We start from the raw sequence: 72,089 nt of genomic DNA, 5'->3' as shown, positions 1-72,089 counted from the left end.
CCTTGTAGGATGTCTTTCATATACATTGTTCTATTTATTTCTATATGTGAGGCAATGAATTGACTATTAGTAGGGGAAATTGTGTGTCAGAGAGGTGAAGTAATTTGTCCTCAAGGTCAAATGACTCATGAGCTATGCAGCGAGGGTTTCAACCCTGGTAGATTGGCCCCAGCTGTTTCCAGAAAATCATGAGACCACACAAATGCCAACATCTCCAGTCTAGACCCTATCAAGTGAAGGCAATTTTATTGCCTCCACAGCTGCCAGTGCTATCTTTATTGAAATGACTGCCAAATCTCCCATCCGGTTCTTGGTTCAGTTTTGTATTTCTATTTTATTGAGAAAGTATTTGCATTCAACACCGTGTGGTCAAGATGAGGCTTTTGAACTCATCCCTGAAGGCTTTTATGTTGAACTGGTTCCCAGTCCCCTTGGCCAATCTGTAAGTAATCACTGTCTCCCCTATCTTATCATCATAAAAACTACATGCAGAAAAACCTAAAACAGTATTTCAGTGCACATCTGTCTAGCCTCCACCACACTTAACAATTGTTAACAGTCTCCCAGGTTTAGTTTAGGAACCAATCAATCTTCTTATCTATTTTTCTTTTTGAACCATTCGAATGTTCTTTTCAGGACTCATGTCACTGCAGATTTAAATGCTTCAGTATGTGTCTCCTAAAAATAGAAGACGTTCCCTATGTGACCACATGACTGTTACATCAGGCCTGAGAAAATTAACATCAGTCTATCATCTACTAGCCAGTATAATCCCAGTACTTTCTTAACTATTCTCCAATTGTCTTTCATAGCTAATTAGTTTTTTTAAACTAACTGTGCATAGTGGATTGATAGTAACATCTCTAGGTGTTTTAAAACTAGAAGCTCCTAGAAGAGTCTAGTTTTTGGATAGCTCAGTTGTTTTCTACTCCTAAAGAGTTCCTGGGATCAACTCTGGGCTGGCCCTATGCAGGATTGATGCCAAAATTTCTATAGGGAGGAACTTGGGAGGAGCGATCTATTACCAAGAGTAGGAGTAGGAGGTGATTTGCATAACAAAAGCTTAACAAGCTGAGGTTGTTAATTTATTTGCCCTGGATGCTGCCCTGGGGCTACATTTTCTATAGAAGAGGTGATAAATTGTACAGGTGAGTTCTAGGTTCAAAACTTAGCTTTGCTTCTTCCAAGCTGTGTGACCTTGAAAAAGTTAATCTTTCTGTTACTTAATTTTATCATTTGTACAATGGTGATGTATTGATAATGAAATACAATTCACAGAGGTATACTGTAATGAATTGATATACACAAAGCTGTGAGAAGCCTATCAGGAAAAGAATAAGGTCCACCTATGGCAGCCAGTATCAGTATGTATATTTTTCTCCCACTGTCTATCAACTTCTTCCCCAGTCACTTTCTGGAACTGAAGCCTCTAACGTTTCTGGCTGCCTGATAGCTTTCCATCTTGTTCTTTACTTCATGTTCAATTTATTCTAGTCGGACAGGGAACTTCTGGTTTACCTTCATAGTCATTCCCTTTCCACTCTCTAATCTATTTTTTTTCACAGCCCAATTCTTTTTTTTTTTTTTCCTGGTACCGGAAATTGAACTCTGGACCTTGTACTTGCCAGGCAGGCACCGTGCCACTGAGCTATATCCCTGGCCCTATACAGGCCAATTCTTTAAAAAAAAAAAAAAAAAAAAGTACTCATTTGATTCTACTTCCTTCTGCTGGATTGTATATCTGGTTCAGCTTCTTCCCTTTGCACAGAAAGACAATAGACTCATCCTTTGGTTTAAAATGAAAAATGTGTTGTTTCTAATCTTGAAACACCTTTCTGCTTGAGTGGCCCTTGAATTTTCTTGGCGCCCCCATCCATCCATTCACCCACCGTCTCATCCATCCAGGTAGTCACTGATACTCTTCTGAGCCCCATAAGTAACTGGGTACCAGCTAGGCACTGGAGATACAGCAGTGAACCAGACATGGTCTTACCTGTGTAAAAATAACCAATTACTCAGAGTGAATCTACGCTGCAGTTACAAACCAGTCAAACCAGATAGTTCTAGAATCTCCCTGTACCCTGACCAGATCTGAGAATATGAGAGAGTGACTGAAGGGGATGTTAAGAGATCACTTTCTGCAAAAGACTATTTCCTATTGTGAAATTCTTCTTATTATTAGAGCACCACTGGAGCAGATAGTATCATTTCCTACTTTCCCACAAGTCCTTGAAACATTTCTAGAATCACTTGAAGTATAGCTAAAACTGACTATTCTATTTCCACAAAAGTACATGTATTAGGCTAACTGTTACCTGACAAAGTTCTTCATTTGAAGAAAGGAGACAATAATAGTAGTCATTATATAAGGCTGTTATAAACATAAAATGAATTACTATAAGTCAAATGCTTGAACTGCATCATGGACATATGTGTTTGATAAAGAAACAAAAATAAGGTTTTGAGAGATTACAATGGAATCAGCCATAAGAGAATAAGACTCAGAGCAGGTGAGCTTTGAGAGGGGTAAGGAAGGAAAGATAGGCCTGATTTAGGCAGCCAGTGAGACAGAACCACTTGAAAAAAATGTGGAAAGAACAAAGAGGAAGTCAAAGATTAACTTTGACTAATTCGTAATTTAAAACAAAAAAAAAAATTGACCTCATTTACTTCCTTTACTCTGAGTTCTGTACTCTGAGCAACCACTTTCAGAACAAACACATCATCATTTAGTGTGTACTGGCTAGGAAACTTGATGAGGGACAATTTTCCATGCGTTTCTGGTTCTGTGTATCTTGTGGACACCTTTGTTCTGGAGTATCTTTTCAAGAGTGTTTGTATAGTGAACCACTTTGGGAGAGAGAGAGGTAGTCTCTCCCTCCAGAGTAAGGGGTAGAATGTTTACTGCATTATAAAAAGCTCAGATTTCCTAAGTTCAGTTTCTCTCTGTAGTCAGTCTCCCTGGGGGTAAAGGAGTCACCTGGCCCTTTTCTTATAACCTTGCAGGAACTGGGGTTCCGAAAACTGACAAATGCTTATACTCTGACCGATGCCATTGCTGTAAGTTATAAGCTATGTTTCATCTCTCACTGGAGTCTCATGTCTTCTTTTTTATCCAGAAAATTGAGGCAGAATAATGTGTTAACTTGCAAGTTAGGGTAAAAATCTCAGCCTGTTCACAGTTCCTGACCAGTGTTATAGTCTTGTTCTCTCTCACTCTGCCAGCTCCTTGCTGGGGCAGTGCAGCTCTTTGAGAATGAGAATGGTCATGTTCTATACCACATGATCCTGCTAAGTGGACAAGGGAAAGCACACAAACCAAAGGCAACATATAGGCCAGTGCTGGCAAACCTATGGCGCGTGTGCCACAGAGGGCTGTTATCACTGAAAGCTCTAAAAGTTTCATCTTCACTGATAGAACCTTTTAACTTGAATGTGCTTTTTTCTTTTAACTAGTGGTCCATGAATTTGTCCAAACTTTTAACTAGTGGTCCATGAATTTGTCCAACATGCAAGCTTTGCCCAGTGGTGGCAAGCCTGATTTACTGGACCAATCACATCCTCTGTCTCAGGAATTTGAATTCATGTAACACAGAACCTGTCTGGAGCAACCGGGAATGATCCACAGGGGCAGAAGCAAACAGTAGCTGAGCCTGATGAACAATTAAGCTTTGGACTAACAAGGAATCTCTCTACCAGCAGAAGGACAAAGAGAAAATCTTTGGGAAAACCTCCCTCTAACCCGGACTGTGGTATAGTCTCCCTGAGCCTTGACCTCAAGCTTGTTCTTCCTCCTGCCTTCCTCCTCATGACACTTGACCGCTCAACAATTGCCATTTACTTTAAAACCTGCCAAAGAAACTGAAAGAGGGGCCTATTTCCCTTAAATGCTTGTCTTCCCAAAAAATAAAGAAATGGAGAAGGACTTACAATCAAGTAGTGCAGTTATTACTGCCTCTCTCATCATTCCTTTTCTTTCTTACTCAGCCAGCTCACCATCTAGAAAAGGACCCCTGTTCATTTCTCCTATCTAGATCTCCGCCTCGCCCTCTCTTCCCCCAGTTCTTCCACAATTCAGATCCATGTGCCATTTGAACAAGAATAACAGGTTGTACACTTGATCTCCTGCCAAATGGGCCCACTTGTGACCAACGACGGAGAGAAAAGAAAGCACAAGAGAACTTTTCCTCGGGGATTCCTGCTCCCTTTCTAGCTTTAAAAAATTCCTCTATTTACTCCCCAGTGGGGGTAGATTTATGTGTCCATTTTCTGTCCTTTCCTCTTTTCTTTTTCACCCTGTTCCCTCTCTGTGTCATCCCTGGTCTTCTTGAACACTTCCTCCTGCCTTCTTCACTAATGAGGATTGAATACCTCCCACATTGGCCCAGGAATGGCTCATGATGTGCATTGGATCACTGCAAATTCTAGATTCCTTCACACCACATCTTTTTTTCAGGATCATCCTAACCCTTCTGTCCCATACTGCAACTTTCACTCCCAAGGTACTTGTGGGAAGAGTCTAGAAGAAGAAAAAAGCACATTCAACAGCAGTTTTATTATCTAAATCATGGGCTTCTCCTCCTTGAGCATTTAATCTTTTTACAAAACTATCTGTCATCAACATCCAGCACAGACTGCACAGCATTTGAGGGTGATATGAACACATGGCTGTGGCAAAAATACATCTTTTTAAACTAGTGTGGTTGTTGCAATATGAGTCAGTTGAGTGAGATGGGGTGGAGCGGGGGTGACAACTAGAGGCCCACACATGTGGCAAACTCTCAGACAGATGAAAGCGAGAGGATGCAGACCTGGTATGGGAAGATGACATTCTCAGTGTCAAGCAGCAAGGTTGATAAGGTCTCTGAACTATTAGTAAGCCTCAGCCCACATAAAGATCAGGAAAATAAGCAGTGTCATTTTACCCTAAGAAGAAATTAGACAGTTTCTACAATCAAATGATAATACTGACACAATATACCAGAACTTACAGGACACAATGAAAGCAGTCCTCGGAAGGAAGTTTATAGCAGTGAACTTTCATATGAGGAAAACAGAGTGAGCTGAAATAAACAATCTAATTCTAAACCTCAGACTTCTAGAAAAAGAAAAACAAGTCAACCCCACAGCTCATACAAGGGAGGAAATGATAAAGATCAGAGAAAAATTAATGCGATTGAGACTAGGAAAACAATACCAAAAAAAATCAATGAATCAAACAGTTGGTTCTTTGAAAGATTAAATAAAATCGACAAACCCTTAGCCAATCTTATCAAAAAAGGAAAGAAAAGGCTCAAATTCATGTAATTAGAAATGAAAAGGGTGAAATCACAATGAGTTGTACAGAAATCTGAAAGATTGTCAATGCTTATTTTGGGAGCCTATAATCTAATAAGATGGAAAACACAGAACAAATGGATAGGTACCTAGATATATATGAATTACAAAAGCTGAATCAAGAAGGTACAAATTTAGCTCAGTGGCATAAGCACTTGCCTTGCAAGCAGGCAGTTGTGAGTTCAATCCCCGGTACCGATAAAAAGGAAAAAGACAAAAAAAAAAAATCTACATAATCCAATATCAATCAATTAAATTGAAGATGTAGTTTAAAACTTACCAACAAAGATGGATTGATGGATTAAATGCTGAATTCTACAAGACATTTAGAGAAGATCTAATGCCATTACTTCTCATACTCTCTAATAAAATTAGAAAGGGAGCAATTCTCCCAAACTCATTCCTGATACCAAAACTGAGAAGGATTCAACCAAAAAAGGAAACTACAGATCAATCACTTGTGACAAAATCCTCAATAAGATAGTGATAAATAGAATACAGCATAGCATCAAGAAGATTATATACCATGACCAAATAAGATTTGTTCCAGGGATGTAGGGATGGTTCAACATAAGCAAATCAGTAATACACTATATTAACTAAACCAAAGACAAAAACCATATTGTCATCTCAATAGGAGGAAAAAAAGCATTTTAAAAAGCCCAATATCCATTAATAAAATTAGAATAGGTGGTCTTTGCTAGGGTTATTTCCAAAAGATGAAAAATATTAACAAAAGATGATAAATATAAAATAAAAAGCGGCCTTTATTCTGAGAACACGTCCAGCAATCTCTCCGGCCGACACGTGGCGTGGGGGCCTGTAAATAGCCTCAGTTTGGGGGGAATCTAAGGCGGGCATTAGGGATACACAGGTAGCCCATTGGTCCTAGGTTTGGCGCCATATGTAAATTTCCAGGGGCGGGAAGATGGCGTCACAGGTAACCTCCTAGGGGCAGGGGAGATGGGGCTTCCTGCTTCCGGTTGTGGCTTTCCTGGCTACAGTGTTCTGTCTGGGCCAAAACCCTTTCAGTCTTTATCTCAATTGGATAAAAGTCTATGACAAAATAACAGCCAGCATCATACTAAATGGTCAAAAACTGAAAGCTTTCACTCTAAAATCAGGAACAAGAGAAGGAAGTCTGCTATCAGCACTTACATTTGATATAGTTCTGGAAACATTAGCCAGAACAATTAGACAAGAGGAAAAAATAAAAGGAATAAAGATAAGAACTTAAATTATCATTATTTGCAGATAGCTTGATATGCTACATAGAAGACTCCAAAAACTCCACAAAAAGACTTCCAGATTTAATAATCAAATTCAGTAGCATAGCTGGGTACAAAATCAATACACTAAAATATCAATAGCATTCCTGTACATAAATAACAAACTCACTGAGAAAGAAATTAGGGAAACCACACCTTTCACATTAGCATCAAAAAATGCAACACTTAGGAATCAGTCTAACAAAGGAAGAAAAAGATCTCTCCGTTGAAAACTACAATATGCTAAAAAAGAAGGTCAAAGAGGATAACAGAAAATGGTAAGACACTGCTTGGTTTTGGGTAGGAAAAACCAACATAGGGGAAATGGCCATACTCACAGAACTGTTACATAAATTTAATGCAATCCCAATGAAAATACCAATAGCACACCTCACAGAGATTGGAGAAAACAGCCCTAAAATTTATTTGGAACCACAAGAGACCTAGAATTGCAAAAACAATTCTAGGCAACAAAGGCAGGGCCAGGGGCATCACAGTCCCTGACTTGAAATCATACTACAAAGCTATTGTGATGAAACAGCATGTTTTACTGGGAGAAGGGAAAAACAGACCCAAGGATCAATGGAACACACTAAAAGATACAGGAACAATCCAAACACATTCAGCCACCTTATTTTTGACAAAGAGGCCAAACATCTTTACTGGAAGAAAGAGAGCTTCTTTAACAAATGATGCTGGAAAAACTGGCTTTCTGCTTGCTGAAGACTAAAACTAGACCTATGTCTTGCATCATGCACTAAACTAAAATAAAGATGGATCAAAGATTGCATATTAAAACAGAAACACTAAATCTTCTGGAAGAGAGACTAAATAGAACTCTTGATGACATAGGTGTAGGCAAAGACTTTATGAACAAAACCTTGATTGTATTGGAAATATCATTTTAAAAAATCAACAACTGGGCTCGCATATTAAAAAGTTTTTGCACAGCAAAAGAAATTAACAACAGAATGAAAATACAACCCATAAAGTAGGAAAAATTTTTTGCCAGCTGTTCCTCAGACAAAGGACTAATATCTAGAATATATTAAAAAACTCAAAAAAAAAATCATACTCTCCAAACTTAAAGACCCAAATGGGGGTCTTTGCAAAATGGGCATCTGAAGTGAATAGGTACCTCTCAGATGAGAAATAGAAATGGCAAATAAATATATGAAAAAATGCTCAACATCCATGATCATTAAGAGATACAAACTAAAACAACGCCATCTCATTCCAGAAAGAATGGTCATTATAAAAAATCAACTAATAACAGATGCTGGTGGGGCTTAGAGAGAAAGGAACCTTTTTTCACTTTTGGTGAGAGTGTAGACTTGTGCAACCACTGTGGAAATCAGTGTGGAGATTCTTCAAATAACTAAAACTATTTAGTTCAGCTATTGCCCTTCTTGGCATCACCCCAAAAGAATTAAAAACATCACACCACAGCGATAGGAGTACATCCATGTTTATAGCATCTTAGTGTATAATAGCAAAATTTTGGAAACAGCCCAAATGCTCAACATCTGAAGAATGGAAAAAGAAGATCTGAGGTTTTTTTATGCAGATATTTCATTGTATAAAATGTCTCTTTTATACAATAGAGAACTACTCAATCTCAAGGTAGGATAAAGTTGAGATATTTCCGGATAAATGGCTGTACCTTGAGACTACATTAAGTGAAATAAATTGAACACACATGTGTAAATATCATATTGTTTCTCTGCTTTGAGAACCCAAAAGTGTAAATAAGGACCAGAATGTATAAAAGATATTATGAAATACAAAGAAGATGTTCAAATGGGAAACTAGGAAGGGGAGAGGAGGAAAGGAAAGAAGACAGAAAAAATGAGAAAAGAAGGAAAAATTAGGGAAAAAGCCTTAATAAATAAGGAGGGGAAGAGGGACTGAAGGGGACGTAACAGGTCAGGAAAAAACATAAAAGAAGAATTGAGATAAGTCCTTTACAGGTACAAATTCCCTATGATGAATGTGATCATTATGTCTATCTAAAATATACTAATAAACATGGCCCACCCAGATTAAGAGCTAATTTTGCAAGTAACTGTTTGACCAAACAAATAGTTTATTAAGCACTGGGTTAATCCGAGAAATACAAAACAAAACACAAGAACACAGGGTAAGGGGTGAGGATGAGACTGATAAGGTAACAATGATACGTCCCTTCAGGAAGAAGATTCGTTCAAAACATGCTAACAGCTTTAACATTCCTTGTCTACCTCTGGACCTAGACTTCAAGGCACTGTGCAATGTAACCAGTTTATAATGAGCTCGCACCTTCGAAGCAAGCCACTACTCACTGAAGTGTTCACTCTGTAAGACTCAGACAGAAAAGCAGAATTAGGATTCTTTCCGTCTAGATGGGTATTAACCAAGAAGTTCTTATCATTATTTCTAATAAATAGTCTCCTGGCTGTGGCATTCTGGACTACTTCTGTTCTCATTTGTGACTGAGTGTGACATGTGTGCAATAAATCATCTCCTCTGTGCTAATAAATAAATACTCTCCTAAATTAGAAACAAACAAATACCCAATTTTATGAATTTATATAATTTCATGAGTTATATATAACACTGAAGAAACATTAAGAGACACATTTGGAAAATTAATAGACAAAAATTCATGCATAATTTTGCTACTAAAAGGCTGTCATCAGTTTAGTATAGCTCCAGCTTTATTTTCAATGTGTATTTCTATTTTACATATACACATACATAAATAAGAATCTATTACATGTTCTCTTGTTCTCTTATTTTTTGTTGTTGTTCTGAGCCTTTTTAAAAAGCATTTTAAAATTTTATTTAAAGAAAAAAAGATCAAAATTTCAAAACAAAATAAGAGTAACAATGGTTAATACATTGCATATTGTTATCTTTAAATTAGTTACTCAGAGTACAAGATATAGGCACTTAGTTGTCCAAGCAATATTAGCACAAACCTTTCTTTTCAATGAACTAAGAGAAATTAGTAGTATAACTATCTTACCACCTATAAATGTATATTATTTCATTTTTCTTTCCTCCTTTTCTCCTTTCCCCATCCCAGTTACTCTTTCCTTTTGAACAGTTTCTTCCCACTTTCACAATTTAATTTTAAAAGACTACATGGCTTTCCACTGTATGGATTTTATCAAAATTATTTAACCTGCTGCCTATTTAAACCACTTACATTGTTTTCAATATCTGATTTTTTGTTCTTAGGAACCATACTGTAGTGAACATCTTTGCTGTACTTCACTGAACAGTTGTTTGACTATCTCCTTGAGATAAATTTATAGAAAGGGAATTTCTAGGTCAAACAGCATGCATCTGATTAAAATTTAGATATGTACTGTAATAGTTCCCTCCAGAAAGTTACAGTCTTATCAGCAAACAGACTGGATTCTTGAGCAAAGGTTTTAGACCATGTTTTACTTTAAGGAAGAGTTTGAAAATCACTGCCAGCTAAAAATCACAAGCTGCCTTAATCTAAGGCAGAACAGAAAGAGCTGTCGTTCATGCATGGCTCTTTGATGCTGTGGTTTAGGTGGGATCTGCCACAAGGAAACGAGTATCCTTGTATATGTGATCATAAAGAACATTGATCATGAAAGCCACTAAAGACCCATAGTTTTTATATACTGGACAGATAAACCCAGTGTAAGAGTGCTGGGTCAGAAAAATAAGTTAACTAAGGTAAGGATGCTCTAGTTTGTATTATTGCTACATAACAAAGTACCATAAATCTAGTGATTTGAAACAATTCACATTTACTATCTCACAATTCCTATGGATTAGGAATCCCCTATGCCTAGCTAGGTCCTTCAAGTCAGCAGTGAAAGTGTTACCCAGGGCTGGGTGGGGCATAAAGTCTGGCTGGGGGAAAGGTGTGCTTCCAAGATCTTTTAGTGTAGTATGAGTTTGTTTCTTTGCAATTGTAGGATGAAGAAAAGCTTGGTTTCTCAAAACCATCAGTGAAAGTAAGACTTTAGAGTCAATCTGCTACCAAGAAGGAGTCTTTCATGGTGCAATGGAATGCGGGAGTGATATCCTGACAGTTCTGCTGCATTTTGTTGGCAGAGTAAATCACAAGTCCTAAACACTCAAGGAGAAGGAATTAAGCAAGGATGGGAATTCCAGAAGACAAGGATCACTGAGGCACATTAAAATGTACTCATCATGTAAACAAGTATCAAAACTCTCCTCAAAGTACTTCCCATGTGAGTAATCAAAGAAGCTGAACAATTGGTAAAATGTAACATCAGAAATTCATTGACAAAAAATTCATTCCATGTCTTTCATTTCAAGTGGAGGTGGGTAACACAGCATTCTATAAAGAGTATTTGGCATGATAAATGTGACATCTTCAAAGGTGTCACCCAGACCATGTGTTTTATGTTTTCTTGGGAACTCACTTGTACATCCTTGTGACTAAATTGTTTTTTCCCAGCTTTGTCTTGTGGAATGAGGTGGCGTATTCCCAAATCCACGTCATGATGACCACAGTGGAGTCATTTTCCATGTGAAATTGTGCTAGCTATTCTTATGCCTCTAATTACTATGTCTCCCCAAGACCTAGCCCTGAATCTCCACAATCTTTTAAAAACTTTTTAAAAATACAAAAAGAAGCAGACAGTATAAAACATTGTTTAAAAAACATAGTATGAATCATGTTATTAAAAAGGAACATTAAAGAATTCCCTTTCAATGTTTACATTTTTACTGTCCTTTTTAAAATCTAAGGAGGGATACTATTCTGTTATTTCATACTTTTCAATTTAGTTACGTACTGCCTTAATTGAAAAGTATCTGTAATACAGCATTTTTAAAAGAAACCATTAAACTATTGGCACATCTGCTTATCACTGCTAATAATTAGTATTATTTCAGATAGTATCAAAACCTGGGGGGAGAGGAGGGTACGAGGAGGAAGTACCTCTTAAATACTTAATTTCTAGGTTTTCAATGTCTTTCTCTAAGTTATTTCCTTCCTAGACTTATAGTTAGAGCAAAACAAACTGTGATGGTCTATGAGTAAGTTATAAATGACTGAAAAGATATGGGTGCCTATCTTCATTCAAGAAATACTGAAGAGATTTCTACAATGCCTGAACTCTATGTAAGTTCTTCAATAATTAAACAATTACCTTACAAAGGAAAACAAGTAAGTTTTTTTGTGTGTATACTTTTGTGTGTAAAAATGATGAGGGGGGTTGTTTAGAGACTCCCATCACTGAGCTTATAGCCCAGTCTTTAGTCTCTAATGAAAAGAAGAAGAGTGGTGTTGAGAAGAACTGACAGGTAAGTAGAAGAATTACATTCCTTATGTGTATAAAGGTAGGAGGTTAGGATAGGTTTGGACTCAGCCAGAGACTGTGTTTTGAACGTTGTACTCCTTTTGGACAGGAGAGATAAAAGAGGAACTAAGGAAAGGAAAAAATGGTTCTTGCATAACAGAGATCCTTAGGCTAGGAATTGTGTAGACAGTGAGGTAGCTAGAGAATGGGGTAAAAGCAAACTGGGCCTTTTTAGTAACAGTTATTCCAGGTTTTCTACTTGGACCATTTAAATGTTAAGGGTGTGATTACTATTTCTCTCACTTAACCTCTGTGTATTTAAATACTATATCATTTTATATGCATGTATTAGATCTCAAACTAACAGTTCTACAGACTAGATGACTCCAAGCAACAGAAATATGTTGTCTCATGTTTCTGGCAACTAGAAATCTGGACTTATGCTCCCACAGAAACTACAGTAGTCTTTCTGTTATAGATTGTATCTGGATGACTCCCCAAATCCCCATGCAGTCATAGGTAAGGCTTTTTGGAGTAGCTGGATCTAGGGTGTGTGCTTCTGGGATGAAGGATGTGATTCTAGAATTGACTCCTGATGCAATACTAGTATTAAGGCTGCCCCACCTTGGGCATGAGTACCACCATTGTAAGGTGGATAACCTGGACAAGCTGTAAGGGATAAGAAGTCCATTGCTCGTCACTTGATGATTGCTGCCTTGCTGCCTTCTGCCTGTTGTAAACTGTTTCCCCTCTGTGATGCCCCTCTACCATGCTACTCTGTCTAGGAGTCAGCCAACTGTGAACTGAAACCTTTACAAACTGTGAGCCAAATAAACTTCTTCTCCTTTAACTTTGAGTGTTAGTCATTTTGTCTTAACAAAACAAAGAATAGCTATGACAGATTTTGGTACCAGCAGTGGGGTTTTTGCTAGTCTTTGGAACTGACTTGTGGGAAGAGTTTGGAAAGATTTGGAAATGCCAGCTGAAAAAAAGCAGGCCTGGAGTGCCTTAAATTGTACTTGATGGGAAATTCTGGTCAGAGATTAGAAGACAGAAATGCTGAAAGGAGTACTTCTCATAAAGACCAAGCTCAGGAGGTTTCTGCTGGGAAGTCAGGTTGCATTGGCTGTTGGATGCCAGATGATATTTGTTGTTCCTTGGCAAAAAGTTTGCCTCCATTTTGCTCATGCCCAGAGACTTTGCCTGAGACTGATATTAACCACACAGAGCAACATACTAACCTGGCAAAAGAAATTTCAAAGCAGCCTAAGATTGAGGCAGTAGCATTAGAAAGATTTATGTTGAGAAGCAAGAGAAAGGAGCCTAGCAGAATAATTTAAAATGTTTTAGGTTTGGCTACAAAGGAAACTTCAGTAAAGTTAAGGCTTGTGAAAATGTAACATAGGAGAAATTGGTTGCAGAAAAGATTAGCAAAAATAGCCAAGTATTTAAAAGAGCACAATAGAAAAGATGCCCTAAAGAATTCATAAGAACCAAAATGGCCCCACCCTTTGCAACCTTAGAATTGCAAAAGTAAAAGACTTTGCTTTGAGACTAGAGTCCCTGAATGTTCCTGAATGGTGGTGGCTTTAGGGAAGTTGTTCTTCTAGATTTGTTTCATGGGCACTCAACCCCTAAACCAAGAAAGAAGGAAGCCTGGCTATGGGCACCAACTGTCGGCAGACCTTGGTGTCATTCACGTGGTGCTGGTTTTAAGTGCATGCCAGAATGCAAGAGTTGTTGAGTCAGGAAGGATTCTACCCAGATTTAAGAAGAGGGTATGGAAGTCCAGGTAGTGTGGCCTTGAGAGGACAGTGTTTGAAGCTGTGAGCATGAAAACGAAGGTACAGTGGAGACCAGAAAATGAAAAGCCATTAGCATGGATTATCTGAAGAAAACTGAAGGAGTGTGCAAAGGTGACCCAAGAGAGAAGCCAGTTATAGGAGCTACAACCACCAGAAATGCCATAGGGCAGGACCGTCCAAGCCCTTTGGGGTTCACATCTTGCCACAGATTGCCTCAGATACTAGTCTTAATGTTTGCCCTGCTGGAGTTTGGACTTCCTTTGGTTCTATTCCTTTGTATTTCTCTGTTTCACTAATCCATACATCCTTCTTTTAAGTAATTGTACCTGCAAAGACCCTGTTTTTATAACAAAATAGATGAAACTGGAAAAGTAGTTTATTTGGCTCATAGTTCTAGAGGCAAGAAAGTCTAAGATGGCAATTTTTGGTGAGAGTGTCATAATATGATAGAAGATGAGAGGCAAGTGAACACATATAGAACAGACAAAACACAAGGGGAAGATTCTTTATTACAGTGCTCTCATGGCAACTGATCTAGTCTCATGAGAGTAGGACTCACTCACTGGAGACAAACTTTAATCCTTCTCAATGACCTAATCATCCTTAAATCCCCGCCCCCATTTCATCATGACCAAAATAGCAATCAAATTTCAATAGGAATTCAGAGGGGACAAATTGTAGCAACCCTATTTTCAAATAAGGTTATATTCTGAGATTCCTGGTGAATAAGAATGGAGGTAACACTATTTAAACCAATGCAAAGCAGAATATAGAGAAACACACATGCTCATATACACACACCCATATATACACAATTAAATCTACTATCCAACTAAATTTAGTCCTTAGTGAATTAGACTTGGAGACTTGGGAAAGGAACTGAACTGAAATAGTTTACTCCTTTAGTCTTTTCAGAGCCAGCAAACTTGATTTTAAACAAGGCTCTACCTTTCTCTGACTGTATTCTTCAAACTACTCTTCCTACACATCCTATGTGAACGTATTCTCTCCTTTTCACTCTCTCTCTCTCTCTCTCTGTCTCTCAGACTGTACAAATTGTTTACAATTGCATCTCCAGTACCTGCAGACAAGGTGCTTTGTCTCCTCTGTTTGGGAGAAGAGGACAGCATCCCCATTGGTGGCAAGCACCACACAGATGCAGGCCCTTGAAATGCATTTGTCAGGGTTGGCAAGAAGTAGCAGATGTGTGGGGGTAGGGAGGGAGTGTAAAAGACCAAGGGCTACTGGACTTTCTGTCAAAGGAATTCAGTTCAAGAGGGTGGACGGAGGACAGTGACATGGGAGCATGACGCCAGGAGTTAATAACTCACTAATGTCCTTAGCTAAGGAGGTCTTATAAGAACTCATTCATCATGTGACAAAGATGTCTTGGGCCACATTTTGGCTCACTGAGGGATCTGTACAATTCAGCACATGCAGAGTGCAGTCTCAAAATTAGTCACAGCAAGCTCTGATGTAATTTCTTAGCTTTCTATAACTGATCCATGGTCCTTAATTGTCCCCTACAGCCACACCGTGACTAATGGGAGGTGCCAATAGGACTGAAATTTAGTCCAACCTAGTAAATTCAGGCTATTCCAGTAAGTTGTCTCTTTGGAGTGAGTCAATTTTTCCAGTTTACACCATTCTTCCTAGTCTCCAAGATGGAACCTGGGCCTGTGGAGGCTCAAGGACTTTTGGCTGTTGAGGAGAGAGAGGCCTCCTTGAGTTGTGCTGGTCTGGAGCTGTGAGCCAACTACCATTTGTGGGTGGTTGGGCTTCTGTTAGCCAGACTGTGTGAAGGAAGCTCACCGCTGAAGTGTGTGGCTGGGGCACTGTGGCATGTTTTCTCCTGGCTTGGACACAGTTCAAGGTCCTCCCTGCTGACTCAGGCTTGCCACAGCCCTCACTGGCATTCTGGACGCCCTGAGATCTAGCAGGAGTCTTTTCCAGGTCCACAGGCACAGAGAGACAATTCTTCCCTCTAGAGCTAGGGGCAAATACTGGCTGGGTCTCAAGAAGACATGGCTTGAAGCTCCGGTTGTCCCATTTCTGTCTTCTCCATTCTAACTTCAGTTATTCCTTTGGTCTGGACCAGGACAGCCTCCTGACAATGATGCAAATGTGGCATACATGGTGCCCAACCCATGAGGTTTTGACTCAAGAGCTTTTACTTTACAATAGTACAAAAACAATACACGTGCAGTATACAAACTACTTCAATTTTTTAATTTTGATCTTGTCCTAGTCTAGCAACATGCTGAACGATACTCAGCAATGGCATTGGGCAGTGGCAATCAACTACAGCTCCCTGTCAGCCATGTGATCACCAGGGCAAACCAATATTTGACAGTGAACTGTGTAGCTAAGCGAGGATGTCTGGTAGATGAGCTGTATAAATGCATTCTGACTTAATGATATTTTAACTTATGTGTTTATTGGATGCAACCCCATTGTAAATCAAGGAGCATCTGTATTGCATTGCTACACTTCTCTGGGTAGCTTGCCTCTCTAAATCTTCAGGGAAGGGAAGATGCTAGAGGTATAAAGTTTAATGTGAAGGTTTAAATGTGAAAAAGAGCACAGTTGGAGGTAAAGTATGGCAAAGAAAAGACAAATTAGATACTAACATCACCAATCGGACTTTCCAGAATGATGGATGCATCCTGTATCTGTCCACATGGTAACCATTAGCCACAGGTGGCTCTCCAGCTCTTTACATGTGACTGGTGCATCTAAGGCTCTGAAAATTTAATTTAATCTGAATCATTTAAATTTCAATGCTCACATGATGCTGGTGGCCACCACCAAAAGGCCCACATAAAATGTGGAGGTATAGAGCTGCACTGTGCAATATGGAACTGACTAGCATCATTGGAGGTGAGGTGTGGTTGGAAAAGAGAGCAAGCCATACAGAATCTGGAGTTAGTGCCTTCTGAGAGTGAGGGAAGCCCTGTAGTTAAAGTCCTGTGGCTAAAGGAATGAATGTGTTTGGAGCAATAAAATCCACAGGGAAAGTACCAGGGAAGATTGAGGGAGGAGGCAATCAAGTCAGAACTGAAGCACTGGATTTGTGAGTCTTCATCGTAGAATATCAGGCAACTTAAACTTTATTCTAAGTCTACTTTGGATGAAAGGTGGGTTACTAACCTCTCAGCAAAGGACAGACTGACGGGAACCTGGAAGCAGGGGGTTCATGTGTTGGGAGCCGCAGCCCCGAGCCCGGTCGCCTCACTTGGCGGACGTGAGGCCTGTAGTAAAGAGTGAGGCCTGAGGTAGATTACCCCTCCCATCGAATATGTTAGTTTCCTGCTTACCGCGTAAACAACCCGCTCAACAATATAGTCTGCCTGGCAACTGATGATGTTAGCCAATCAGCTTGCCTTGCTTACTTTAACATGATTGGACACTGTACCCGTATATATACCGGTGCCACCCCTGGGCGGAAGAGGAAGCCAGATAGAAGCCCGGAAGTAGAAGCCCAAAAGGAGCCGCGGAGAGCGGACCGGTAGAGGCTTTGGGGCAGACTGAAGCACAAAAGGAGCCGCGGGGAGCGGACCAAAGGAGGCTTCAGCTGGGAGAACCCAGGGCAGGCTGTACGGAGAAGAAAAATAAAAAGAAAAGGTTGTCCACTACCAGACTTTGTCGTGTGTCCTTCCTGCCGGCCGGGAGCGGACATCGACATTTGGAGGCCCGCCCGGGGACTGATCACCCCCGAGACGTGGAAGTGGACAACGCTCCAGTACAGAGCTGCGAGACAGGTGAGTTGGGGATAAGCCTGGGCTCTGGGTGGCGCGCACCTACAGGGCTTTTAGACTCCCCTCAGGCTCACGCGTAAGTGGCGGATTCCTTGGGCCTCACGCGGTGAGTAACATATTAAAAGATGGGAAACATGTTAGGTAGCAACACTAAGAGCGAGGGTGGTTGTGGAGAAAGCTCTCAAGAGCTTACAAAAGTACGCAGGGTATCTGAGCAGGCCCAGTCAGGGAGCTCCCGAGAGGGGCCCGTCAAGGGGAACAAAGATGCTAAGGAGAAGGACGGGGCTCTAGCCTCGGAGTCGTCTGACTCCGAGGACGAGGGAAAGTTGAATGGCAAGGAGGCCAAAGAGACTAGCTGTCAGGAGCCTAAGTCGCTCAATAAGGAGTCGCAGGGTTCTTTTCCAGCGTTGCCCCGCGAATTGCGCTCTGCTCAACCTGGTCTGCGGAGGAGTAGAGAGCTCCTGAGCGCTCCCCGGCGCGAGAGGGAGGCGAAGCCTTCCGCCCCACCTTGGGGGCCGTTTCCGGAGGCGATTCCTCACCACGAGGTGGCCGCCTGGGAGCTCTCTCCCCTTTCGCCAGAACAGGAAGTGATGCACGGGCCCCCATTTTCCGCCCAATCACGGCTGCTGTCTTATGCTCCGCCGCCGGCGGGTCGGTATTTTTACAGGCGGCTTTGGCAGGGGGGACGCTTGTCTCATGAGGTACATCCACCTGGGATAGATAGTGGCCCCTACGGGATATTTCCTGTACAAGTAGCTATGGGCCAGGGACGCAATGTATGGGAGCCTTTTGAGATAAAGCAGATTAGAGAACTTAAAAATGCAGTTACAACCTTTGGGCCGACTGCGCCTTACACCATTGCCATGCTGGAGAACCTGTCTTCTGGGCCCCTCACCCCCGCGGACTGGATTCAGCTGGCAAAGGCGTGTCTGCCCTCGGGTAGTTACCTGGATTGGCGAGCCTGGTACACAGAGTTCTCTGCCGAGCAGGCTGAGAAAAACGCCGGTCGAGGAAAGTGGGGCTGGGGATTTAGCTCAGCGGCATAAGCGCCTGCCTTGCAAGCAGGCAGTCGTGAGTTCAATCCCTGGTACCGATAAAAAGGAAAAAAACCAAAAAAAAAAAAAAAAAAAAAACGAAAAAGATAAAAATAAAAAATAAAAAACAAAAAGGGGGAGTAGGCCAAGGCCTGGCCCCAAAGGCACGATTATCCATGGCACTATTCACACACAATTTTTTAAATTTAAATAATGATAATCGCTCCCCAGCTGTGGAGCACTGCAACCCTTCCCCCAACCATAAAGGGTGGGTGAAGTGAAAAGATGTCCTGACAGGACAATGGATGGGCCCGGATCCAGTGGTCAGCTGGAACCGAGGCGCGGTTTGTGTTTTCCCACAGGAACCGGGACGAGAACCACTGTGGATACCGGAGAGACTGACACGGGCAACAAAGCCCTCGACTGAAGATCAGACCTGCCCTACTGGAGATCCATCACAGACCAACCAATAAGATGAATAGAAATAGCGGTAGCCCGAAATGGACAAGAAGATCCTCAGGCATATGCATGGCTTGCTCAATTGGCCCACGACCGAGTCTAGATATGGCGGGCATCCCTCATTCTCCTCCATAAGGTGACAATACACAGCAGGGTAGGTGAGTCAATGACGGGTAAGAGCGTGCCTCCCCACGACTCGACCTAAGCCAGGCCCTACCCCATCCTGCACGTAAGCCGCTGGACTGTTAGATGCTGCCCAGGTCTAAATTTCTCTCCGAGGGGATTTCTTTACGGAGAGAGAATGAGTGCAAGCTTGTGTGCATCCAGGTTCCGTCCAGTTTGTGCCTGGCCCTAGAAAAAGGACGAGGGCCTCAGGGCCTTGGCAGACCATGGGACGGCCGACCAGGGTCTAAGCCAAGGACCTACGGTGGGCCTACGCATAGGGCATAAGCCTCTGCACCCAGTCCAGGAAGGGCTACGATGCGCACATTCATAAAAAATAAAAAAGGGGGAGATGTTGGGAGCCGCAGCCCCGAGCCCGGTCGCCTCACTTGGCGGACGTGAGGCCTGTAGTAAAGAGTGAGGCCTGAGGTAGATTACCCCTCCCATCGAATATGTTAGTTTCCTGCTTACCGCGTAAACAACCCGCTCAACAATATAGTCTGCCTGGCAACTGATGATGTTAGCCAATCAGCTTGCCTTGCTTACTTTAACATGATTGGACACTGTACCCGTATATATACCGGTGCCACCCCTGGGCGGAAGAGGAAGCCAGATAGAAGCCCGGAAGTAGAAGCCCAAAAGGAGCCGCGGAGAGCGGACCGGTAGAGGCTTTGGGGCAGACTGAAGCACAAAAGGAGCCGCGGGGAGCGGACCAAAGGAGGCTTCAGCTGGGAGAACCCAGGGCAGGCTGTACGGAGAAGGAAAATAAAAAGAAAAGGTTGTCCACTCCCAGACTTTGTCGTGTGTCCTTCCTGCCGGCCGGGAGCGGACATCGACATTCATGCAGGAGGCTGTTATAGTGGGACAAGTGTGAAGTAATACTGGCAGGTTGACTCAGCATGTGGTAATGAAGATAGAGAAAAGTGAATGGACTCAGGACATCTTTTTGGGTATAGCCAATAAACCACAGGGAGAGCGAATGGAGTCCCAGAATGACTAAGAGCAGTGTGGTTTGCTGTGATGAAAGAGAGGCAGGGGAGGTAGGTGTGGGAGCAAAGTAAAACAATCTATTTTGGTTTGATTAGATATCAGAAGTGGAGATGTTTGGATACAGAAATGTGAACCTCACTGGCAAGATTGACTAGTATAAATACACATTGGATTCATCATTATAGAAATGGTAGTTAAGTCATGAGATTGAGTGAGGCCACCTAAGAACTGCATTTGTGCAGAAAAGAAAGGGCTAGATCTGAACTCAAGGAGAACAGAGTACTGAGATTATTTTGTTGATTATTTATCATGCATTTATTCTTGGTTTGGACTTTCAAGTTGCTAAGTGCTTTCAGTACAAGGCCCCCCAACCAAAACAGTTCCTCTACTGACTTGGATTAACTTGGTGACCCTACAAATACCTCTAATAAAATCCAATTATACTACTTGCAAGGCCCCATTACCATATATTCCAAAATTAATATCAGAGTGATGCTTCCTGGGGCATTTGTCATTCTCTTCTAGTGAATCCAGCATCTTTGATACTCCTTGCATTTCAAAAATTGCCCATTTCATAGTCCCACCTTCCTCTACAGATTTCACAGAGAGCCATCTTATGGATCTGGAACTTTTGTTTCTTAGAACACATTCTCCATGCCTGGTTTGCCAGCCATCCTGGGAGATTGTATGAGCTACTTATTATCCTTTAATAAATTCTTTCTCTGCTAAATCAGTGTTGATGTTTGAGTTTCCTAGGAAACAGACTCACAGAGATCTGTGTGTAGGAGGGATTTTTAAAATTAAAAAAAAAATGTTTTTGGTAAGGGAGGTTCCTTGTAGGATTAACATCAGTGAAAGATGAAGATATGGCACAGGCTGGGGAGATGCTTAGCTGTGATGAGTAGAATCTTCATTTAATCTCATGGGAACCCCTAGGGGACCCTTTAGAGTTGCCCTAACTAAGCTCTGGGGGCGGGATTTTCTTTTAATCCCCCACCTTGTCCACAATCATTAAGCACAGACTGCTCTAAAAGAAAAGACATGTTCTTGGATGAGGTGACTCCCTTAAACTGACAGCCATGCCTGGTCAGTGATGCAGCCAGTTATCAGCAGCACTCCCCGTCTCCACCATAAGCTTTATAGTTTGCAACCCCATTACCCTGAATTCTAATACTACTACTACTATGGTCAATTTCTTCACAGTTTGAATAAGAAATTGAAGCTCAGAAATATTAAACAAACTGATAGAAATGCAGGTGAAACGCAAACCTTAGTCTTACAGTGCCAGATCATTCATGTATTATTTATCTATTTTGCCTGTACCATAGTGCATAGTGAACATTACAGAGAACAAGCCAACATACATGATAAGCAGTCACATGAGAACCCAAGGAGGGTCCCAGAGGTTTTAAAATTTTGGATTTTTTTCTCAAGAGATTTCAGATTTAACCAGGATTTGGGCCAATGGGTTCTAGTTGGGGCCACCATCTACGAAAGAACCTTGTTTTGGCTTGTATCTTGATGTTTCCCCCAAACCCTTGTATGAGTCTTTTTCAGAGCTGGCTGGATCTAGGGCGTGGGACACCAGGATTAAGGGTGTGTGGTACCAAATTAGTCCACAAATTAGAATTAGCATCTTTCTGGGTGGCACCATCCAAAAGGCTGGTAGCCTAGATGAGATAAAAAGGAAATGCAGGCTGAATGCTTACTGCTCATGGTGTGGCTTCTGCCCGCCACACCATGGACTCTTTCTCCTCTGCAGTTCCCCTCTGCCCTGCCACCCTGCCATGGAGCCTGCTGACTATGGACTGAAACCTCTACAAACTGTGAACCAAAATAAATCTTTCCTCCCTACCTTTGGGTGTCAGATATTTTGTCTCAGCAATGAGAAAAGTAACTAAGACAAATATTATCATATCCTGTGGGGAATGAAGAGGAGGCCACTAAACAATAACTGAAGCCCCATGACAGATACTACCTGGTGACATTAGACATCTGTTCCTTCCTTCATTTATATTCCCTCCCAGGATCTTCAAGGCAGTCAGGGTCTGAGCAGTTTTTAAATTCTACCAGTGAAATGCTCTTCCATGATACTTGAAAGGCAGGAGAGAGAGATGAGACTTTTCCTACAGCTTTGCTGTGGGCATGTAAGTGCCAATAAAATCAAGTAGCACCAGCCTGACCCACCTTCCACTTCCTGGTCACCACAGTCTGGAACAGAGGAGGATGTCACAGCAAGTGTTCTGACCTCCAGCTACAGCTGCAGTGATTGACCTTGGAACCAAAAGTCTGGCAGCCATCCCTTGATTTCTACTAAAATCTGGTATGCATTTAATGTCCTTTCTTTGATTTCAATACTTGTAATGGCTTTCTTTTTCCTGTGTTGAACCCAAGCATGACACCAGCCAACAAGTCCACTTTTCCTATGCCACAGTTACCATAGGAGGTAACTGAGTGAAAATGCTCTTCCCCAGAGAGGACATGGAGATGACCATAGAGCAAACTGGATCCCTGAGTACCAAGATGACTCTTTGGGAAAATCAAATAAATGAACTATAGAGATTAATGGGTTTTACTGTGACATTTACATTCATACAAGTATTATGCTTTGATTATGCCTGTCTTCTCTTCTGCCCTTTCTTGGGAAAAGGGAAGAGGACTAGGAATATTAGAGGACAGGTGTGAGCTAAGAATACGTCTATGCCCTTCCCTTCCTCTACCTGCACTCTCCTCTCCTATCCCTTCCCTATCAGTTTGTGTGCTTCTTAACTTGGAGCCTTGTTTCAAAAGAACAGTAAACAAAAGAACGCTCTATGGGTCCCACTCCCATGAAATGTAGGAAGAGCAGTGGGCTTTTAGAAGTCAAATCACTTGGAGTTGTAGCCATCAAAAACAGAAAGTTCTTTTCAGGAATGTCATTTATAGAAGAGGAAAGGGCCAAAACTTCAGAGTGTTTTGCTCTGCAAATTCAAGCATAAAATGATTATTCAAGGACAGCTTGCCCACAAATACAGAACCTGGGAAGCAGGAGATGCTATAAAACCATTGGGGAGTGCTACACAAGATAGAAAGGGGCTAAAGTAATGTGTAGGCACCTTCTTTTTCTTTTTTTTATAACAAGAATCAAATTTCTACTCATGAGTCTGTTTCCATGTTCCAGGCAACAGCTGGTCCCACTTTATCATTGTGGGAACAATGAGTTCTAGTAAATCCTGTGTAATAGATGTATTCATATGCTCCATTCTTTTTTAACAATCTTCTTAATTAGGGTGCTGTCCTTTTAAGCAAAACATTTATATAGTTACTTTATTGCATTTGACTACAGCGTTAGCTTCAATAGACTTCATATAATTTTATGAGTTTTTAAAAAAATTGCTATACAATGAAGAGAATTTATTTTATTATCAATACAGACTTATTCCCCCAGACATTTAAGAGCTATTGGTACAGAGGCTTGTGAAATGCTGTTGAGACGGAAAGATCCTAAAGATGTGGTAGGTGGCTGTGGTTCTGCCAATTATTAGCTCAACTCTGGAGCTTCAATTTCCTTGTCTATAAAATAAGAGTAATGTCTTCCTTACCTACCTCATGGGACAATGGTGAACATGGAATAAAAATTTGCCCACGAAAACACATTATTGTTTTGTACATTTCCAGAGCTAAATTATGTACATTTGCACATTTCCATTGCCCATTATGATAGGAAATCCTGTGCACACACCCATGTGGAAGTGGTGCTGCTACATAGCTTTAGGGGCAGGAAGATAAACTTAGTCTTTCAGGATGCATGGATGATGGAGAGCAAAGAGAGCTTGAGTGGTTTAGGAAAGTCAACAGGGCATAAGCAGAGATGAGAGGAGAGCCCAAGGCATTTTGAGAATGAGGGAAGAGGGCCAGGAGCAACAAAGGACAGGTATGGGATTAGTCAGGTGTATGTGATGGTACGGTACAGGGTTGCCTTCTGATATACAGTCTGTGCCTTTTTTTAATATAGTAAGTTGCTTTCTAGGTTTTTGCCTATCCGGTCTTGCCCAAAACACCATTCATACATTAAAAATCAAAAAATTCTTTTCAGCCAATGAATATTCTATACTCTAGAGCACTAGAATTCCATTCTTCTGAGTTAGATGTCTTTAAAATCAATGAAATAAACTTAAATGGCATCAGGCATAGAAGGATTATATTATGTTATATTATATTATATTCTGAGGATTATAATTTCCAAATTTTAACACAAAGAAAAATGAAGTCACTCAGAGTACCTTTTGAATAAAACTCTTTATTAATTAGGGTGCCATGACTCTAATATATATTTGTATTCTTTTTCTTTATCATTATGCATCATAGAGCCAAAGAATATCTTAAAATCATTTGAGTGAAATCCAAGATAAGTTCCATAAGAAAATCCAGTTATTCCAAGCCCAGTTGTTTTACCTACTTCTCTAATACATAAAGTTTCAGTGTTAAAGTATGTCGGTTTTGAACATGGTAGTAATAAAATAAAAAGATCACTACACTTGGATTCAGAAAACATAGATTTGAGTCCAGTGTTGACTCTTTATAGCTGGGGAAGTTTGAACAAGTGACTGTAATTATTGGGTCTCACAGCATCTATTTGCAAAGAAGGCTCAAATGTAATAATATGGATGGAAGCTTTGGAAAAACTGATGTTAGGACCTCACTTTATTGATTGTATGTTAGAGTCAGGGGCAAATGTCATTTATTTGTATCTCATTGATATCAAAAAATCTCAGATATTTTATCTCAAATACTGATCTACAAACTTCCTAGCTGCAGATCAAGGTGGGTGGGAGCCATTCTTTCCTTTTTGGCTTCCTTCTCCTCCTCTCTCACTTAATATTTAATTTAATATCAGCCATGCCCTTCTTGGCTGACCTTTCAATTAAAGATCAAAACACAGGATCTTCCTGCCAATTTCAATATATCTATCTACTGTCCAAATATGGAAGCTTTTATATATCCCAATATGGTCCTGAGATTCTGTACCCTGAGACTTTGTAAAGAGAAATGTGGATTAGTCTTGTACCTCTGTGTAAATGAAGACTGTTCAAGGAATACAGCTAAACCCAAAGGCCTGTGATTTTCTGCACAGGACTCTGAGGCGCTTTTGTCTATATAAATCCAAAGCCGAATACTCAAATATTTCCTTTCATCCAGTGTAAGGTGAAGGAAATGTCAAACACTGTAAGCAGAAACAGTGTGAAAACATATTTCCATATGTGAAGACCAGCTACATGCTAAATATTGGGATTTATGTGTATGGGCAACAATGAACACTGTTTTTCCTTATCTATGTCCTAAGCTAGTTAGGAATAAAATAATAGGTTATGCAAGTAAAGAGTGAGACATTACCTTTATTACTAATAATGTTAATATAAGGACCTGACTGCCAGGCACAGTGGCAAATTAACTGTAGTCCCAGGTAATTTGGAGGGCTGAGGAGAAGAATCACTTGAGCTCAGGAGTTTAAGACCAGCCCAGACAATGGAACAACACTCTATCTTGAAAAAAGAAACTAGAGAAAAAAGAAGAACAAGACTTAGCAACTAAAAATATCTTCCTAGTACTTTCTAATACTTTAGATTGTGCCTTGTATGTTCACCAAATAAGTTTGACACATGCAATGAAGGTCAGGTCTGCTTTGAAGGTTTTCCCCAATTATGAGACTAATGATGACCTATGCTTCCTGCAGGTGGACCCACTGCCAAGGAAAAGGGAAGGAGAAAAAACAGGGCTTTAGGAATGCACGTTCAGTCCTCCTTTCAAACTCCTCCTGAGGAGGGATGAGGAGGAGGAAGCAAGTAGAACACTCTCATTATAGATGGAAGCCTGGCAAAGAAGGACTCCTCTAGAAAAGATCAACCTGTCTTTCATCTTAAAAGTAAATTTCTAATAGAGAAGTTAACTGTGAAGGAGCAGTTATGCCTCTTAAAGCTGCAACTGGGTTAGAAAATCCATACTTCAAGAATGCTTGTATATTGCAAAATATTCAGCTGCCACATATTTCCTCCCCCTTCTTGCAGTGCTTTCTCCTCGAGGCAATCTACCCTGCTCATTATAAACCCATCCATCAACCCAAGCCTAGTGAGACAATAGTTGAAGAGCAGTTGGAAACAGAGAGATTGAACAATGGCTGATTTCCAGATCACAGAGCAATGCTATGAAACACTTTGCAAGATGGCATTTTCCCCTCCCTCTGCCTGGATTACTTCTCAGTGTTCCTGATTCTGCTGGCAGTAGTCCTGTTGAATTCAAGAAAACCATATGAAATCTATCCTGGGTGTTGCCAAAATAAATTGTTAATCATATCAGATGCAGCACCGAGGAGTGTTCCATCATAGTCAATTTTCTGTTTTGTAACCATTCCTCTTTGCTTCATTCAGGATCTGCCAAGAGGAGAGGAAGTGCGTGTTGTACATGCCACATCTTGTTATCTGCTGGAGGAGAGAACACAGGGGGAGGTTGATGGGTCAGGATGAGGGTGCCTCTAACACTAACAAGAGATGCTTATTGTAGTTCAATTTCAATTATCCCCCTGGAGATATGCAGCATTTGGAATCCTCAATGATGTCCTTTAGAGCTTGAGAATTTGAGAGTCTCATGGAGGTTCAATTTGTGCAAAGTGGAGATGACCAATACTATGTGTTCCTGCTAATTTCAATATGGTTCCTTTAGATGCAACCATTATATAAAATGACTGCAATTGCTTGCACTATCTGATTCAATTATATGGAACCAAGCTTAGCCAAGCACTTAGCAGAAATAAAGAAGTGATATCTAGGAAAGAGAAGATTCCCATTTTTCCTTTGTATTAGGGAATCAAATAGAGGGGTGCTATTTTACTAAGCTATACTCCTATCCCTGCCCCTACTCCCACATCTATACTCTTTCTTTTGAAACAGAGTCTAACTAAGTCATCCATGTGGGAGTTAGTGTTGTGATCCTGCTACTTCATCTTCTTCAACTGCTGGAACTATAGGCAAATGCTGTTGTGCCTGGCCCAATTTTCTTTTCTTTCCTTTTTTCCCCCTTTTTTTGAATAAAAGTCGATGGATTAGCAATAACCAAAATCTGTCCAAAGGTGGATCATTTCAACATGTGTATTTTAATCATAACAGATTCTGAATTCCCTTGACTTGATTCTATGCCCTTATGCATTTATAGTATTCTACTGGTGTTAAAATCAACATGCTGGAAGCCTATGCAGTTCTTAATATTAATTATGACATAGGACACAAATGGGTGGATAAAATCTTTTAAAAGGGGAGATTTTTGTCCAAGCCACAGATATTCAGGTAAACAAATTTGAAACTCTTCTTTAGTCTCCACTTAACCAAAGCTCAACTACTTTTCAAGATACAACACAAAGGTCACTTGCTGTCATTTTACAAGCAGTTTGGTCCTGGTGGCTTCCATCACATCTACTCCTGGAAAAGCATTTTGATTTCAGTGCTAATAAAGCAAGTCCTATTCACCAAGTTTCATTTTCCATGACTCATTTAAACAGTGATTTACGCATGTTGATCTGTTCTGATTTGAAGATCTCAGTACTCTTCTAAATTTGGAAATGAATCCAACCTGAACAGTAATCATAATCCAAGTCTAAAGTAGAACTATAATATTAGAAAATTTCTGACATCCAAAAAGCCAGGCTGAGTTTATCAGTGTATACAAGGGTTGAAGCCTTGAACCTTGAGAGGGTTTGATTGGTACGAGAAGGTATTTAATTTAGCAAGGACTAAGGGGAAAAGAAGTATGTTATTACTGTACTGTACATTCATCTCGAAACTCCCAAATATGAAATTTCAATCCAGTCTGTGAGTTCTGGCAGTGGTGTTGCTACAGGGATAGAAGGTGTGTGTGCAGTGTGGATGCGATGGGGGAAAAATGCGTATAGTTTTTGGTGAAGTTGGAACAGAACAAAGCCAGCAGGGAAATGGGTGCCTTTTTATTATTGCCAGGTGCTGAACAATCTTCAATCATATCAGAGACAAAACAACTTTCCTCCAAAGGTCTTTTATTGGTCTAGATCTACACAATTGCTGCTCTTAGTGTTGAATGTAGTAATACAGTTATACCTCGAGTGAAGTTATGCTCTTATTTATCCTTTAATAAATAGTACATCTGCATGGCAGTTTGTAGTGGCCTCAGCTCCATGACACAGATATATGGATCACTCATTTTGAGAGCAATTTCACAAAGATTGTGGCTTGTTTTATTTATTTGGTTTTTTTTTTTTTTTTAGATTTTGGGTTTTCTCCAGTCCCTGTGGTATAAAAGAAAAATTTTGTTTACATTGCCCCACTGGCCATTATTATTACTGATTTCATTTCACAATGATTCCTGAGCTAATGTTGTCATGATATGTTGTACTCACTCATGCAGTGAGTACAACATTATAGGCAAAGACGTAGAATTTGCTACTTTGAAAAAGCACAAGAAGTAATCCAGGGAACTTGTTAGTGAATAAATAAACCAATCCTGCATTTTCATGCAAAGATTTGAGGTAGCAATTAAGAAATACCCACCAAAAAATTATAAACTGCAAGCAAAACATCATATCTATAGAAAACAGAAGTGAGGATAAGGCAATAAACCAGAGTAAAGGAGAGGAGCATGTTTATGCCCACTCTAAGTCCTGCTGTGGGCATTAAGCTTTTACTTTGGCCAAAAAAATATGTAAAGGGAAAGAGGCACTATGCCAGGGTCTGATTAGTGCAACTTAAAATGGCATGGCAGAAAGAGTATTGGCTACAAGTATTCAGTGACCAACTGTATTCTTTGAGGGACTCTGATCTGTAATCTCTGTAATTGGTGATCACAGTTATAGTTGATTATAGGCTAACTCATGGATAAGGACGATATCCTTGTGTACAAACATCCTAGTGGTTCATACAGAATGCTCTGCTGTCTACAGAAGTTTGCTAACCTGACAGTAGAGTAAAAAGAAATTAAAAGAGGAATATAAGCAAAAGGCATAGCCTATATAGAAGCACAGGAATAAGAGTGTGAAAAGCATAAGACATTCAGCATCACTGAGACGGGGCATCTCATCCAAGGGGCAGCAGGACTTGAGGTGTCAGGTAGCATCCAGCTCTTGAAGGACAGCAGAAGTAGGCAAACTATGAATCTCAGTTCAAATACGGCTCCCGGCTTGTTTTTGCAGATAAAGTTTTATGAAAACCCAGCCATGCTGATTCTTTCCCTATCACTACGGCTCCTTCTTGGTTCATTACAACAGCAAAACTGAGTAGAGGGTAGAAACCACACTGTTGTGACAGAGTACACATGACTCCAAAAAGGAGTTAACAATGTACCATATGTGCTCAGGAAATGAAATTTTAGAGCTGAAATGTTCCAAGACGAAGTGGGAGCAAGTTGTCCATCAGACTCAGTCGAGAAAGCTTAGGGAAACTGTGTAAGTGTATAAGGAGTGAAGAGGGTGGCTGAGGCGTTTCTATTTGCTTAGAAGAGTTATTTCACAGAGACTTTCGCATTGCAAAGAAATGAGAAATTTCCTTCCTATATTTCAGCTCTCCCTGAAAGTTGTGTTGCTTTACATTTTATATTTAAATCTATAAATCTTTGATCTACTCTGAGTTCTCTTTCATATAAATTGTGAATTTGGATTAAGATTTTTGTATTAATTTATTTTTTGTTGGGTGTCTAGTAGCTCCAGCATCAAACATTGAAAGGAAAGAGAGAGAGAGAGAGAGAGAGAGACAGAGACAGAGAGACAGAGAGACAGAGAGACAGAGAGACAGAGAGACAGAGAGAGAGGTTGTAATTACAGAAATGGGGAACTGGGAGGCATTATATTTGAAAATATCCCAGATTTCATGAGTTATTACATTACCAAGTACCTTAAAACAATAGAAATTTATTTATTCACTTGCAGGTCAGGAGGCTAGTAAACTGAGTTCCTGATGTTGGCTGAGCCTTGTAGCCTCTGAAGGACCTGGGAGTGAATCCTTCCTCTCAGGGCTCCTGACAGTCCTCAGTGATCTCTGGTCTGTAGCTGTCTCTCTGACCCCTGCCCTTATCACATAGTCCCTCTTTCTCTCTCGTGCATCTGTCTCTGTTGGTTGGTTTAGAGCCCACCCTAAACTTGTATGGTCTCCTATTAATTTCAGGAATTACATAGGCAAAAGTCCTTTTTACAGAGAAGGTCATAGTCTAAGGCTCTGTCTGGAAATAAATTTGGAGGGAATCTTTACCTGACAACATACAATTGTTTCTAGGTATATTTCCCATCTGTAGCTTCTGGTTATGAGAATCATTTACTTGTCTTCTGACACTGGCTTTCTCTCTGTCCCTCTTGGTCTTGCTGTGCATTCAGGCACAGCCATCTTCAAAGCAAAGCTTCTGAAGTCCAGTCTTTCATTGTTTCACCTCTTGCCTGGAAAAGACGCATACAAGTGGACAATTCTTTGCACTGGGATTATGCTTTACCATTTGGAATACTTTCTGTTGGAGAATCCAATGTCTTCTCTTAGTAAATAGATTTAAAATGGCAAACAGTCAATTTACACACTATTTTTAGGAATGCTGTCAGTTCCATGTTGTGGGATGCTGCATTGTTAATGAGGCATCACACAAGATTTGAGACTGTCATCAGAGCCCCGGTGGGATGCCAGCATTAGTGTAATCCATCCAGATAACTTGCATGCTTGATTTGTAAGACATGAATATAATTCAATATATAAATCTTATTTTGACAGACTCCTAAAACCAATGCACTTAGTAGACAAAATTCTCATTTACACAAACAAAATTTGAATATTAGGTTGGTGGGTTTTGTGTGTGTGTGTGTGTTTGTGTGTGTGTGTGTGTGTGTGTGTGTGTGTGTGTGTGTGTAGATTCTTCTGAAATCAGAGCCAGGAATCAGGTCTCAGGTGCAGGGTTTGAGAATTGTCCTGGGAAACAGGAGAGATTGAGTATGGAGAAAGAGAGAAGAACAGATAGAAAGAAAAGAAAATGGGGCAACATAGTCAAGATCTAAGTCACCGCCACAGTAGTGGAGGCTGTATCAGCCATGACATTGGAAAAGTATGGAGAACACCTCCCCACATCGTCCTTTTGAAACTACAAAGGCTGCAGATTCTCACACTTTGCTCCCTGCACAGAATGAGGGCTGTCTCTGGGGAAGTTCATGTTCACATTCTAATCTATACTCACCTGGAAGATGATGATTCAGCAGAATCTTCCTACCAAGGTTGCTGGCTGCTCCTAAGACTTAGCTCACATGTCACCATACCTACAGCTGCAACTTCAATCAAAGGTGAGCTGAAGGGAAGTAACACAGGCACTGGTCACATATGTTATGTTAGAATTTCTCCTATTTGCTTATTTGCTTGTTTGAGACAGGCTGTCACTGTGTAATTCAGATGGCCCAGAAATTACAGTGATCCTTTCGCCTCAACATCTCCAGTGCTGGGATTATAGGCATGTCCCACCATGTCCCACCTTTTTGTAAAGGTTATAATTTTCATTGTGGTTGTCATCTGAAATTTAAATATCCTATAAATTAGAAATGGCACATTGTATATTTCTTTTACAAATAAAATACGACTGAGGCATTGTGACTTCACATAATTCATGTAATGTTCTTGTGTTAGCTTTTCACATTGGGAAATATCTGATGCCCACAATTTTTTTATGAATTCCATAAATTCATAAAATGAAATTCATAAAACAGCAAGTGGCCCTTGCTGTTTCTTAGCTTAGTCAAGTTGATATACCATGATTAATAGTCACAGTCACATCAGCGAGGATGCTTTTCACAAGTACAAGAAGATTCATCTCAAGAGACTGCTAGAGTCTGCCATGTTGTGAGTCACCCTGTGCTGTGACACATTGATCACCCAAGTCTCAATAATACCAATTGTAGTCTTTGGTCAGTTGTCCATCCCCTGCTACAAGTAGCTTTATCAGGGCTGCTCACTGAGTGGTCTGTGGCAACAATTTCTAGAGCTCTTGTATGACATGGTAAGTGTAGTCAAGGAGACGTTCTACCCATAGAGATGCACTTATCTGGAGAAGATTTCAGAATGTTCATGTTCTTCGTGCTCCCCAAATGATGGCATGGTGTCCAAGATCTAGACAGGGAAGAACCCAAGCATGGTGGCACACTCTTGTAATCCCAGCACTTAGGAGGCTAAGGCAGGAGAATCATTGCAAGTTCAAAACCAGCCTGGGCTACAAAGTGAACCCATGGTCAGCTTGAACTGTATAGTGAAACCCTGTCTCAAAAAGACAAGAGAGAGAGAGAAAAAAAAGAAAGAGTAATCCTGGGACTGTAGCAGGCACATCTCCAAGTGGTGACTTTAACATTTGTCTTTGTATGTATTAGATATGTGTAGCTGGGTGTGGTGGTGCATACATTTAATTCCAGCATTTGGGAGGCTGAGGCAGAAGGATTGCTTTGGGTTCATAGGGTAACCACCCCAGGCTACACAATGAGTTCAAGGCCAGCCTGAATTACATAGCAAGATTGCCTCAAAAAAACCTAAATAAATAATTAAGAAGCATCTACCCTTCTACAGTTGATATTAACATTTAGTGGCTCTCTGCAGGGTTCCAACTTTAGCAGTATATCTATAAATTACAACTTTGTATTGTTTTGAAATAGTTGATATGAGAAAATTCCTTTAAATGAGAACTTACATGAATACAAGAAAATTCAGCATTAAATTGTTAATGAGAGAAAATGATCTGTTGAGATTATCAAACACAATTTCAATTATATTTTAATACTTTTTAAAACGATATAATTTTTTATTCTCTACTTTTGCAAAGTTTCTTGTTAAATTACATTCAAGTATTTGAAGATAATGTTAAAAATTTTGATTGGCAACTTCATGTAGCCATTTCAAGCATTAATCTCTGGTGTAAAAGTGTTAGGTTCAAAAAAGCATGACCAAGTTCCTCATCAAATGTTCTTATTTAGAATGCTATACAAATTATGTATGCTGTATATTCTCATAATTTGCATTTTATTTTGCATATCTTCATTAAATAATGTGAGTGCCCATAAAAATCCTATGCCAATGTGACGTGTAAATCTGACCATATAACATCATCTATGAGTACCATGTCATGGAAAACAAATAAAAACCACTGAAATTCAGCAATGGAGTACCCGTGATAAGAGATGTATTGGTTACTCTTCTCTCATTGCTGGGACAAATACCCCATGCCCAAAGTTAAAAGAGGAAAAGTTTATTCAGCTCACAGTTTGAGGAAGTTTCAGTTCATAACCAGTTAGCTCCAACGCAGAGTGGCACATGGCAGAGGGGCAACAGTTCCTAGTGGCAGAAGACAGCAAAAGGAACAGGAGCAAAGAGAAAGGAGTGTACTGAGATGACTCTCATATTTTATGCAGGTTTCCCACCCTAGGGAAGGTGTAGCCCTCACACTCATAATCCCATGAATCAATGACAAATTCTAGAGCCCTGCTCCACGGCTATACAAGAGTTTGGGGGGATACACAGACACAAATCATAGAATTCCACTGCTGATCCCCTCAGCCGAAGACTCATGCAGAAGGCATTTAGTCCATCTCTTAAGAGTTGCCAAATTCTAATTGTTTCAGTACTGCTGAAAAGTACAAGTCCCAAGTCTCCTCCAAGCTGTAAGGCAATCTCTTGGCTTCCAGCCCCTGTATGAATGAAAAGAAAGTCAAATGCTTCCAGCATTCAATGGCACAAGATAAACATTACCATTTCAAAAGATACAAATGGGAATTTTAAAAAATGGGACAAAAGCAAGTACAAAATTTATCAGAGCAAGCAATAAGAACTATAGTTCCAAGTGGAACATCCAAAGCAATCAGTGGCAAGATGTGAGCTCCAAAACATTTGCATGGCTCAGCTCCCAGGACACTTCTGGTGGCTGTAGCCCCCACAGTTTCTTCCTTGGGCAGGCTTTGCTCCCTCCTTGCAAGTTTCTTCAGATAATCAATGTCCTGGATTCTCCAAACTTCTGGGGTCTCCGCTGCACTTCTTATTCCACACTCACAGCTTCATGTATTGCCTTCTCTGACATGCACTAAAATCTGGGTAAAAACCTTTTGAACCTCTGAACTCTTGCATTGTGCTTGTTCCTAAACCAGCATCACATGAATGACACCAAGGTCTACTGCCAGGTAGAACAGTAATCAAGCTTTCTTCTCTCTTGGCTATAGGAGTCAAGTGCCTGGATTGTGAGCACTCTGAACCTGATTCTGAGGAACAAATTCTCTATGCTGCTGTCATTCTGGAACCTGGTGTGGCCACCTCCATTTTAGAATCTGGTCAGGCTACTGCCACCATTCTGGAACATAGTGTGGCTGCTGCCTTTTGGAACATGGTGCTCTGCAGCTTTCTCCTCAGAGCAAAGTCTTTTACTCTTGTGGTTTTTAGACTGCAAAAGGTGGATATTTGCTGTTTCTTGTGATGCACTCAGGCCATCTTTTATATTGTCCAGTTTCTTCTTCTCAGCAATCAAGATCTCTTTGGCTCTATCTTTTCAGTCCGCAGCTTTACTGGAGCTTCTCTTATCACCAGACTCACAATGTTTTAAATCATCCTGCTGGGCTCTTTGCTCTTGATTCATAATGTAAATCTGGCTAAAAGCTCCCAATGATAGCCATGCACAACCTCAACAATCGATTGCCTTGCCATTTCTTCTGTTAGGTTGATTAGTCCACTGGCCTTAATCTTAATCTCAGGCAAAGTCTCTAGACAGAAGCAAAGTGGAGAGAAACTTGTTGTTAAACCATAACACACATTGTCTGGAGTCCAACAGCCAATGCAATTCTTCCTGAAGAAACCTCCTGAGCTTGGTCTTTACTAGCAGGATTTCTCTCAGCCTTTTGGTCTTCTGAGTTCTGACCAGAATCTCCTGTATGGAACACCGTATAGCATTCCAGCTCTACCCTTTCAGGCAACAGTGCTGATCCTTTCCAAATTCTTCCCACAAGCCTTTCCGGAAGGTTCTTGAACCACATGGTCAATGTATAGTCACAGAAACAAATTCACCTTTCTGGTATCAAATTCTTTGTTTCTTTTCTCTCATTGCTGAGACAAAATACCCAATGTCAAAAATTAAAGGAGAAAAGATTTATTTAGTTCACAGTTGGTAAAGGTTTTAGTCCATAATCTGCTGTATTCAAGGCAGAGTGGCACATGGCAGAGGGCAACAATTCATGGTAGCAGAAGACAATAAAAGCAACAAGAGCCAAAGGGGAGGGTAGCAGAGAGAAGATTCTTTCTGTCCGTTATATTGTGTGTAGGGTACACACCTTAGGGTGGGTTTATACTCACACCCATAATCCAAACGTTGAGCCATGACTCAATCACAAATTCTAGAAGCCTGCCCCTGTGACTGTGTGAGACTTTGGGGGAATATCCAAACACAAACCATAACAAACAGTTACGCTAAGCCCAGTTCCTGGTTTACTGAGATAGTCAGTGATATCATGAGAGCCTTTGGCTCTGCCCTTCTCTGTTCTTTGGTTCTCGTCCTCACTGTGTCCTTCCTGGTTGCAGGATGGCTGTAGTGATTCAAATGTTATATTCTCATGCAGCAATATCCAAAATTCAGAGGAGAGTGAGTCCTCTCTTTAGGCCCACTGTAAGGATAAGGAAGGACTTCACAGATGATCCCTAGCCAACTGTGTATCCCATCTCAAGGGTGAGAATATAGCCAAGTCCTTGCCAAAAAAAGTATCACCATATAAAGAAGTCAACTTGCTTCAGTGATGTCCTCAGAAGCCAATTCCTGCTGACAAAACAGGAAAGAAGTTTCATTACAAGATGAAGCTCCACTAATGTAGCTTAGCTTCGCTAAAAGGAAGACCTGCTACGCTTATCTCATGATGTGACTACCTAATGCCTCTCACAAAGTATTCTTGCCAGGACTATTGTTACTGAACTGAATCTTACTAAGTCTCCAGACCCACTATTAATTTAAGAAAGTATCAGAGATAGAAGAACTTAACTAGTCAAACAAAAGGTGAGATCCCTCCAAATCCAAGATATATTATATTCTATATAGCAAAATATATGGTATTTCCAGCAAGACAGTGGCATGAAAAAAGAAAGGAGGAGATTCATTAGAGATATAATAATCTCTAATAAGAGATTAATAATAAGATGCAAAAATCTGAACCTTTTTGCTTCAATACAATCAATTATAAAGATGTATGCATTACAACAAGCAGGAAATTCACATATGGAATGGATATTACATTGAATGCTATTAATTGTATTTAAAATGGCACAGCAAGGTATTTATTGATAAAATGGTATGATGAATGTTATTTGTTTTAAATTGCTGTAGGGGAAAATGTAATCAAAGAGGCTAGGTAAAACAAGATTTACAAATCTATTAATAATTTTCAAAGATTGGGGTAAGTACCTGGTGATTAGTTTCATAATATCTCTACTTTTATGTTGCTTTCAAACTTTCTCTAATACAGTTTTAAAATGCTGGATAACTCACAGTATTATGAGGAGGGCCTGAGAACTAGGCTGGAAGGGAAGTTTCCAACAATAAAGCCTGCACAGTAAACTTAGACGAGGACACAGCCCCACTGGCTGTACCAAACCAAACACTAGAGAGAATTGCCATTCTCTAAATATGCCTTCTCTGGACCAGGAACTTGTCTTTGAAATCAGAGTGAAACTGGCACTTACACACTGTAGCCACTGAAAGCCAGATATCTTGATTACTTCTTTGAGTCCGGAAAAAGCATGTAAACTCCACACAGATCCTGTTTCCTCATATCAGTCACATCTAAACTAAAGTATTAATCCATGAGCATCTGATGGGTAAAGTCTATATTGTGTTCTAGCTGCAAGAGAGTCTGTTAGTTGACATACTGGCTTATCTATTAGCTAGGCAGGATTTACAATTCCAACAGATAGCATGTCCCAATCTTTCCTCACTATAAAAAGGCTACTCAAAAGATGATGGAAAGGCATGCCCATGGTAGATATCTACCACCCACTACCTCATAATTTTAGTGGATTAAGATTCACTGCTGGGTCTGGAGAGGACTCAGTTTTTCCTGTTGCACACAGATATCCCATATTTAATTAATATAGGCTCTGGTGAAAGAAAGGGACAGAAAGAACAAGGGTAGTGGAGGGGAGGCCCATGGATGGGAAATGCATAGAGTGTGACAACAGTGTTAAGTGTTAAGCACTAGCAGATACATCTGAAAGTGCACTGGTTAGGAGATTTGCAAATGGAATAACCTTGTTTTAATTGCTTAACCTCTTACACCTAACAAAATAGATGACTTAGATCAGTGGCACTCCTTCCTTCCTTGGTTCTTCTCTTTATTTCTGTGCAAATGTATTATAATAATTTGTTTCCCTAATAGGAACTTACATTACTGGGCACATCTTTCCTTCTTTTTCTTCCCTCCTTTCTCTACTTTTTTTTTTCTCAGCATAACAGATATTTTGCTTAGGTGAAACCACAGTCTATGGATAGATCACACGCACACTGTTAGGATGGAATTTGGACAACCGAGTCACAGTGTTGGGGTGGCTGGAACCCCACACATATCCTTGTTGGCCTCTTCTCCTCATTCACTCAAAAGAACATAGGGAGACTCATAGACTCTTGCAACATTACTGAACTAGGTGATTTTAGTCACACTCCCACCCCTGTTCTGGCATGTTATTACTCAGTGACTTTCTTTTTACCAAATTATAGTCAATATTTTGTTTTACATTAATAGAGTAGATTATTCTGAGTAGAATATAAAAACGAGGAGGGGCCAATTTTACTTTGTCTTGACACCACTTCCTGTATGAATCATTTGTCTATGCTCTATGTTGGTTTTTCAGGCAGTAAGATATTCAGCTCCCCAAAGCGTCTGGGTGTAGACCACCTACATAGCTCTGTCCCTAGTTTCAAAGTATAAACTCCTTGGGGGAAGAGGCTCTATCTTATGTCTCTTCCCTCTTCATATATGTCAATTTTCCACAATGCCTTGCTTAGAAAAAGTTCTCAGAAAATAAGGGCTGATTATACTATGCAATGCAGATTTAATATTCTGAGAAGCTTATGTCTTCTTAAATTATCAGTAGTGTTTGTACTGATGGAGACTGATGGGAGTAGGTTTCTCCAGGCTAAGATTTTGGAAGCCACTGACACACAGAAGCATTTTATATCCCCCAGGGGTAGAGCTGCAACTCTTACCATTTCCCAGCCCTCCTGTTCCATCCCTTGGAACACTCCTTTTAAAACATTTTCATGTATTTCTCCAGATTATTTTCTTTCATTCATAGCCATTTTCAATGAACAGCCCAGCATTTGTCTAGTTAGAATCAGTGCAAAGTTACATAGATAGATAGAATTAAAGGAAATTGCCACTGTTGAAATGGTGGGCATTTTTCTTACAAGAAACAGATCTGTCAGAAGATATTATGATGTTATGATGCCTCTTTGATGGCCTTGCCTATAATTAAAAAGGGAGCAAAGGTTAGGAAAAAATTACTTAGCATTCTTCAATGGGTAGTTGTTTCGAATACAATTAGTTTCACACAGTATTCATTTGTTCTTGTATTTGCTAGAAGACAAAGTGGCCTATTAAATCCATTCTGTCTCTTTTCTGCCTTCAAATCACTTTGAGTGATTTTTAACAGAATGGGAGCTGAACCACACTCTCTCCTACAAATTGTATAATTGGAAAGCAATAAATTTAAAGATCTAAAGGAGCAGCATAGAGTCTGTTAAGCAATGGCTTACTCTAATTAATAACCATTTATGTGTCCCATTTGGTAAAGTACTTTGCAAGCGTAATCACCTTTTAGTAAAACCATATTCATTTTGTGAGTAGAATGATTTCCTTTGTGAGAAGAATTACATATTGTTTTTAATTAACCTGGAACTATTTAGTATTAAAAGAGCTCCCCTCTAAAAATTACAAGAGTATTATGAAGAATTAATTTGCTACATAGTTTTTAAAAAATCGAATCTCACAATAAAAGTTGACTTTTCACTTATTTCTAGTCAGTAAAAAATTAAATGTGAAGGAAAAAGCATTCATCATGTGTGCATGTACAACAAGCACTATATATATGCACATATATATTATATATAGTGTTTAAAATTCTCAAACATTACCACTATTTCTAAGTCATGTCTTTAATTATAACTTGATTCTTATGATTTATTCAGTAACAAGTTTCTCTAACTAGAGCTAGCTACACAATTATTAGTTTCCAGCTGTCTCAGTTACTTTTCTCTCCTTGCTGAGACAAATACTTGTTGCCCAAAATGGTGGAAGGAAAGGTTTATTTGGCTTACAGTGTTTGGAGGTTTCAGTCCATACTCAGCTAGTTTCAAGGCAGGGTGGTGTGGCTAAAGGGCAGCCATTCATGGTGGCCACAAGCGGACAAAGGCAAAAAGGACAAAAAGGGGGAAAAACACCTCCTTCCCACCTCTTATATTGTATGCTAGCTACCCACCTCTGAGCAGGAGCAGCACTCACACTGCCAATCCCAGGGCTAGACAATGAATCAATCAAAAATGTTAGACTCAGCCACCTCCATGACTGCATGAGACTTTGGGGGGACATTTAAGAATAAACCATAGCACCAACTATGAAAATTTTCTAAAGAACATTGATATATGTTCTTTGGTTAAAGGCCTAGTCAAAGTTTTGGCCCATGTTTCACAGGATTATTTATCTTGTTATTAAGTCAAAATGTTGTATATGTATTTTGGAGGCAAATCCTTTGTCATATATATGTGTTGTGACTACTTCCTTGGAATCTCTCTATTAGTATTCATTTTTAGATATTTTTGTGGGCAGCAGGTTAAACTTTTTTCTTGTTCAATTTTTCCAATTTACTTTATTGAAAATATTTTTCTTTTCCTCTTGTCTAGCTTCTTTTTTAAAAAAACTAATAACCAAATAAATGGTGGTCCTTTTCTGGGATCTCTCTTGTTTTCCATTAATTTATTTGCCCTAGTACACTATACTGTCTTGATGACTGTGCTAATCAGCTTCCTCTTCTGTAACAAATACCTCAGATAACCAAGTCACAAAGTGGGTAGGTTTATTTTGGCTCATAGTTTTGGAGGCTTCAGTCCATAACATGACAAATCTATTGCTTTTAGGTTTGGGTTAGGGGTGGGTGTTGTGATGCCAATCACTGAAGAAACATTAGAGAGCAAAACTATTCATATGGTGAAGACAAGAAAAAGAGAAAGAGGAAGAAACCAGCATCCTTCAAGCTCCTCCAAGGTCACAAACCCCATGACCTAACGCCACTCACTAGGATCCAATTGTTAAAGGATCTGCCACCTCCCAATAGCATCACGGACTATGAATGAAACCATTAACACATGGACTTTGGGAGCATTCCAGATCCAAACTATATTGATTAACAAAGCTATAAAATATCCACAAGTCAGGTAATTAAAATTCTCAATTTTTCCAATATTTTTAATCTACTAAGATTTTTTTTAATTTTCATGTAAATTTTAGAAATAACAAGTTTTGCAAACTTTCATGTACCATCAGAACTGATTTATACTAACTGATAATTTGAAAAAATGGGTGTCTTAATGAAATAAACATTTTAATTTATGAATATGGTATACCTCTTCATTTATTTGGATTTTTAATTATGCTTAGTTTTAAAATTCCTCAATACAGATCTTACTTCTTATTTTCTGATTCTTAAGTATCTTATTTCTATTTGTCATCTAATTATCCTGGTTTCAAACTCCAGAATGTGTTTATTCAGTTTTAACATAAGATACTTTTGCATTGTTGCTGATGTTGGTGAAAGTTTTTAGTATTTCAACATCAAGTATGAAACTGTAAATTCTTTTGTAGATGCCTTCATCTGGTTAAAAGTTTTCTTTAGTTACTACTTTTCAGTTATTTTTTCATGAATGTGTGTGACCTCTGTCAATCTTTTTTTTAATCTCATCTATTAATGATTTTTCTCCATTATTTTGTTATTACTATAAATCACATTGATTTTAGATCATTAAAAGCCAGATGTGGTAGCAAACACATGTAATGCCAGCACTTGGGAGACTGAGGCAGAAAGATCACTGAGTACCTGTCCAGTCTGGGCTACATAGTGAGTTCAAGAACAGCCTGGACTGCATAGTGAAACCCCATCTCAAATAATAAAAGCAAAAAACAAAAGACAAAAAAGAATGTCTACTTGCCTCTGGGAACAAAATGGTTAAATCTTACATTTTTGGGATTAATCCAACTTTGTCATAATTTCATATATTGCTGAATTAACTTCGCCAATATTCTGATAAGAAAAATCACAGAGAGTATTGGTCAGTAATTTCATTTTCATTTTCTTTGTAATAGTTTTTTTAAGGCATTCTGGTCTCATAAAACAATTTTTGAAAAGAGTTTAGCTAAGATGAATGTTATTTTGTCCTTAAATATTTAATAAAATTTGTCAGAAGTAGCCCAAATGCCCATCAGCCAATCAGTGGACTAAAGAATATATGGGAAAAATATAAAGAATATATATTTTTTTTAGTGAAATGGAGTTCTACTCAGCCATGTAGAAGGGTAAACTTGGGTCAGGGATGTAGTTTAGCAGTGCAATGTAAGGCCCTGAGTTTGATTGCCAGTACAAAAACAAAAGAATAAATTTCTAGGTAAACAAATGGGCCTTGAAAATATACTGTTAAATAAAATAAATCAAACGCACATGTAAATATCACATTGTTTCTCTGGTGTGAGAAGCGAGAAGTGTAAATAAGGACCCAAATGTATGCTAGATATCATGACATAGGAAGGAAGCACTCAATTGGAAAGGAACTAGGAACTGAGGGGCGAAAGAAAGGAATGCAAAAGAGAGAAGAAGGAAAAATGGAAACAGCTTTCATAAATAAGGAGGGAAAGGGGAGCTGAAGGGAAAGTAAGAGGATAGGGAAAAAAGAGAAATTTAGATAATTCATGTACAGGTACAAAGTCTCTATGATGAAGATGGTCATTACGAACATGTAAAATGTATTAATAAGCTCAATTAATAAAAATGTAAAATAATCTCCAACTATCTGGCTTGGAAAGGGAAAGGGAAATTAGTAATGGAAGAAAAGAGAAAGAGAGTTTATAAAGAAGCATTAGGAAAGATTTTTGAACATAACGAAAATGCTCACTATCTTGATTATAGTGGTGGTTTCATGGTCATACTGATGTGTTAAAACTTATCAAATGGAACATTTAAAGTATGTGCTACTAAACATGTGCTAATTATACATCAATAAAACTGTTAACAGCTAAAAGTATAAAAAATAAAGGAATCAATAGCTCTTACTGAAGCACCAGAACTATATCTGGGAAAAGTAATATTAATATTTATACTGATTGTTCTCTTTTCAGTCAAGTTCTCCAAGCTCTTTCCTTACATTTAATAACAAAAATGTTACAGATTTGATTATTTGGAGACACTAGAACAATAAGCAGTGAAACAATCAAGATTCAAGAAAATGAAAAAAATAAAAGAAATGAAAAAGAAAATTATCGGGACCTGGAGTTTTCTTTGTGGGTAGATTTTAAATAAAAATTCAATTTCTTTAACAACATTTGTTTATTCATATTTTTTATTTTGTGTCAGTTCAGAAAAGTTATATTTCTTAAGTTTTTTAAAATTATAAACTATCAAACATATTAAAAAATTTTCTCTTAATTATTTCCTTTATTTATTTCATATCCATGGCTGTCTGTTGGTATTCCTTCCTTTGTTCCTAGTATTCATAACTTGTGTTCTCTTTCTTTTATCTATGGTTTTATGGATTGTATGATGCTGAGAAGACAGACATTGTATAGTTTAAAGAGCTTTATCTTACCTGTGTACTAAGTAGTGATGTTAATTGCTTTCCAAAATATTCTACTGAAGAGTCCTATAGGGAAATGTTTACTGAATGTCATGTCATACACCTATTTCATTATTTAACACGATAACATACATATGAACACATAACTTATGTGGCAAAAAAATTTCTGGTAAAACAATTTTTACCAATATTTATCAGTCTGACATCAGAATGAGACAGTATATTCTATTAGATAAAACCTCGGGCTCTGGAAATCAGACAGAATTGTGTTCAGATTCCTGTACACTGCCTGCTGGTGAGGAAACTTAAGCTGTTTGCCTTATTTTTCAATTATTTAATGATATTAGGATTAAATAATAAAAACATTTAAAGTACCAAGTACAATTGTTGACTACCACTATTACAAGTCTGGTTAGATTTAATCTTGGATGACAGTGTTTGTCATGTGCTTGTGTGTGTATATGTGCACGTGTGTGTGTGCATATGTATGTGTGTATGTGTGTGCATGTGTGTATGTGTGCATGTGGGTGTATATGTGTGTATGTGTGCATATATGTGCATGTGTGTATATGTATGTGTTGCATGTGTGTGCATATGTGTGTATGCATGTGCATGTGTATATGTGTGTGTATGTTTGTGTGCGTGTGTGTATGTGTGTGTGCATCTGTGTGTCTATGTGTTGCGTTGTCTCAGGAGGCTTCACTTCCTGTCCAGGCTTCATAAACCGCTGCTCAGCATTGTTAGAGCTGTAGAGTGTAGATTACCTCAGAGAAACTCGACATGAAGTGGGGTGTAGCCCCACGCTGGCTCAAGTGATTCCTGAGCCATTTTCTTCTGGCTCAGCTCTTTCGCAGTTCTTTGGGGATGAAGGGCGCTGCCTTGCCTTTTCCTATATGTTCTTAAAAGTTATCTAACCAAGGCCTAAAAGAGGGAAAAAATTATTAAAATATAAGCCCAAGCAAACAGGAAACTGGCTTTTTCTTTTGGGAACTTAGTCAAAAGCCAACTTTTTGTGGTTTTTGTGAAGGTTCTTCTCACAAAGTTCAGACATGCATCTTTCACTTTTAGTTTCGTCCTTTCCTGTCTTTTCCAAGCTACCTGCAACGATGCCATCTCTTCTTTTGCCTTAGAGACGGTGACTGTACCACCACACAGATTTGTTTTAGTTCTTTTTCTTCGTCGTCTTCTTCACTTTGAGATGTAGATGATCCCATAGAAACACCAGACAGTCACACTGGCTGCAGGCAACTATAAATAATTTCCTTCTGCACTACAAAACACAGGTACCTAGCTCATGTTATTAGCCTATTAATCATTATTTAGCCAAGGAGAAAATCACGCAATGGACAAGCCTGGACAGAAGGTGTGTCTTTTGCAGAAAGGCTCTTCTGGTTTACTCATGTAACGCCTCACTTTTTAAAGCCATCATGTTGTAGGTTAAAACTATTGAGCGCTGCTTCAAACTCGTCGGATTTGTTTTTCTTTTTTACTTTAAAGAAATGACACGGCTGAGCATTTTAATTTGGGAAAATGAAAACTTAATAAGCATGTACATTTTTTTGTTTTCCTCATTATGAGTTCTTTTCCTACTTTTCAAATATGTTCTTCTATGCTTCACATGGCTCTAACATCTGTGTGTGTATGTGTGTCATGTTTTGTTTCTTACTTACCACTACTTTCTGTATAGACTTCCATGCTAAACCATAAGTCACGCATTTGTCATTGTTAGCTAGGTACCATGAGATCATGTAAGATGAATTTAGTATGCTAATGAATTCTTCTATTGCTGAGAATTTGAATTGTTTTTAAATTGCTACTCTGAGCAATTTAATATTGAGCAAATAAGGATTTCACTATTAATTAGCTTCCTTCCTGTGGGTACTTCCTTTAAGATATATAATGAACATATTTTCAATGAATATATTATAAAAAGTTTGTGCATCATATTAAATAAAAAAACTGTTGGGGGGAAGAAAATTAGGAGGAATACTTCTGAGTTAGTTCTTTGTATTCAAATTTCATTCTAAATAATCAAGCAACAATTATTTTTCATAATCACTTTTCTTCCTTTTTTTCACCTATATGGCATTTCAGACTGATAGAGTCAAAACAAGAAATTTAGAAGTAACTTCTTCAACCAATATTTATTAACAACAATACTAATTATACCTTAGATATTACAGTAGTGCATGTCTCTCTCCTTTAATGAGTTAAGGAAAATGAAGTATGATAGAAATACTAACTTTTTTTTTGTCTTTTGCATTTTTTTTATTGGTACTAGGGATCGAACTTATGACTGCCTGCTTCCAAGGCAGGCACTTATGCCGCTGAGCTAAATCCCCAGCCCCTAATGTTTGTTTTTTTAATATAACATGTTTTTGTATTTCAAAAATCTTATCTTTAATTATTATCCAAAAATTTTCTATTATATTGCTCCAATGGTTCTGTAAGATAAAGGAAGACAAATTGCTATCTTTTGTTTTATTTTTCTTTGTTTTATAGATGAGACAGGAAGCAGAATACATACAAAGTCACACAGGCAACCCAGTGTCAGGCCAGGATAAAAACTCAGTAGCTGGACATGGAAGGGCAGGCCTGTAATTCCCGCACACTGGGAGGCCAAAGCAGCAGGATCGCAAATCTGAACCAAGCCTGGGCACTTAGCAACTTACCAAAACCTTGTGTCAAAATAAAATGCAAAAAAACCCCTATGGGGTTTATAACAGCGTAAAGGTCTTGGGATCAATCCCTAAAACCACAAAACAAATGACAAACAAGACAAAACTCACTTTTGTGACTGCTTTTCTATGATTCTGTCCTCAGGACTATACACATCCTCCAAAATCAGAAAGGGAAACCAATTCATGGGGTGTGGAATATAACTTGCATACTACTTACTATAATTAGATTTATAAACTCTTAGTCTTCCCAGTTTAGGATACCACCATTTTCAAAAATTTTATCTTTAAAGCTATTATTTTCTAATAGATAAGTAGGCAAAGGACAATATTAAAATTTACTTTAAAATATTTATTGGGTGCCACCTATATGTCAGCAACTGTCTAAACATTAGGGATTAAGCAGTAAGCAAGCAGGTATTGCCCTGGTTCTTGAGGCTAACATACTGCAATGTGTGGCCTTCTTAATGTCCAGCTGACTACATTGAAAGTTATATGAAAGTTATATCAATGTTTTAAAACAGAAAGAGAAAACATTCAAAAGTTACAAGCATGTATGAAATAAAACAGGAACTGTGATATTAGAACCCCCTTTTGGGAAAGAAATTTTGCAATCGATAGAGAAAAATGTAGATATGTTTATACTGTGTGATTTAAAATCCTCAATTCTGGGACTCTTTCCTAAGATAGAAAAAGCTGTCTTCACAAATATTTTCATGTCAGCATTCTTTTTAGTAATGTGTTGTTAAAAAAAAAAAAAAAGAAGGAGCAATGCAGAAAAACAAAAAGCATTCACACAATTTAATAAAGCACACGCTTTCAAATATGGTATTTATAGTTTCTATGGAAAATAGCCTCTATAAAATGGTATATTTGGTGTAATATGGAAAAAGAAATACCAAAAATAATAACAGAATTATAGATGCTTTATTTTTCCTCCTTCTGTTACTTTGCTGTTAGTACTTTCTAGATTTCTACAGCAAATTTTATTACTTTTATAATCATAAGAAAACTTTAGCATCCCCCTCCACAAATCATGTGGTAGCTACAGATATATTTGTTTTCATGGATACAAAACACTGAAGATGTCAAGCGAAGAGAAAGAGTGCCAGAGGATGCAGGAGAAATTTGTTTTGTTTTTCTCAATTGTCATTTTATATTAATTCTACAGAGGTTCATTTTCTCTGTTTTATCTGTGCCAGACCTACATATTGCTTATGTATTATTTAATTGTTTTCCAGAGAGAATTGGAAAATTAATGTTAGATCAAAATTTAGCATTTTGCCTTACAGACTGGTTAGAGCCCAGTGACTCTGTGTGTGTGTGTGTGTGTGTGTGTGTGTGTGTGTGCATTCAAATATCTTTGAGCAACTGGAATTGCTATCTTTTTTGGTAAGCTTACTGTACTCACTATCCTACAACTATACCTGTCCAGCAAATGTGGAAATGAATTCTTGAAAAAGACTCAAGAAAATCCTTAAGAGGAACAAGAAAGAATCTCCTGATTCAGCCTTGCCTTTCCAGGACTTCTCCACGAAATGTTGGTGAGTTCGTCTGACACTGTGTTCACAAGGCAAAGTCAACACAAGAGTTAGGCTTGGCCAAGTCGTTAGAGTGAGGAGGTACCTGGATAACAAGGGGGAGGGGCAAGCTGAGGGGAGGTGATGCTCACCAGCTGTGCTGGAGCCTTGAGGGGCTGCAGATGACCTTAACCTCCTGCCACTCATGTCAGCCTGCCTTGATCCCAGATGTCATGTGGCTGTTAGAATTACTGATTTAAGTGGAATGAAAATGTGGAACAGCCCTTGGCTACTGATGGAACTACCACCAACTATTGACTCGTGGATCTATGTGCAATCCTTAAACAGAAACCCATAGTAAGCCATTTTTATATTTAATAATGCCATGTATTGGAAATAGCAGCCAGAGAAGCTTTGTTTTGAGGGCTTTAGAATATATATGCTTGGGCCTGGGGATTTAGCTGAGCAGCATAAGTGCCTGCCTTGCGAGGAGGCGGTCGTGAGTTTGATCCCCGGTACCGATAAAAAGGAAAAAGACAAAAAAAAAAAAAAAAAGAATATATATGCTTATTTGTTTCATTATTAATAAAATATTTACATAAGTATCTGTGTGCGTTATTGATCTATCATATTTAGAGCAAAATAGTATTATACTACAAGGTGATAGGTTAAACTAAGTATAACCTTTAAGGTGAAACTAATCCAGAATATCCAAATATTTTCCTAAAGAGAATATTTAACTCAACTCAGGACCCCAACAATGTTCAAAAACTTTGAATCACGGAAGTTCTACAGAAATGTTTATGTTCGGCAGAAAAGGAGAGCAGAAGATTGCATAATGCTGTCTGAACTGGCTACCCAGCTACAGAGTTTGCGGAAGTAATTCTGATCTACCTTCGAGGCTCAGGCTGTCTAAGTGTAACGGGAAGGCCTTGAATCAGGAGACAGCCAAGCTCCCTTCCAGCTGACACGCTGGTATGTGGTGCTGCCAGGAACCCATGCAGCATCCATGGTGGTTCCCAGGCACAGTGTCTGTTCCAGATCTCTGAACATGTGTCATGATTACACAAGTGTTTGCGTCCATGACTTCAGGCAAACACACATGTTCCGAAGGTTTATAACACTGAGATGCAAGGGAGGGGAAGGAAGCAGAGAGGATGAGATGGTTCCAGCACCAGAACCAAACATCACGCAGCAGGAAAAACAGCACCATAAGGAAGAGTTGTGCTTTACTTAGCCCCAGCTAGAATTCATTCTATCCCCAGGAAGGGTCTGAGGATGCAGGTGTGAAGACAACACGTTCTTGTCCTTGAGAATATCCAAGCCCAGTAGCGAGAGCCTTATGTATACTTGCCAAGCGGTCCTCAGTTCTGTGGCATGAGCAGTCTGTGTGTCACCAGAGATTGTGCAGTACCTCCATGCTTACACCGTGTCTTGCCTCCTGGGCCAGTTACTAGGTAGCTGTCCTTCAGTTCAGTGTCCATCCTTTCTGTCTCCAGCACTCTTTGATGTGCTTAGCAAGGTCTGCAGTCATATTTGTTTTACCAGCTGATAATTTAGGCTCTGTCAATACGTGTGCTCGAGGGAGGCTATGAGCCTGAAGGAGGAAGCAGAGACTCGCTCACTCCTTCTTGTTTGCTTCCTGTCCCTGTGAGGGTCACCTGGAAACACTTCTTTACCTCAACTTGGCCATAGCTTCCCACCACAGCAGCTGAACCCAATCTGCTGTGTCCCAAACCCCGCAAGAGCAGCTTTATTGCCTGACCCTCCAGGACACAGGTACCAGGCTTCTTAGAATCCAGGCAGCCTCAGCATCCTTTGAGCTCAAAGCCATCAACATCAGCAGGCAGCACCCACCCACTCGTCAGAGGCCCAAGTTTCAGCTCTACAGGGCCCATCCCCTAAATTTCAAAGTTCTGAGAAGTGCGGCACCTTTTGTTCGTCTCCTGGGCCTGGCGGCTGTAGTTATGTCCTGCAGTTGTACCCCCACGACACTGAAGACCTCTCTTCATATGCTTGCAGGTATCTAGTGAACAGTTGCAAACAAGGGGTCTGATTACTGCCTCCTGACCAGACCAGGCTGATAAACATCCCTACCTAATATCAAGAGGCAACACGGAGCAGTGGGAACCAGAATTAGCACCAAGACCTTAATTTGAATTTTGCGTCTTGTAACTTGCTAGCTCTTTGATTTTGAACAAGCTCCTAGTTTTTCTGAGTTTGAGTTCATTGGGAGTCAGGAGGGGTTTCCAGCTGGTGTAAGGGGAGCCGAAGTACCTGGCACATCTGGCCTGCTTATCAGCTGTAGCCATTATAATGACCAGATCTTACGTATCCTAAGAAATTCCAACAATGCATTATAAATCTACACTTTCAATAAGGATCTTTTGAATGGGGAGAAAAGTGTTTATAATAAGCATGGATCTCGGGAGTAATTAGTTTTTCTGACCCAACATGAACTTCTGTGTGGGGTTTGGTTTCATCAGTCAGTCACAGCTTGAAACACATTTTTAAATCATTATTTTAGAACTGGGAGTAATAAGTTTACCTAGATGATAGAGAAAAACACTCTTATTCCTCCTCCACCCTGATACACCTTCTTTAGGATTATAGGATGGGATAAGGAAATACACTGTATCTTGAAATATCTTCCAAAAAGAAACCAGGCTTGCTAGTTATGTCACACATTTGTGTGTCGCTGCAGCTACAAAGCAGACACTAGCTCAGTTTTGTTTCTCATGGCTCCCTCAAACAGTGAAAATGATTCACCCATTGCTGGACAATGGTGACATTTCTTCTGCTTACTGAGTTCAAGATTCTACTACAAGACCTGGAAATGAACAAGATCTCAGAGGAGTGTCCTGGGCCTTCCCAAGTCCAGGTGAGAGGAAGCTATTCCAACACAGAGCAGAACAAAGCCTCTATTCTTTTGAATAGGGTAGAGAGGCAGACATTCAATCTGTTACCAGCTGTGTGCATAAGAGGAGGAGGAGGAGGAGGTGGAGTGGAAGGAGGAAATCAGCAAGGCTGTCTTGCTTCACATCTAGGGCTCTGAAGAACTGGGCCAGATAAAGCTATTTGTGCAAGGCTGGAAGGTACATGTCCTGGCCGTGTTCTCCTAGTCCAAAGGGCCAGAATGGAAGTAGAAGACATTCATTGCAGAACATTTTCTCTCCATGTTTTAGATTCTTTGCCTAAAACTCTTTCAAAGAGAAACAAACAAACAAAACAAAACAAAAACAGCTTCAGAAACCTCTAAATCATTCATTTCTCTGGTCAAACAAACCATGAACTGTCCAACTAACCAGGAAGGCAAGTTTGAGATAACCAGAGCTCACTCTCATGTTGAGGTGGCTTTGCTCACCTCAAAGTGGCTGTTACTTCCTTGCAGAAGGGTGGTGACTCCTAGATACAGGAAAAGACCTGCACAGAGGAGCCAGAGAACAAAACCATCTTGTTTTCATACTCCTGTTGTCTACTTGATAGAGAGCAACAAGGTCGTGTCCCCTGGAAGGCCTTTCTAAACGTGCACCGGGAAAGAGCTCCTACCAGGTTTATCGTGGGCACTGGAACTCATTCTGTGGTGTTGATAGCTACCAGTTCTACTCGGCTACAGAGAGGTTCACATACACTCTGCACAAAGCAAGAGGGAGTGACACACAGGGTGTGGCTCAGTGGTAGAGCACTTGGCCAGCGTGCAGGAGGCCCTGGGTTAGAGCCCCCAGAGTCTTGAAGGAAAGAAAGAAAAAATGAGAGAGAATGGAATGCACAGGAAAAGGAAGGAGGGAAGGATGGAAGGAGACAAAAAAAGGAGCAGTGGGATAGAAAAGAGAGAGGAAGTCAGGACGGAGAGGGAGACAAGGAGTGAAAATCATTCAAAAACACGCGTATGAGAGAGCCAGTCTTCTGAAGATCATTGCTGCTCCATGAGCTGAGATTGTCAGGTCTCTGGTTAATCATTCCCTGGAGGGCAGAGAACCTGAGCCAAATGCAAACAAAACAAAACAAAACAAACAAAAACACCCCCAAACACCTGGGGAAATAAGAAGTCTGGGGAACCTGAGAGGAGAAAGGGCTTTGACTAGGTCTTATACTTTACCAAGGCTGGGAGTGTCATTACCCTTGGCTATATTAATTAGCTTCCAGGGAGGCCTTCCCAGGGCCTGACAGAGCAGGTGGAGAGGTCCTCTAGGAGCCCAGATTTACACACAGGTCTTGAGATGTAGCAGCATTTAGTGAGTCAGAGCCAGGGATAAGGCCAAGGTGAAGCTCTGCCCAGCGCAAGACAGCAGTGAGAGGAGGCCTGAGTACTGGTCTAAACATCACAAAGGCAGAGCTCCAGGCGGCATCAGCTGATGAACATGCCTCAGACAACCAGAAGGCCAGGGAGGCAGGGAGGCCCTTGTGCCCTTTCTGTTGAGGCCGCTCATCCTCGGCTCTACCAGCCCAGGCTGGCTGGGCATTAGTGGTCGGGGGACACTGAATCTGCTTTCCACACCCAGTCATGTTATTACCTTGTGGTTTTTTTTCTTTGGTTTCCTAGCTACACTTGTTTTGAAAGAAGTTAATGCTTCCTCCACTGAATGCTGTATAGGTATAAAAGCTGTGTTTACATCTTAGCTAGGAGAAAAAAAGTGGGAAAAAGCACCCAGGGCCTCAGCATGCAGAGATGTACAAGATGGTGACAATCTTTGGAGTCAGGAGCACCCTGGTGAGTCCCTTCCCTCCCAGCTCATGCAACTGTACACAAGCTGTCCTCTTTGAGGCACAACTCCAGGATTATATGAAAATAAGCACCATATAAGGGTCACAGCGGAAACCGGTACACATTTACCTGCTACCATGGCTTAGAGTCCAAGCACAGATTCCCAGGTTCTTGAAAGTGAAGAATGAAGAGGACAAGAGGCAAGGAAACAGTGGCAAAGTTCATTAGAGCACAAGCACACCCAGAGTGGGCAGGTTCACGCTGCAAGAGAAACAGCACAGGCGCCTCAGTGTAAGGGTTTAGCCGCCCTGCCTGCCTAAGGAGCCTCCCGGGGCAGGAGGTGCCTTCCAAGCGTGACTGGCAGAATGACTGACAGGTGCTGAGTCAAGTCTTTGTGTCTGTGCACATGTCCTATCCCGCAGTCCACTCAGTTACGATTATATGTATGGTATAAAATGCAGTCCACATGCATGAATTTTCAATGAACTCCAGTGGAAGAAGGTTATGCCAGGGGACCCGGGTGGTCTAGTGCACTGTCTCTTGGTTTGGAAATTTTAGAATTTTCCTGGGTGGGCTTTGAGGGTCTTTGCATTTCTTGAACACCTTGACATAAGCCCTGGGATTTACATCAGCCCTGGGAAGCTGCCCAGGTTTGGGTGAGCAAGTCTGTAGCCACCAATCGTGCCATGCATATTATGCCTACGTATCTGTTTCCTGTTTTTTTTTTTCTAGTGGTAGATTTGTACCAGGCTCTGGCTCATGACTACCTGAAACACAAACTATGTTTTCCAAGCTTCTTTTCTTTTCTTTCTTTCTTTCTTTTTTTTTTTTTTTTTGAGTCAATGTCTCACTATGTAGTTCAGGCTGGCCTTGAACTCACTATGAGATCCAGGCTTACCTCAAGCTCATGGTGACCCCCCTGCCTCAGCCTCCTGAGTGCTTGGATTACAGGATTACAGTGTGCACCACCACACCTGGCTTTTCCCAAGTACTCTTAGAGCTAGTTGTTTCATTTAACCAAATTCTGTCCAATTGGTTCTACAAGGAAATGCTCTGAAGACTCTCAGGAAAAGCTCTTCAATTAAAAAAGCAATGCCTCCTTACTTGCTTCATTTCCCTGATGATTAGAGTGTGGAAATGATAGCTAGAGCTCATGCAGCCTTCTTGTTCCAGGAGGCAACACAATAAATGGTAGAAGAGCAAGATGAAGACCGAACCACTGTGCAGTTTTGGGGGGCCATTATTGTACAACATTTCAACTGTCTGCCTCTGGGTTTCCTAAAGAGAGAATGAACTTCTGACCTTTAAAGTAAAATTCCATTTTGAGGGGGCTGTTTTCACTGCTGATCTTAAATCTAAACAGAAATATGTGACATATACTTAGTACAGTGAAGGCTTTTTTCCTGAAGAAATACAAATCAAGGATATCAGAAATGCAAACATAAACCAGAAGGACAAGGAGGAAATACTGGCTACCCCTGCGCTCCCAGGCCCTGTGAGTGAGATAAGAAACAAGGCCTTTGTCAGACAGCCTGCAAGGCCACGTGGGCAGCAGAGAGCCTGGCCTCACCACGCCTTCTGCTAAGTCTCTTCTACAAAGAGCAATGCAATCTGGAAAAAGAAGGAGCGAAAAAGCCTCTGACAACCACACTCTCCTGAGGCTGAGTCTCCTTCCTGGCCGCTCTGAGTACCAGCTGCGTGACTTTGGACTGCCTAGCAAACCCCTCTGAGCCCCAAACTCCTTGTGTTGGAATGGGACAGGAGAGCATACTAACTCCAGGGTATTGCAACCCTTAAACGAAATATCAGTAAGCGTGGCATGTGGTGCCTGACACGGGAATGCTTAAAAACGACAGCTGAATGGCAGCTTTAGATTTTCCAGCCCTGGCCCAGGCCTCACCTGCCCAGCATCGAGGCCGCCTTTTCCCAGAGCTGAGCCATGCCTGTCGCTCACAAGGTGTCCACCTGGCACTCTGCTCCTGCGCTGTGTCTCTTCATATCTTTTGCACACTCTGTGGGCAGTTTTTGGCTCTCCTTGCCTGTCAGTCTGGATAATCCTCTCCTCCCCCTCTGCTCTCCCGCTCCTCCCCCTCTCCCCCTCCCTCCCCTTCCCTTTCACCCCCTCCTTTCCCTTCTCCCCCTCTTGCTCTACTCCGATGTCCAACCACTCATTAACATTTACTGCCTGCATTGTTATTTAGTGCTGAAGGGCAGGTCTCAACTTGCCAGCCACACTGTGTGTGCTGCCGGGGTGGGGACCTGGCCTTTTTCTACCTTTTTGTGCCTCAGCCCTTAGCTCTGTGTTCTGTTCAGGCCTCAGTGAATCCTTGCTGAATGGGTAAAGTGGAGTCAGTTACCCAGAGCCCCCTGACAAAGGTGTTCTTCAGAATCCCTAGCCCTTCCTTGCCTAGTCCTTTCCTGTGCTCCCCGGAGTGGAAAGCAGTTCCGCGACAAGCTCGCCTGTTATACTCTCAGATACTCAGTTAACTTTGCACAGAATCAAACTTGGTTGTGCCAGCACAGATTGCTTTGCTAACCTTGGCCTGTCAGTGGGCATAAGGGGAAAGACTGGAAAGAACCTAACTCAGGAGGATGCATTACCACAGTCAAAAGAAGCAATCCACAGTATTTCATGAGTGTGAATCAATACCACCATTTGGAATTAGGGAGCACATTTAATTTGCCTCTTAAAAGAGAAATTCTGACCCAACACTACTATTCTGAGTATGAGAAAACATTCAATTGATTTTAAACAGATATGTGTGACTTGTTTTGTGTGCATGGACTTAATTTGCATGCTGCCCCTAATCCACCAAGACAAGAACAGGACAGCAACCACGTTGGTCCTTTGGAATCTACAGTGTACAGTCTGGTGTACAGTCCTCCTCCAAGTGGCTAGGAAGGCCCATAGGACTGTAAAGTTACCTAGCAGTGCAGTGGGTCAAGAAATATAACCAAACAGGTATGGTGCACACACCTATAAACTCTAAGCTGAGGCAAGAGGATCTCAAATTTGAGCCCAGACTGGGCAACTTAGTAACTTATTGAGACAATGCCTCAAAATAAAAATTGAAAAATAAAAAAAAGCTGCAGAAATAGCTCAGTGCAAAGGTGCTAGGCCCAGTTAACAGTATGAAGAAAAGAAAAGAAAGTTACAAAGGGAAATTCTAGTGCCATCATTATCCTTTTAAAGAAATAATTTAAAAGTAACTAGAGGGTGCTTGTCAAAAGTTAGAGTTGCTTGTTGGTAGGCCTATCTTCCTCTCCTGCATGATTTTGTAGTTCTGTGGTAGGACCTAGGAATCTGCATTTTTACTGAAAACATCAAGTGCAAGAGGTGGTTCATGGGCTACACTCAGAGACACACCTGCTGCGTTAGAGGAAAGAGATGCCTCATTGGCCTGCTCCCTGCAGTGCTGGAGGTTGAACGGGCTCATGATCTGCTTCCCGGTACCACAGATGGAGCAGTGACCAGAGCATAGTTTTGGAACGGAGCTCCGCTGATGCCAGAGGCTCGGAGAGCTTGTACGAAAGGGAGGATCAAAATGTGGTTTTTTTGAAGGGGGGCACGGGCCAGGCCTGGAAGTGCTCCCAGACTGTAGGAGAGAGAAGTGCATTGGCCACCAGCTGTTCTGGGAGAGTGACTCATCGCCCATGTGGCAGTAGACAGGGTGGCAGAAGGACTCCCTGGGCTGGGGTGGGGGGGTGGCAGAAGGAGGTGGGTGTGGTTCCAAAGCACAGTGCATCCCAGGGGGGAGCCAGACCTCCTGTAGGTCACCTCAGTGGCTTCAGAACAAGGGAGAGAAGGGCAGATGAAGGGTCTCAGCAAGACCACAGAAGCACTATGGAGTCATGAGCATGAAAGACCCTGTGTGTGTGCCCATGAGCTCTGGAGTTACATTTTGGTCCACCTCTTCCCCACCCCTAAATCTGGTCAATTCTTCCTCTTTCAGAGTCTTTTGGGTACCCGCTTTCCCACAGCTTATGACACAGCCTGCATCCTTCTCTTTGCAGATCCCACCCACGCTCAGCCCTCATCATGCACTGCTGCTCACCTCAGCCCTGTAGGCTCCCGACCCTCACTGTCTTCCTCTCTGTCTCCAAATCACCCTTTGTGTGACCACAAATGCATTCTCTCCAAAAATGCGTATCTAAGCATATTTTCCCCTTTACTCAAAATCCACATCCCATGACTCAATGGTTCTTAAACTTTAATGTGCATCAGAGTCACCTGGAGGACTTGTTCAAACACAGAACACCAAGCCTCACCTGGAATACTCTTTCCTTCTCCATATTTCCCTCTAATTCCTCCTGAACTGTTGTTCCACGAAGTCTCTGTCTCCTCCACCTCCACCACCATCACAGCACACATGGAGAGCTTTCTACACGCCTCCAGTGAGTCCCACCAGGAAACTACTGGACAAGGTGCTTTAATTCTCCCAATATGATACATCGGTGAATCTGGGGCTCAGGATGATTTGGAAACTTTCCCAGAGTCACTTGACCAGTAAATGATGGAGCCAGGATTCACTCATGACTCCCACACTTGGGCTGCTACCCCTGCCTCATGCCGGTAGAGCAAAGGCTTCCTTCCTCCGTGCACTCCAAATTCTCCCTCCTGACACATGTGCCATAACGGGGAGGTCTCCTTTACCCAGCCAAGAGATCTGTCTTTGTTTCCTGGGCTGAGCTCAGAGAAGGTACATCAATGGCAATTGAATGAATCAACTACTTGAGTTAGAGGGTTTGCACATGTAAGGTAAACTTGGTGCTGGGGTCTTGGGCCATGGAAGTGAAAAACATTCCAAAGATTAAGTTCTTTATATCAACTGAAGTCATGGTATCATTTATATTTGTATTGGAGATATGGGTATCTCCATGATGATACAAGTTATCATTTTATATTAAGGAAAATCCCATGAAGGATGAAGATCCAAACATTATTGCCATTTAATCCATCTACTCCAATGGGTCACCATTTTCTCCCATTACTGTCTTGACTACCCTGATTCTTTCTTTCTAACTTATTCACTGTGAAGGAGTTTTTACTTCCATAATAGCATGAGAGCCCAGATGTTTCACATTCCTGCTTTACAGGAAACTTTGGTTAATGTCTTTCTACTTGATCTAGAAAATTACTCCAAGAAGTCAACATGTTAGCCAACAAATACAACACAAATATAAGTATTAGAGTACAAGTCTCATATGTGTTTGGGACCGAGACCAATATTTTCTGTAAATAACTACCATCAAATAGAGAAAATCAGTGGTCTTCTCTCAATGAATCCAAACTGTAGGTAAACATCAATTTTCGCTTCTACTCTCTCCCTGGGAAGGAAACGGTTGCCAACCAGCCCCCAGGCTATCTCCACATCTGCAACTTTGCAACTTTCCTTTCCCAGCTTAAGAGATCATTTTGCTTCAGAAGGAAAAAATGAAAGAAAGTGACAGATAGAGCAAAGGTGACCTGCCAGCACGCAAGTCAGTCGCTCCAGAATTTAAGGAGCGCCACAAGCTCCTCCCGAGGATCCATAGGCTGTGGTTGGGCAGTGCCAAGCACGTTTCTCCTCCACCAGACTCCAAGGCGCTTGTCCAACGCAGCAGGCAGAAGCTAGCAGGCTCTGCCCATGTGAGCAGCGCACAAAGGAACCCGAGAGCCAAGCCAGCCACCTGCACTGTTTGAGAAGCCAGCGATGCAGTGGAAAAGCAGACAACTGTCTTTCCCCACGTGCCGTTTACGATCCAGTTCTCTTGCTATGAGCTGTACAAAACCATTTTCCAGGCAGGTTTTTGAAAGAGTTTTCGGCGCGGTTAGAAGACAGAATATAAAGTAAAGAGGCCTTTATTTTAAAGATGCGGAGAGAAGCTCCATGACCCCCAGGGCTTGGCTTTCTCTGTCGGACACTTGGTGTGGGGGGCACACATGTAGCTTTGGTCTGGGGTGGTGCCTAAAGGGGCATTACTGATGCGCCAGCAGCAGATTGGAACTCATTTCGGGCCACAGGTAAATTGCCTAGTGGAGGGAAGATGACCTCAAGATAAAGCCCCTTGGTTTGGCCTCCCACTGCTGTAGTGTCCTATCTAGGGCAAAATGCTTTCAGTTCTGAGCAGAGGCCCTGTGATACTTAGATACAGGATGGCCAGCGTCCTGGCCTCTGCGTCCTCTCTCCTTCACAGAGGCCAGAAGGTTTGGATCCTTCTTCCACAGCCATGTTTTACTTTCTCTGATCCAGCAGACATATCTAATATTTTTCTACAAATCCCCTGGGTTATTTTTCTTTCCCATTCAGAAAATCAGCAAGCATGAATCTTTGCAGAGAAGCCTATATATATAGGTTCTAAGAATTCAGGCAGGAAAAACAAAATGAACAAACTAATTAGTTTTTCATCCTGGCCTACTAAGGATACAGGGGCTCAGACATTTCCTGCGCCAGGAACAGCTTTGCCGCCTCTTGCACACATACTCCCCCTACTGCCTGATACTGGAAGTGCACCCGCGGTCCAGGGTAGCACGGGCCGCCCAGGCTGGTCTTGGGATTATCCCTGTTGAATAGCAAAGGCGTTTCCAAAAGATGGAATCCTCAAGAATTCTTCCAGTACTCTAGGTGAAGGGACCAAGCTAAATTTTTCTTTACAGTTCAGGAATAAACTCTGTAATAAAGCCTGAGTAAATAAATCCTCCTTGAACAGTGTGGGGCTTCCTTAAGGGTTAAATAAATGAAGAGATCTTTAGGTTTGGATTCAGAATTAGGAAGTGAGAGCCAGATTTTACTCTTTGACTTGAGTGAGGTGGAACACTTCCCGTGCTTTGTTTAGGCCTCAGTTTCTTTATCTGTAATTTGGGCACAGTGACATTGATTGCATAGTGATGGTGTAAAAAATAAACGAAAGAATGTGAATGTCTGAGAAGCATTTTGTAACAAAGACTCCTGTGCGCTGTTTCCCTTTCAGACTGAGACACACAGACACACTCCTTTTCCATACATCTAAGTGGAAACGCTAATCAGGCATCGTGGCCCCAAAGAAAGGAAGTCAGTCAAGGAAAGCTGTCACAAACAGGAAGTAACAGAAATGCCAACAGAAAAACTGTCTCCCGCAAGAGAAAAAAGGACAGAGAGACAGCATGCAGGGAGGGGGTCGGGTAAAAAGGGGAAGGAAGGAAAAAAGACAGACAGACTGACGAAAAGAAAAAGCAAGCTGTCGGGATTGCTTTCTCCCTTTCTTGTTTTAAAAACTTTTTTAGATGAAGTTAGATTTAGTGATTTGGGATGTTGCCAGCCTGGCTTGACCCCCAGAATAGGGGAGTTTTAAGGGCTGATTAGGTAATTCTTGACCTAGATTTGACCCCACAAATGGGAATTCGCCCTCTGCAATTCGCAGCTCTGTAGCTGGTAGCTTGCTGCCTTTTTAAATGCAGGGCTCCCCTCCTCTTCCCCCGCGGCTCTAGGAGGGGCCGCGGCCCGGCGGGCTGGGCTGGGAGGGGCCCGCTGGCCCGGGAGCCAACGCCCGCCCGCGCCGCAGCTGCTCCGGGCAGCCCGCGGGCTTCCTGGCCCCGCCGCCCGGCCGCGCGCTGGGCGGGCTGCTCCGGGAGCGCGAGCGCGCTTCAGCTCAGCTGCAGGCTCACCGAGACGGGTTACAGCTCTGCAGAGTGTGTCCGACTGGCCTTCCAACTTTCTGTAGGGGAGACAAATCCTAGATGTTTTGTTTAAGGGAAGGGGAAAATAAATGACGACAGGTCAATGCACATTGTGCTGCTTACTTTCTTGTTTTTCTTTTCTCATTCTTGAAAGCTCTTTCAAAAGCTTACAAACCTTATTGTTGCTTCCTCAGTTTTGTGTAGTAACTTCTTCTCTCCCCTCTCCCCAGTGTGGCACTAAGGATTGAACCCACGGCCTCCTCCCTCAACTGCCTTCCCAGCAACCCCGCCCACACTCCCTCTGCAGCAGGGTCTTGCTAAGCAAGGCTCAAACTTGCAGTCCTCCTGTCTCAGCCTCTCAGAGTGCTGGAATTACAGATGTGAGCTACCACACTTGGCTCATTCTGTGTGTGAGTTTGGTAGTGGTTGAATGGTAAGCCACCCCCAAGTATTTATAAAGTATGTCATTTGAGCACAAGGTTCCTGCTCTGGTCCATAGGAAGCTGGCTCTTGTCTCCTTGGCCTACACCCGTCCTTCCTAAATGGTCCCTCCAGCCCTGGGCAAAATGCTTGGTGCAAATGAGGCTTGCCAAGTAGGGAGACTCCCGTCTGTCCTTGAGTGGCCCTGATCCATGGCCTAGAAACAAATGGAAATATTCTTAATTTTGGATTGTACCCCAGTTTGGGCTTTGTATATGTTGCAACAACCTTCAGCACATATGCAATTGAAGACAACATTGGGGCAGTGTGCTGATTTCCAAGTGTTTCACATTCGAGCCTCCGCAACAACCTCAGGAGCACAACAAGCAGGAGAAATTAAGCTGTAGTTTCCTGCAGGCCAGGCAGTGGGGGGCAGAGAAGCCACAACAAAGCCAAGGTCACCGGGCTGCTTCCCTAGGAAGCTGGCCTCACAGATCCAGGTCTAAATGCTCCTCCCAGCCACATAGGTGCCCATGATGGCCCTCTTCCCAACAGGTTCGGCCGGCTCCTCATTCAAGCTAAACAGATCAGCTGTCGCCATTGTTAAACATAGGGTAGGGTAGCATAAATATTTAAAATAAGATAATTGTTTTACAAATGACACAGGGTTGCGTATACTATGCAAAAACTAGATTCTGGGGTCTTTTTCAATAGACAGAAGGTTTTACATGGAAGTGCACTAATTGTATTTTTAATGGTTAATTTATGTACATGATTTGAAAGTCAAAATTCTAAACCGCAGTGCCGGGAGGAGTCTTGCTGACTCCTCTTTGCCTTCATCTGATTTCTCTACTTTCTCTCCATTGCTGGTAATCATTTTTACATTTTTTCCTGACCTGTGTTTCTTTACGAAACTATAAATAAGCACAAATGTACTCATAATAATTATTTGAGGCCTTACACTAATGGTAGCATATATCCTGCATTTTGAATTAGTTTTCCACAAGTAGTAATAGATTGATGGACCTAATCCATCCCCTGCTTGCCTGGGAGTCTCGGGGGTCTTAGACGTTGGTCTGCAAACAGTTCATCCATACCAGAGGACCCAAGTGAGCACTGGAGGCTTCAGCTGGGTAGGTTTGTCCCTTAAACCTGAGTCCCTCACTATGGCTACAGCACACAAGCCTGGGATTCTGAGCCATTCACTGACTAGGACAGCTGGGCCCTTGCCAGGGAAAACCTGTGTAGAAGCTGCTCTAATTCAGAAAAGACCCAGATCTGTCAACACGGACTCTCCCCAGCCCACTGGCTGGGGCTTTACCACAGTTGCTCAGGAGGAGGAACTAGAAACGGAACTAAAGTTCTCCAAGTCTCCAACACTGCTGACATGGCAGGTCCTGAGGGCTGGTGGTCAGTCTGTCACAAATTCGTCTGTTGACCTTTGTATTAATTTGCTAGGACGGCCATAACAAAGTACCACAAACAACAGAAATGTGTTACCTCGCAGTGATGAATGCTAGACATCAGGGGTCAAGGTATCTGCATGATTGATTCCTCTGGGGTAACTGTGGGACTCATCTGTTCTGCAGGCTTCTCTTTGGCTTATACATACAGCTACCTTCAGTCTGTGTGCTTCCCACTGTCTTTCCTCTGTGTGTCTGTATCCAAACCCCCACTGTGTATAAGGACACCAGTCATATTGGATTAGGTCTTACCGTAATGACCCTGTCTTAATTTGATTACCTTTGTAAAGACCCTGTCTATAAATTAAGTCACAATCTGAAAGTATCAGAGGGTCAGGACTCCACTATGACTTGAAGTGACACTGGTCATTGGCACTTTAATGTCAGATTTCCCATCCTCCAGAGCTATGAGAAATGTTTTTCTTAAAATCACCCAATCTGTAATATATAACGTCCTGATATAGGAGGACCAAGTGAACTTAGTGTCTCTGGCAGGGACATACTCAGTACCCTGTCCCCCCCCTGCAGCATCCTCCCACCCCAGGAGCACAGGCCTCCCATCCCTGTCCCACCATCGACAGCCAAGCCATTTGGAGCCTGCAAAAGTGCAGTGTTGCTCAGGAGCGTTACAGAAGGTAATAGGCAGCAAGACCCTGCTTTGTCATTCACTGATTCCTGTCTATATACTAAATACAGTTTGCATTATGGAGAACAGGTCCTGTTATTTTCAGCAAATCCTTGCTTTGCCTTTATAAAATCCAAGATTTTAGATTTTATAAAGGGGGAGAAAAATCCTTCTGGTTATTGTACTATTCAGATCAAACTCCCCATCCTCACCCACTACACACACACACACACACACACACACAACCACTGGAGCTGGGATCTTGCTGCTCAGATTCAGAAGGGTTGCATGTTCTCATTTAAGAGGAGCCCATATTACCTACATTTTGAAATATAAACTAAACTCAAAGATCTACCTCTGTTTATAAGTAGACTTTTGGTGTTGTGACTGTTGATCATTTTACCTTTGTCTCTGTTCAACCTGGCCTAACATCTTTGCTAAGACACAGTGACAAATACTTTGGACCCATGACTCGGCATGACAGGGTGTGGCTTGGCCTGCCCTTTGTCAGGCAGGTGCAAACAGCCAAGCTCAGTTCAAACATGCTCAAGGGACTCAGCACTTGGAAATCCCCACAAAACTAATTCCATTCCAGGTCTTTCTTAATACATAGAAGCACAAGGACCAATTGTCCTAAGAGTTTACGCGCCTGCAATTCTGTAGTCTGGGGGCTTCGGAGGTGGAAGGTAGAGGGAAGGTAGGAATGTGTATGTATGAGTACGGGGTCTCAAGTCAGGAAGCAGATCTAGTGCCTTAGGGGAGTCCAGAAACTGAGTCTGACCCCCTATAATTCAGAGGGAAGATACTGCGCAAACACCACTTCTAGGTGCCTATGTCAGACCCCATTACCAGGCCTAACAAGGCCATTGCCTATGTGATTCAGTGGCTCCATCCTGGTTTTCCATGTTTCTTGGGATCCCTCCAATACTGAGTAATGAGCCAGAAGCTTTGAGGAGTTAAGCTGCCACTCCAGGCACCAAATGGTGGGCCACCTTCCCAACTCACAAGCTATGGCTTCAAGGCACTCCTGGGAGGAGTTGGGTGTAACCAGGGTGGAGTGACTTGTTCTTGGGCAGGGCTGGGGAGAAGCAAGGGCGATGCCAGTTGCACCTCCCTCTCTGGTCTTCCTGGGGGAGGTCTCTCACCTTGCAGGAGAAGTGATAGCCCATAGGCTACTGCCCTCCTGCCCGCCCTCCTCCCCTCTCATCCTCCCCATGCCAAGTTCCTCTTTGGAAGTCTCATAGTCCAAAACTGCCTTGGGGGAAGAAAAGCTCTTGAACCAGGAAGGGCGTGACAGTGTTTTCCCTTGCATGACCCTGGTGTGTGACACAGTCACTGGACACCCTTTTGGCCCCAGCTCCTAGTGAATGGATTCCAAGACTGGTGTGGAAATAAAATGGGCCTGAACGGAGGGCTGAAGTGAGGTGCCATGGATGTGAGTGAGTTCTCAAAGTGCTTTCTGCAAAAGTCATGGCAACAATAAAGACAGTAACACCCACCACCACTTGCTGAGAATCTTCCGATGCTGGTCAGTTTGACCTTCACAACACCAGACCAGGCAGGTAGCATTTCTCTTTCCATTTTAGCAACAAGGAAACCATCACAGTGAAGCCCAAGATCCTACAGTGGACATAAAGCAGGACCAGCCAGCATTATAATCCAGCTCTGGCATCTGCTCCAGAGTTGAGCTCTGGAGTCTGCGCTGTTAACCAGCTAACGTAGAGTTAAAAACATGATTATTATTGCCCTCATGTTATAAACAAGGCAACAAGGGTACAGTAAAATTAAACATGTTGCTCAATACCACAACGCCACGGAGAAGCAGACCTGAGCCACGTACTTGCTCCTGACTCTCGCGCCCTCTCCAGCCTCCTATGGAAGACGCTGAGGAGGGACGGAGTCAGGATGTAATTGCATCCTCCTCGACCTTCTCCACCTCAAGTTTCGACCTTCCTCCCAAAGCTTTGAGCTCTCATTTCAGATGACAGGAAGCTACTAGAAAAAGAGCCAGCTAGTGAGTGAGCAGGTGAAGAAATCAGAAACCTACACCTGCCAATCCAGGAAGAAGTCCAACACACCTTATGGGACTGACACCTGGCTCCCCTGGTAGAATGTCCAGGTGCCCCAGGCAAAAGGAGGTGAGCATACCAGGAAGTTAGAGTTTCCAGAAGGGTGACTGTGGAGCAATAGAGAAACTAATGAGCCTAAAATGTGATAACAGGTTGGAATCTGAGACCTTTTTATTTTGAAAGAACCATAGAGAATAGTGAGCCTGAACCTCTTGTATTAACGAAGAGAGCTATGTTGATTGAATGTTTATTATGTGCCAAGCACTGTCCTGTGTGTTGTTTTTGTGCCTACCACTGTCCAGTGCATGCTATTCTTTTCTTCAGGAGGGAAATGCATCAGATATTAATGGATCTGTTCAGAGTGAAATACAAGCCATTTCCCGCATTTCAAACCCCACCTTCTTTTGTAATTTTTAACATCTTATATAATGGGACATTTCAAAGATACACAAGATTATCTGAAGGACATAAGGATCCCCATAAATGTATCTGCCAGTTGCAATCATTATAAACACAGACAGCTCTTGTTTCATCATCTGTCTCCCTTGAGGCTTCCCCTATTAGATTATTTTGAAGTAAATACCATGTGTATTACTTTTGTATTGTATCTTCCAGTTACTGTCTGTATATAATAATGTATCTCCAAGAGCAGACATTTTTATCCACAATCTAGTTTTTATTGCTTAAATCCAGAATCATCCCCAGCATTCTCATGTGCTCGGCAAAGGGACTTCGGGAAGTAGTTGGCTTTGGGGAGTGTTATAGCCAAATGGGAGGTTGGGAGGCGGGAACTTGTAGAGGAAGAGGGTCACAGGGAGCAGTCTAGAAGAGTGCATGTGTCTCCTTCCTCCTCTCTCTGCTTCTTGGTCAGCATGATGTGCGCAGCTTCACTTCCTCTATATCTTTTTGCCTAGTTTTTCTCTGAGCCTGCCAACCATGGACTGAAACTTCTGAAACCGTGAGCCAAACCAGACCTCTCCTCCTCTACCTTGTAGCGGTCAGACATTGTAGCCGTCAGGTTCAGCAACAAGGAAAGTAGCTAAGACACTAGAGTTACAGCTACATAAAAGGACAGTAATTTCTTCAAATGATCAGACATCCACATACTGTTCAAATATCTCAGCTTTTTCCAGGAGTGTATTTTACAGTTAGTTTGTTTGAATTAGAATAAAAATAGTCCACACATAGCACTTGGTTAAGTTCTTAAATCTGGCATATTTAGGGTTCCTCCTTCCTCAGCTATTTATTAATGGAAGAAACCAAGTCATTTCTACCTTATATGTCTCAAATTTGAGATTTTGCTGTAGCATCATTTGACCTGTTCCTCCAGTCCCTGTAGTCCCCAAAGCTGGTAGTTAGATCTAGTGGCTGAACTAGATTCCCATTTCCTTGATTGGCAAAAGTACTTCACAGGCCATATATAGTCAAGGCTTTTATGTGAAGTCTTACTTTTTCTAGCAGATGAACATTCTAGCCACAGCTCACAAAGCAGATGAAGTACAGGGTCAGGACTGCAGTTGAGTCCTCTAACCCTGGACCCCTGCTCTTCTGCTCTATTGCACACTTGTCTAAACTCTCTCCTTGGAATGGAAGGATGGTTTAGTTGTCATTTGACTTCCTACCTCTATACAGAGAGGAGACAAGAGCAGAGCGGTGAGGAAGGCCAAGCCTTTCTTAGACATGTAGACGTATATTTAAACAGACTCTGGAGGGAGGGATTTCTCCAGCCTGGCTGGGGCTGCAGCCCTTCTGCTTCTGCTCCCATGGGCCTGGATGCACTTCACCAGAACTCTGGCAGGAAGCACCATCTTCACTGACTCTCTCCTTTCTAATATCGAGAACGAATTTCCCTGAGTGAGCGCTGACAGGAGCATTTGATCTCTTTGACTTACTCATTTGAGTCACAGGAAAGAAGGTGTGTGTTCGTGCTTGCTGGCAGTCCTGGACGCCTACAGAGATGTATGGAATTTCTCTTGGGGGAATAAGAAAGGAATATCTCATGGACAGAGCAGGCGGTCTGTGTGTTTCAGAAGTAAGCCCCTCCCTAATCCTGCTGTGCTGAGCAGGCAGTTTCCAGAACCAAGACTGTGTAACTCAGATAAACAGGAATAGTTCCATCACAAGAAGAAAGCCACCCTAAGGCAAAATGGGGTTAGGAGGTAGAGGTGTCTCAAATGCACAGTAACAGTGAACACCCACAGTTCGAGAACACTTAAGGCATGTTAGGTCTTCCAGATGAAGACCTCATTTACTCTCACGACAACCTTGAAGGTAGAAGGCAGATATTTCCATTACTAGAATCTTCAGATTAAGAGGACTGTGAGACCCAGACAGTATGAGTGAAGGCAGTGTTCCAGTCCAGACTTCTCTTTTCTTTCACCTAGTGACTTTAGTTTGACCATTAGGCTCCTTTTCTGCTATATTGAGGTACCTCTTCACACAGTAATGTAGAAGGGGAACTTTATAAGGCTTGGGAGTTGCTTGAGTAGTGCACACCGGAATGCCTAGCTTGTGGGAATCAGTCATCCTTTTTAACGTAGGTCTCAAAATTCAGTAAGTGAATTTCACAGATGGAAGGACAGAGAGCTGACCTTGAGGAAGCAATAGTTCAGCACACCACCATCAGCACCACCCCACCCCCACTCCCTGTAAACTCAAGACCACCAAGGACTTGGAATAGTAGAATGCTATGTGGGCTCTCACAATGCTTTAGCATGAATTCCAAAGCTGCGCCTCTTCTGAGAAGAAGAATGGCAAAAACATGCTCCCCCTGGGAGGCTCTTCCCGCAAGGGTGATGACCACACTAGGCCTCACTGCTTGGCAGTGGCCCAGATTCAGCTCCCTTCCAGCCCCTGCAGCTGGGTGTAAGGATGGAGCAGGCCCTGGTAAGTCGAGCTCGCTGCCAAAGCGGGAATGCACACCGGCTAAGCCCAAGTCCTTCCTGCTGAACTGTTACCATCTTTTGGTGGTTGTTTCACGTGACTGTGGTCTCATGTCAGCTCATAAGAGAGCAGAACACAATTACTAGATTACTCAAAGTGCTGGGGTTTTTTTTTCTTTCTTTTCACCGCATTCACGGTTGTGGTAGGCAAATTTCCCCCAGCTTCTCTGGTTTGACTCACAAGGCCAGTGTGACATTACCCTATGTGGGCAGCACAGAGATTTTGACCATACTGTATTCTCTGCAGCAGGGTTCACCAACTTCAATGGTTTGCTTTTGTCTTTGAATTTAGTAAAAGAGCATGAAGAATAATTTAGAAACATATTTTAAACACTGGTAAAAATGCAAGGCAAATGGGAAATAAATTTGTCATAACTTAGTCATTCTACTTTTAGAAATTCAAAATAAAGTAATGCTAAACACAAAGAAAAACAAAAACCTCTCTCCACAAAGATAATCACTGCTGCATTAATCAGGAAACCAGCTGTTAAAAGAGGGCGCTTGTTAAGTTGGGTAAATTATAGTGTACACTGCATCGTAGAGTTCAACCTAGATTTTAGAACTTATATTTCCTTAAATGTTTATTGGAACATATGAAATACCTGCATGGCTTGCTATTGGAAGAAATATCAGGAGACAAAGGATATAAATTTTTATCATGACTACATCAAAAATGCTTAGAAAAATTATACTCTAAGGCAGTGTTAGATCTAAGGATAGTGACCAATGTTTATTGAGCTTTTAGTATGTGCTAGGTACTGTTCTAAGTGTTTTATGCATATTAACTCACATCACCCTTGAAACAACAACTTGCTATAAGTGCAATTATTATGATTCCCATTTTATGGGTGTAGAAACCTACAGAGAGCAAAGGTAAATAACTTGCCCAAGTCATTCGACTGTAAAATCTGGATGATGAATATAGGGTAACTTAATGGCAATGCCTCTTGGCTGGTGATCGATTAAGTGAAAAACAGGGAAAGCATAATGTGGAATGACAACATTAGAAATATACATAGAGTAGGACACGCTCAGAATATGTGGGCAGATTTTAAAAAGAATTCTCCGCCAGCTAAAGACAATACAATCAACTATCAGTAACTGCAGTAGATGCAACAGCAACATTACACATCTATCGGTTTCAAATTATGCCCCCTTCAACCCTTCTCACTGGTCACCTTTATAGGAGCTAAAGAAACTCTTTTTTTTTTTTTTAACTGGTAACAAGAGGGAAGCAAGCATGCATCCTGCTTTTACTGTGCAGAATTTAGGGTAATTAAATGATTGATGAGGGCAAATCTCTTTTTTATGCAAGTATTCAAGACAACAAACAAAGCAGGAATAATACAATAGCACCATCTTTCACCTTTGATAAAATAGTCAGTTAAGCAATGGGTGCCAACGTTGCAGAACTGAATATAATTGGACAGTATATACTTCTTGTTGGGTTTATCACACTATCACCAATAAAAGAGTACTGTTAAAAACCTGAACCAGTTGAAACCCTGTATTGTTCTCACCATCTTGTTTTGACTGATTTTCCTCTATTCTGTTATGCTTGATAGTACTGAGTTCGAAAGTATAGGTAACAACTATGAAGACAATAAGACAATAAGTATAGGTAACAACTATGAAGACAATAAATATGAAGACTATAAGACAATAAGACGCCCATTCTGGTTGACTATTATCTTCTTTTGAAGTCCTCTAATGTCTCCAATGTTTTGGTTTTATTGGTCTTATTCTTTATTGTTTTGTTCAATTTTACTATAACTGATGATATAGGCAATTCTTTTTAAGATAACAAGAGGCATTATGGTAACCATTGTTGATCACCTTGTATTTTGGTTTTATATTATGTATTATGTCCATCCTTTTGATTTGACTGACTCTGTCCTGTTATGTCAAATTTGGTTTTACTTTCTTCAAAAAAAAAAAAAAAAACTATAAGAACTGTGGGAGTAATAAAACCCAAAATGTGTAATTGTCACTGTACAAAAGAAAGGAAAAGAAAGTGCTCTAAAGGATATAACTGCATATATATATAAGTGTATAAGATAGATAACCATATTACTGAGGTTTGTTGGCTCAGTGAACAAAACTGTTTCCAGTCTCACTGTTTGAAAGTCCACTTTATATGTTTTAATTTTGTAACTTGAACAACTATTTCTAAGATGACAATATGTAATTAACTAGTGATTTCCTACTGTTTATTTTTTCTGAAATTCTGTATAACTTGTACCCTTTTTCTGTTTTTTTTTTTTCTTTTTTCTCCTTAAATAAAAAAAAACCTGAACCAGATTGAGCCTTTATATGGTGCTCCCAATTTCCAAGGAGATAAATCAACAAAATCCAAATGCAGATCACCTTAAGACAAAGTACCTGGTTTCTTCAATATATAAATTATAAGGGGAGAAGGGATGAGGGAATCATACAAATTAAGAGAATAATTACAGTGATCTTATATTAGGAAGCCTTCCTCAAAATTTTTAAGATAATCAAAAATTTTAAATAGTATCTGAATATTTGATTAAATAGGAATATCGTTGATTTTTGAGGTATGATTGGTAGTATCATGATTCTGTTGTTTAAACAAAGTCCTTGTCTTTTAGAGATGCATTATGAAATATTTGTAGATGAGGAAAAATGACTATTAGATTCACATTATTATATCCAAGAGGAAGAGGGAAGTGCGTGTACAATAGATGCGATGAAGATCAGTTCTAAGTTGGTAATTATTGAAGCTGAGGGTCGGAGACATGGGGATTCACATTCTTGTTCTCTCACTTTTATATGAGTTTCAGAATTTCCACAATGAATCTTTTAAGGTAAAGACATATCTTAATGTTATTTTTACTTGCAACATTTAAATTTTTTGGTGTAGAAATGAGGGCTAGTAGAAGGGAGTGGTGGAAGGCTTGAACTAAGAACTACTGTTGGGCTGGGGATTTAGCTCAGCGGCATTAAACACCTATCTTGCAAGCGTGCAGTCGTAGGTTTGATCCCCGGTACCAAAATAAATAAATAAAAATTAAAGATAAAAGAACTAGAGTGTCTAAATTTAAATGCCTGCTCCATTGCTTACCAGATGGATAATCCACTGTAAGCAATTTAATGTTGCTATACCTCAGGTTTCTCACGTTACAAATGCCACCTACTTACAAATGAATCAAATTTCTCCAGTGCATAGAACACTCACGGCACAAAGTAAACACTATATGGACTTACTGTCACGATCGTTGTTGTTACTGTTTGCCTTTAGGAACCCTTCTTTCATTTTGTAGCCTGTACCCAACATCTTAGCCGCTCACCCTAATGCATCAACCACAATTTCTGAGATTCCTTCTAGTGGAATATAAATTTAAAGAGGGAAATCAGCTACATTTTACTGATTTACTTGTATACTTTTACACTTACTTTTATAGCTGCTTGTCCATATCTCATCTGAGGAAAATAATTTGGGGCAAAGAATGTCGCTCACTTTTTTGCAGTCTTTCAAAGCAACTTGGTTTTCTTAAGAATGTCCTTTCTGCGTATATTTTCATTCATCATTCATGATTATATTACAAGTTTTCCACTGCAATTTTATCAGCACATCCTGGAACACATCCTGAAACACACAAAATTGACTTAATACACAGGTCACTCAACTGGTAGGAGATGTAATTAGATACACTCTTGGACAGCCAGTGGCATATACTAAAGCTCGTCAGAACATCAGACATATGCTTGCCAGAAAGAATGGAGGTTACATCAACATCACTTAATCAGGTGGGCTTGTTAAATGGAAATCGAATAAAGAAATATATTATACAAGTTGACAGTGGTGGTGTTTGGGTTGGGTAGAGTTAGCTAGAGTTCCTCTTGTTTTCTCTCTCTGTGTCTCTGTCTTTGTCTCTCTCTGTCTCTGTATCTCTGTCTGTCTGTCCTCTCTCTCTCTCTCTCTCTCAATGAGTATTGAACCCAGGGCCTTCATATTAAGCTACATCTTCAGTTCTTTTTATTTGTTTGTTTATTTATTTTAAAAAATATTTTTGTACCACAGATTGAACTCACAACCTCACGCTTGCCAGGCAGGTGCTTACGCCACTGAGCCAAATACCTAGACCTCTTTTTATTTTTTATTTATTAATTTTTTGAGACAAGGTCTCCTGAAATTGTCCATACAGCACTTAGGCTGGGCATGGTAGCTCATGCCTGTAATCCCAGCACTCGGGAGGCTGAGGCAGAAGGATCCTTGCGAGTTCAAGACCAGCCTGGGCTACAAAGTGAGCTCAAGGCCAGCCTGAACTGCATAGCGAGATCCTGTCTCATAAAAAAAAAAAATTGCCCACACAGGACTTAAACTGAAATCCTCCTTCAATCTCCTAAAAATGCTAGGATTATGGATGTGTGCCAGCATATCTGGCCTTTTTTTTTTCCTCAATGATGAATGCATACTATAGCTCTTTTTCACTAGAGAGAGAGAAAAAAAAAAAAACATTTGAAAAGTAGTCTGCAACAAATCTATTCACAGAGGACAAGAATATAAACATACAGAAAATGTATAGTGAATACCACTAAAACATGCACTCTGGTACCAAACAAACGGTTGCTGGATTCTACAGAACCCTAGGCTCTAAGCATCAGCAGTCATCTTTGTTACTTGTAACAAGGACAGTGTGCATACTGAGTGCTGCTAGCACAAGGCACGATTTCCCAAGTGCACAGCAGTCAGAGGGGAATCTAGCCCTTATACTAAGCAGGTTCACACACTCTAATATTCATATTCTAGTTTCGTTTTGACTGCAAAGTTACACAGAAACCAAATGATCAAATCTGCATTTCCTTTTAACTCTATACAAATGGTGATGCAGGGATTCCCCTTGTAGTTGACATTCCTTAGCAAAAAGGATTCTAGAGGACCCCAACCTCTAAAGATGTGAGTTACTTTAACACCAAGTCAATCTAGCAGAATTGGACACCTCCTGAGTTTTGCTGAGTGTCACACGTCTCATTGGGAGTTGGCTACTCTGTAGCATATAGTTGTTGCTTTCAGACTGTCTTAGTTACTTTTCCAAACTTTTGGGGTCT

At 41.0% G+C, this 72,089-nt stretch overlaps 2 long non-coding RNA genes across 2 annotated transcripts in view; one reads left to right on the top strand and one right to left on the bottom strand.

The window, feature by feature from the left end:
• Positions 1-3,925, top strand: part of LOC134474067 (uncharacterized) — a 7,040-nt gene extending 3,115 nt beyond the window's left edge. Inside the window, exon 3 of the long non-coding RNA XR_010044658.1 lies at positions 3,573-3,925. This is a non-coding gene — a long non-coding RNA (uncharacterized LOC134474067). The remainder of the gene's footprint in view (positions 1-3,572) is intronic.
• A 26,196-nt stretch (positions 3,926-30,121) lies between these two features.
• On the bottom strand, positions 30,122-32,344 carry LOC134474116 (uncharacterized). Its single transcript, XR_010044734.1, has 3 exons — positions 32,013-32,344; positions 31,310-31,417; positions 30,122-30,530 (listed from the first exon to the last, which is right to left on the bottom strand). It is a non-coding gene; the product is annotated as an uncharacterized LOC134474116 (long non-coding RNA).
• Positions 32,345-72,089: the final 39,745 nt, after the last annotated feature.

Source organism: Cavia porcellus, unplaced genomic scaffold (genome assembly GCF_034190915.1).
Source record: "Cavia porcellus strain 051 isolate PalLab524CR breed Dunkin Hartley unplaced genomic scaffold, mCavPor4.1 scaffold_30, whole genome shotgun sequence".
In the NCBI taxonomy this organism is placed as follows: Eukaryota; Metazoa; Chordata; class Mammalia; order Rodentia; family Caviidae; genus Cavia; species Cavia porcellus.
This window is presented reverse-complemented; position numbering and strand designations above follow the sequence as displayed.